We start from the raw sequence: 71,263 nt of genomic DNA on the forward strand, positions 1-71,263 counted from the left end.
CACCAAACATACTTGCTATTTTTTTTTTTTTAAGATTTTATTTATTCATGAGAGACACAGAGGGGCAAGAGACACACAGGCAGTGGGAGAAGCAGGCTCCATGCAGGGAGCCCGATGTGAGACTCGATCCTGGGTCTCCGGGATCATGCCCTGGGCTGAAGGCGGCGCTAAACTGCTGAGCCACCGGGGCTGCCCCATACTTGCTATTTTGTTTAAAAAGTTCCATTGTTCCTAAGACTCTGTTCAACTCTCTTTTGGCCACTCAGGGCATACCCAGGTCCATGGCTGGCTCACCCTTCCCTTTTTAAGTATAATCTTGCATCAGCAAGGAGCCAGGATTAGGTGTAGGGGAGAATTTTAGGAACAGACTTGCTCACTAACAAACCATCTAAGAACAACAATTTTTAAAACAATCCATATTGTCACCGAATGTGTTGCACAATGGGATAAAAAAAAAAAGAAAATCCAAAGCTCCTGTCAACTGTTACACTTTTTTTTTCTTCTTTCTTCTAAAAATGAGAGAACTACACATGAAATTCTAAAACCACCTTTTGGAAAAGAAATACTCTAATTAAAGTGAAAGAATTCAAAATATTTATGCAACAAAACAACTTGGAATATTGCTACAAATTCAAATAAAGTATGTCAAATCCTTCCTCCCCGTAATTTGAAAGAACAGATACAGTAAAGTTCTGAGGGAACAGCGGGAGCCAGGTGTTCATTGGCTTGGTTGAATAGTGCTTTATAGTTTAGAAGTGATCTTGATGGTTTTCCCATTCTGAACTTTACCATGTCAGGAGAACTTAATTCACCCTGTTTGTACACCAGACTTGCTTGGAGAGTTTGGCTGCCTGCCAGGTTTGCGCAGCTAACGTAAGGCAAAGCTGGGCCTGCCACCTCGGTCGTCTCCAGTAGCTCTACCACCACACAGCGTCCCCTCCACATGCACTTTAAGGTACAGTGATGAGCCTTTTTCCTCTGTCCCCATAAAAGCCACGTCTCCATCTTCTTATCTTTGCAAACAAGACGGGATAATTCAACGTGAGGTAGACATGGGCCACTTTCAAGAGAGCTTTGGTATTTTTAGTCCTTCTGGAGCAGCCACGAGGTGGCCCTCAAAGTCGGATCACAGACAGCACACAGCATGCATCGGGAACCACGAACTGTTCAGGTCTGATGCAGCAATCTTCTGGAACACTTATACCAGGGCACGGGGTCAGGGGCCATGGTGAATTTTCACAGGAGTGCTCAAATAGTTACGGGCTTCCAAAGAGCCCTCCAATTTCTACTCAATTTAACCCACTGGAGCGTCCACTCCTCTGGTTCCTATACTTTGAGGGTTATTAGGACATCCAGTTACAATGGGGGAAAAAAAAGTGCATTTCACCTTCCCTATCTTTGCACTTGCTATTCCCCACTCTTCGCCAGGCCACCGACTACCTGTCCCAGTCAGTGCCATTCCTTCAAGCCTTAGGAAGCCCACCCCAGGCTGTCTTAAATCCTCCACCGAGAGGGCCCTGTCTTACCACTTCTTAAAGGAGATGTGTAATTAGGCGTTTGTCATTGTGCGGCATTTTCCTCCCTTATACAGTAAGCTTGGGGCTCGGGGCTGTGTCGCTCACCTATATCCTCAATACTTATCACGATGTCTGGCTCCTCCTTGGTGTTCAATGCGCATTCCTCACATTGTCCAGCCCTCTCCTTTTACACGGGAGGAAACCGGGGGCCCAGAGGGGAGGAGGGACTGCCCAGCAGCAGTGAATGGGACAGCAGAACTGGAACCCAGGTCCCTGGACCAGCAGATGCTGTTATCATTGTAGCAGGTCCTACAGGGGCACAAAACCAGGCCTGCCCGACACCGCAAGCTTGCTTGCTTGCTTCATTCATTCATTCACTCACTCATTCATTCATTCATTCATTCCGTTGCCACTTAGTACGCACCTTCTAGGTAGCCAGGTACAGGCGTGGGCGGTCAGGCCCTGAAGTGGGCACCCGCGGGACCCGGCTCCGTGAACGGAAGGCAGGTCCGTCCGGAGAGCTCCCCAGGGGAGGCCCGGGCCAGGCCTTAGCGCTGACCTGGAAACTCCCAGCCAGTGGGGCAGCAGAAGCAAAGGTGGGGCGCCCGGGAGCCTGCAAACTGCCTTCCGGACACAGTGACCGGTCACCCTCCCTGTCAACGTCCACGTCGTCTGGGATGACGGAGAAGGTGCACGAGCTCGGAGACGGAGGGCAGGCGGCCGAAGGGTCCTCTGCTCGCCTCGGCTTCACGTGGTGGAGGCGAGCAGATCCTCCACGGGCCCGGGGCGGGTGGGGGACACGGAGCCCCGCGCTCGAACTTTTATAGCTCGCCGCTGGCCAATCAACGTCCGCGCTGGGGGGTGGGCGGGGCGAGAGGCGGGGCTAAAAGCCGAGCGTGGCCGAGGGGAGCCGAACTTCTCAATTGCACCGAGGCCCGTTGACCACTAGGGCGCGCGCGGGGGCGCGGAGCCGTTTGCGCATGCTCCTCACCATCCATCCCGCTAGCGATAGCTCCCGAGTCCGGTGCAGGGGAGGGTCGGCGGCTCGGGCCCCGGGTAGTGAGCCGTCTCCGCCGGGAGACTCCAGCGCTCTCGCTAGCTAGCGGGATGGGATGGTGCATGTTTGCAAGCTGGGAATAACGACCCATTCCTGCCCCAGGGCTGGCTTCTGAAGGAAGGGGCTGGTTGGATATTGCAGGTTAGCATCACCTCCGCTAGTTCCCAGTTTTACTCTGGGGACGTGGGTGCTGCCTCTTCCCAGCACCTTCGTTTCCAGAAAGCGTTTTCGTCCGGAGAAAGAAGTGAGAAGCTTGGCTCTGCATTTGGCTGCTCATCATCCGGCTGAGTCCCCTGGGAAAAAAGCAAAACACCCAAAAGAAGCAAACAGCAACAAACGGCCCAGTTTCCTGGGCCCCTGCACAGGGCAGAGGAACCGAAACCTCTGTGTGTGTGTGGGGGGGATGGGAACCTGCATTTGCACAAGCCCTCCAGGAGGCTCTGATGATCAGCTTTGGAAACTCCTGGTTTAGGGCAAACCCAGCATCTCACACGGTGCCTGACACAAGCACAAGGTGCATCATAAACATGGTCTGAAAGCATGACTGAATTAGTAACCGCCTTCAAATATTGAAGGAGGGTTTGACAGTTGGGTAATAAACCACGGGGACAACACTGGGAACATGGACTGCTGGTTGAAGTGTAAATTACTACCACTTCTTAAGGAGAGCGATTGGGTTCCATCTCTCCATTCTTGCATCCAAGAATTTCACTTGTAGAAACCCATGCAAAAATACACGTACAATCTCAATGAAGCATTTTTGTAAAAGAGAAGAAAATTGCAGGAGAGGAGGCTTTCATGTGGCTATTAACAGGAGCGCTGCTACCGAAAGATACCTAGAATAGCTTGTGAAGAGAAGCAAGTTGAGGATCAGTATACATAATATGACCCTAAGAGATTCACATGCATATGTTTGTACGTGTATAGGGGATTTCTGGAAGGATTCGAGGAAAAAAAAAAACTGGTAAAAGGTAAAAGATTACCTCTGAGGAGAAGAGTTGGAAAGGAGGGGAGTGAGATTTTTCCATTTCAGCTTATCCATTCCATATTGCTTGGATTTTTAAAAACCACAACCATGTATTACTTTTAATAGCTTTTTTTAAAAAAATATTTATTTATTCGTGAGATACACAGAGAAGGAGAGAGGCAGAGACACAGGCAGAGGGAGAAGGAGGCTCCATGCAGGCAGGCCCACGCAGGGCTCGATTCCGGGTCTCCAGGATCAGATGACCTGGGCTGGAGGCGGCGCTAAACTGCTGAGCCACCAGGACTGCCCATACTTTTGATAGGTTTTAAGTCTGATTTAGTAATGGCATTGTGGTCTTTCTTGAGCACTGGTTAGCCAATTAAAGCAACTACTCTATTGTCACACCTCTGGGTCAGAAGATTGCAGCACTTGCTGTTAACCAGGAGGAATGGGATGGGGCACATTTGTAAATTAGGAATAATGACCTGTTCCTGCCACAGGGTTGTGTTTTGTTTTGCTTTTTGAGGGCGGGGGGACGGTTGGGGAGCAACAGTTAACACTAATTTTTTAAACAAGTGAAGGGGTGGACACCCGAGTGCCTCCGTCAGTTAAGCATCTGCCTTCAGCTCAGGTTGTGATCCCAGGGTCCTGGAATCAAGCCCTGCAGCTCACTCCATGCTCCTTGGGGATCCTGCTTCTCCCTCTTTCTCTCTCTCTCTGTCTCTTGCGAGTAAAATAAAAATAAAATCATTTTTAAAAAAGTGAAGGGGCTTCAATATAAAAGAATACAATGAACTTATTTTATGTAGCTCTGGAGGGAAGAACTCTGACCAGTTGGGAGACAGTTTTAGCTCAAAATAAGGAAAGTAAGGAAAAACCTTGCAGGCCATCAGCCTGAGGCTGGGATGGGGAATGCAATGTCTGCTTCTGGGAGGAGTGTGGACTAGATGCCTCTTGCGGCTCTGAGATACCACAGGTCTCTAAGGAGACGGGTTAAATGCTGTCACATTGCCTGGATTAACTCGAATCCCACCCTGCCACTGAACAGGGCTGTGTAATGTGAGGCTGGTCATCTAAATGCTTATGTGCCTCAGTTTCTTCATTTACACAATAGGGATAATGATGACACCTCCCTCATCGAGTTCTTGTAGAAATACGTGATATGGCACTTGTGAAACACTCAGCACAGGTCCTCTTCAAAAGTGTTTGTTAGTATTTCTTTAGCAGTTTTGCATGATGGATCGACAGTTAAGATTAAAAAGAGAATCACAGGAAACATTTCTACTATTGGAGGGATGATTTTATTTTTACACCCTGAAATATTTATGGAAACCACTAAATATGGGCTTTTGAGGATTAATGGATTTAGTAGACCAGTAGAATTGCATGTATGCCGGATGGCTTTGCTTACAAATGGGAATTTTTGGAAGTTTGTTTTCCGGATGCTTCCTCAATGCTGCCCCATAGTGGCCAGTCATAGGCCCGGCTACTTAGACCGGCTACTCTGGCCTTTTTTACCGGAGCTCACCTGGCTGGGTGGGGTGTGTGAGTCAGGCAGGCTGGGGTGGTGGGCTGTGGGTGGGCCCAGGGGTGAGCAAGTCGGTCCACACCTTACAAAGGAAGGGCTTGTTTGTATGCCCACCAGTGACTCAGCCAAGAGGAAACCAAGTGCGCTTTATTTAATATGGTCATGCCTCCTGTGTAATTTACTTTGAACATTTGACTTTTCCTCTTAGCATGCTCAAGTTCATTTCTCATCAAAAAACAAAGAAGCAGCTTACTGAGCTGCTGTGCTATCTGGCGTGCCCTTGGCTTTCCTCCAAAGTTGTTGGAAGAAACAACCACATGAAAAACCACTTCTGCTTTTGCCATAAAACTGGTGGAGGCTGTTTTGTTGTTACAAGGTCTCATGTGAAAATTCTTTTAAAATTTAGGGCCAAGAGAAAGTTTGTATCCTCTGAGGAATTGGTAGCCATACCTCTTTTATAATAATAATAAGAGCTCCATGACTTACCAGGCTTGCCTCTCGGCCTCAGCTACTTGAGAAACAGGGCCAGGCTGGATGCCTAATCTCAGCAGTTAAATTGACCCCAAATGGGTAATGTTTTCTCCTTGTTTTTTTTGGCACTAATTAAAAAAAATTTTTTTTTGTGGCTCTTCTAATGATTTTGCTGCATATTTGTACTTTGATCTACGCTCTCCTATTTGAAGAAGGAGGCAAGGAATCCATAAGTTAAATGAGAAGTGGAGTATTTGAGGTTTTTTTTTTTTTTGAAAAGATATTTGAGATGATTTTAAGTCAGCGGTTGCACTTGGGTTTTTGAAACTAACAAATTTATGGGTCAAAGTTTTCAGAATGTAATGTGTCTTTACTTGGAAAAATGAGAAGCTCATGTAAATAAGGCCATGAAGGAAGTGGTAACTTGTGGGCAAAAGATCAGCAGCTATTAAGGTTCATTTCCTTATCCACTACCACCAAGGATAATATTGAATCAGTGTTGACAATTAGAGATGGAAAGCTGGTAGCCTCTTTGGATCAAAAACATTTTTTTCCCCACTGCTGTCTGACATGCCTTTAGGAGGGCTTCGTGTCATTGTAATTGTGAATATTTTATTATTTTCTTAAAAGAGTGTATTTATTCATGAGAGACACAGAGAGAGGCAGAGACATAGGCAGGGGAAGAAGCAGGTTCCCTGCAGGGAGCCCGATGCGGGACTCCATCCCAGGGCTGCGGGATCACGCCCTGAGCCAAAGGCAGACGCTCAACCACTGAGCCACTTTTTTTTTTTTTTTACAGGTGCCCCTGTAATTGTGTCTAAATACAAAAACGGTTCAGGGAAGGTTAAGACATTAGTTCCTTGACACCTCTGAGCAAAGGAGATCCATCCCTAGCTTCTCTTTTCAGATGCAGTTTCTGCCTCCTTCCCAAGCAAGGTGGCTCCTTGCAAGATCAGAGGCTGGCTGTTGGGGAGGGAGGCCTGTGTGACATCAGATAAAGCCCCTGACCTCCCGACCCCGTGAAGATGTCTCTACAGCCTGTGCCAGTGAAGTCACCTACCAGCCCTCCGGGCGCGCCCAGCTCTTCGCTCTGCTTACTCTCAAGTAAAGCCTTCCTTTTGTTTACCCAGCAAAGATTCTTTTAAGACAGGCTAAGCACACGGTTTACTCTGCTAACAAGCTTTGGCATTTATTGTGAGGACCTGTGTTGACTTATTCTTGAGTCTTCATTGACATTCACTGGGAAATGTCAACGCAAACACAAGGAGACATCCTGGGAGCCTGCAGGCCTGACAAAGTGCTCCGGAAAGGGCCATCCTTCCTGTTTTGGTTAGAACCACCTTGAGAGTTAAAAAAAAAAAAAAAATCACAATAATATACCCACCCTAAGAGATTTTAATGATCTTTTAGTTTTTAGGTTCAGTATCTGAACACTTTATGCTAAAGTTCTCTAGAAAGCTTCCTGTGTTGATTCTGGACGAGACTCGGTTTCCTGCCAGCCACTCGGTGGGCCTCCTGCCAAGTGCACAGTCCTGAGCATGCTGGGGACCATGGCACGGCTGCAGAGCACGTTTATTGTGGGTTCAAGTACAGCTCGGCCTCTAGGTGATTGCGTGATCTTGGGACAGTCATTTCTTCTCTCTGGCTCTCAGTTTTCTATCTGTAAGGTGAAGGGAAGTGGTCTACATACGCGTCTCTGCAGCTACACTGGGCCCCAGGCCTGAACACAGGCCCTGAGAAGGCTCAAAAATGTTTGTTTTGAATTACGGGATGAATAAGCTACACCAGCTGATCTCTTGGGTCTTGCTCTGACATCTTGTGCCTGAATGCCTCCAAAAGGCAGGCTCAGCTTGAGTCATAGTCTGACAAGATCTGCTAACAGGGTCACTGTAGACAACCACAAACCCCCAACGTCTGGATCGGGCTTTGTGGCTGCCAAGTGATCTCACCTGCCCCTGCCTCTCGTCTTCCCCGGCTCCCCATCCAAGCTGATGTTGTAAAGGAAACATCTTTTTAGGTGAGGGGACTGTGTATTTGGTTTGTCTTTGTTGCCTGGAAACTGTTGACATCCCGAGACATTCTGTTGCCTTCACTGGGTAATGAAAAATTGATGACTTTTTTCTCTGTCAACAAACTCGCAGCCTGTTCACCTTGGCTGGGAGCGGGTGGGAAGCTGGCTCCTTACTCGGCAGCTGTTTGCTCTCCTTCAAGCACTTGGGTTTGCTTGACTTAGAGGCGGGGGCGGGGGCCGGGTCAGGGGGCGGGGCCGAGGGGGGCGGGGCCGAGCCGGGGGACCCGGGGACTGCGGCTGTGTGTGGCCGCTAACCTGGAAAGAGCGGCTTGGCCGTCCTTCAGGCTCCTTCGGCTCCTGCAAATGCCTCTGCCCGCGGATCCGCCACAGCTCTGCCCTCTATGTGCCCCTGTGCGCCCCCCAGAATCCTGGTCTGGTCTCCTCGGCCCCGGATCCTCCCTGTCCTCGAGGCCCTGGGGACGGCCTGCAATGCGCAACCACGCGCTTCCACTCCGCTGTTTCTCCTCCGGGCCGGGCCTTAGCCTTGCTGGGCGCCCCCACCCCCGCCCCCGCCTCCCCCCTACCGCTGTGCCCGTCCCCTGCCCCCTCTACACGGCAGTGCCCCGCCCCCTGCTCCCCACACCGCTGTGCCCTGCCCCCTGCCTCCCCCTACACGGCAGTGCCCCGCCCCCAGGCCTCCCCCCTACCGCTGTGCCCCGCCCCCTGCCTCCCCCCTACCGCAGTGCCCTGCCCCCTGCCTCCCCCCTACCGCTGTGCCCCGCCCCCTGCTCCCCCTACACGGCAGTGCCCCGCCCCCAGGCCTCCCCCCTACCGCTGTGCCCCGCCCCCTGCCTCCCCCCTACCGCTGTGCCCTGCCCCCTGCCTCCCCCTACACGGCAGTGCCCCGCCCCCTGCCTCCCCCCTACCGCTGTGCCCCGCCCCCTGCCTCCCCCCTACCGCTGTGCCCCGCCCCCTGCTCCCCCTACACGGCAGTGCCCCGCCCCCAGGCCTCCCCCCTACCGCTGTGCCCCGCCCCCTGCCTCCCCCCTACCGCAGTGCCCCGCCCCCTGCCTCCCCCCTACCGCTGTGCCCTGCCCCCTGCCTCCCCCTACACGGCAGTGCCCCGCCCCCTGCCTCCCCCCTACCGCTGTGCCCCGCCCCCTGCCTCCCCCCTACCGCTGTGCCCGCCCCCTGCCCCCCTACACGGCAGTGCCCCGCCCCCTGCCTCCCCCTACCGCTGTGCCCCTCCCCGCCTCACCTCCACCGCTGTGGCCCGCCCCTCCCTGCCTGCCCCCACCACCGAGCGCAGGCAGTAGACCTTCCAGAACAAGCACAGCATGTTAGATTGAGAAGGGACCTCGGATCCCCTCATTCTTAGTATTTGTGGAAGAGGAAGCTCAGAGTGGGGACTGATGTGGCCATCCAGTGCGGACTAGGAACCAGGACACCCACCGCCCCTGCTCTCACATCAGGTTCCGACCCCCCCCCCCCGCCCCCCAGCATCTTACTGTTTCTGTTTCCAGAGGCCTCCTTGGCTGGACAGCCTCGCCCTCCTGCTCATCTCTTACAGACGGGGAAGGCAGGGCCCTCCCATCTTTGGGACCCTGTCCCCGGGGCTCCCTCCCGCTGAAGCTGCTCCCTTTTTTCCAAGTGAGGTGCAGAGCTGCTCCCCGACTTAGCAGCAGCCCTGAGCCTCACATGGCTCAGGAATCCTTTTGCTCTCAGCTAGCCGCTGATCTTGGGCAGCCTTTGGCCCAGTGGCCCTTTGGCCCAGAGCCACTCAAACTGGGGTCCGGGGGCCCGTGCTGGCTCATAGACTATTGCGACCTCAGGGAAGGCACAGGAAATTCTTCCTGAGAACTTGAGAGTCCCATTTAGAAACCTTTATAGCAATTGGACTTGGCTGCACTTAGTACTCAAGCATTTCATTTTTTCCCCCTAATTCAGTTTTATTTCGTTTTACAAAAAGTCTTGGTCTGCGACAGACTGGAAGTTAAAGAACAATGACAACCTGGTCCTTCTTCACAGATGGCTTGGGAAGCACTGCTCCTGACCCCCCTTTGCCTGCCTGCACTGGGGTGCTCCCCAAATTGGGGGGAGGGGGGGAGAGGGAGGGCGGTGATGTTCTCTATTGGGGCAAGAGGGGGCGCCAGAGACATAGCTAATCTGTCCTCCCCAAGCGGGAACAGCTCATTCTGGGAGCATCCTCCATTTGACACCTTCTGGATGCGGGGACGCAGGCAGAAGGGAAGGCTTCTCTTCTTCTTGTCTTGCTTCAGCGGAGAGCAAAGTCCCCAGCAGGAACATGGAGCGAGGCTGTCCACATGGAGATGGCCCGAAAGTGAGGATTGCGGCCAGGGGCTTGCTTTCCCGGGGAAAGTGCAGCTCTATGGCTTGGGTGTGTAGCACGGGGCCCGGGGTCAGGCTACTGGGGTTCAAATCCCATCTCCTCATAAATGTGAGGACTTGGGAAAGCCACTCAATCCACTCAATCTCTCAGAAAGCCCGGTTTCTTCAAGGCCATATTAATGGTTCCTACCCCACGGGGCTCTTGGGGGGCTAAAAAAGATAACGCACATGAAGCACTTAGGACTGTGCCTGGGCCATATGGACACCCAGTAAATGTGCTCACTAATGTGACAGTCCCTTCATGCTTGTTCTCTCAAAGTTCCTGTGAAGTTGGGGAACCCCCCTTCCCAGATGGGCAAACGGAGGGCAGCCGGACCCTTTCCCACCAGTCATCCAGACCCCTGGACCCTGTGACACCGTGAGATTTGGCTCAGGCCCCACCTCCTCCAGGAAGTCTGCCAAGATGGTTGCAAGCCTAGGAGTCTTCCCACTGTGGCATTATTCTTTTAATTACTATTTTTTTCTAATTTCATCCTCCTCCACATCTCTCGGTCCCATGCAGAGCCTGCACCTTTCATAGGGTATGAGGCATCTTGCCACTGCAAGGCACTGTGACATGGTGGTTATGAGCCAGGCTGCTTGGGTTGGAATCCTGGCTCCATATATTGGCAGCTGTGTGACTTTGGGCAACTTGCTCCACTCTTCTGAGCCTCGATTCCTTTATTCCACCTCATGTATTACTGTGATGATTGAGAGAGAGAACGCAGGGGAAGGCCAGATGCCCACGAAACACCAGGAGATGAGGAAGCTGAGACTCAGGAAGGGGACGGGCTCAATATGGGGGGCTGGGCCCTAGCTGCGCCCCAACAGGGGAAGTAGGCACTTTTGTCTCCCGTTGGCTGATGAAGGAACTGAGACTCAGTTTACCCATGTCTGCCGGAATATGAAGAGCTGGAGTGAGGTTGCTGACCTCTAGTGTGTGGGGCTGCTTTGTGATGGGAGGGTGGCAAGCTAGAGGGGTTTGGGGCTCCTGGGCCGACCTCAGCACCCAGAAATAAACATGCATATTTTCTCTCTGCTTTGCTCCAAGCCCCAGCAGGACTGTTAGGATGATCGGGTGTTAGAGAGTGGGGCTCCCATCTGGGGACCCCTCCCAGTGTGTCTCTTAACCCGCAGCCCCTTTGGCGGTAAATGATCTTGCAGAGGAGAGTGGGAGTGAGCAGCAGAGGGCGCTGGGACACCGGAGGAGAGCCCAGGCTTCCCCTGGGGGGAGCCGACTCGGGTTCCCACTGCTCCAGAGCCAAGCTCAGGCTAAGGGTTGGAGCCCACCCCACCACTCACTCAGGCGAGGATCTTCAGCCAGAGAGCTGAGAACCCCAGGGGGCTCCAGAAACCAGGAAATATGGACATGATGAGCACTGACTTTGGAGTTGGGGTGCTTGGCTTTGAAAGCCTGCTTAGCTCCTAGAGTTTGTGATCATGGGCAAGTCACTTAACCTCTTGGAGTCTCTGTGTCTGCATGGAAAAAACTTACTGTCTGTCTCATGGGGCTGTCAGGAGGAGGATCACTGGTGCAGTGAGAAATGGTGCAGGTCCGTTTCTCAGCCTGGTTCCTGGTACTCCAGAAGCACTCCAGGAAAGGCAGCTCTTACTGCCTAAGACCCCCTGGTTCGCGGGGTAGTCCCAGAGATGCGAGGGCCCTGCCTTCCCGGGTGTGGTGTCCTTGTGCTGCTCTGGCTCCCCTGTGGCGCTCCTCCAGTGGGCTCAGCTTCTGGGACGTTGACCTATCTGCGCTCTTCTGCCCAAGCAAACTGCTCACCTGTTGCCAGAGGCCTATGAAGCTCATTCAGGCCAATGTGCTCCTTGGGGGGCAGCGGGGAGCAGGAGGAGAGTGTGGTCCTGCCCTGCTGTGGACTCCCTGTAAGTGCCTCGCCCTCACTGGGCCTCCATCTCTCCAGCTGGAGGGGCTGCAGGAGAGAAGTGCAAGGCCTTTTTCAGTCTAGCATCAGCCATCCAGGACTGTGTCTCCATCTTGCAGACAAATTTATGTTTTAGCAGAGTCCTTTGCTGTGAAACCCAAGCGTAGCTTGAGGTGGGGAGTGGGTAGGCTCCCAGCTGAGGCCCATGGAGGACACAGCTTGTGGTGACTTCCCTCCACAAAGAGGTGACCTTGGCCTCCCTCACTGTCCGGCTTGCCCCTCTGGTGTCCCTTTACCCATGTGGTGCCCACTCAGGGCTCAAGGTCCCTACACCCCCCAGCTTGGTTTGCTCTTAGAGAAAGGGCCAGTAGGGTATAGTGGCCTCTAAGGTTTGAAGACTGGTAGGGTTGGTGCTGCCCATTCTGAGGATATTTTATTTGGCCAGGGGCAGATTTTTTTTTTTTTTAATCTAGAGAAATTTTTTAACCCTGTTTATGGAATCCTGACAAGAGGCTTTGAAGGGGAAAGGGTGTTGCCCCCCACCCCATTCGAATCACAGTAGTCTCCATTCCCTGGCCTTACTCTGTGAGGTGGGGCTACTGGGACAACTGGTTCAAAGGTCCATGGTGTACGGCAACTGAAGAAAAATAGATACATTGGATTTCATCAAAATTAAAAACTTCAGGGGTGCCTGGGTGGCTCAGTGGTTGAGCTTCTGCCCTTGGCTCAGGTGGTAATCCCCGGGGTCCTGGGTTCGAGTCCTGCATGGGGCTCCTCATGGGGAGCCTGCCTCTCCCTCTGTGTCTCTGCCTTTCTCTTTCTGTCTCTTATGAAAAAATAACACCTTTTTAAAAAAATAAAAAAACTTCAATGTTTTAGAAGGCACCATCAGGAAAATGCAAAGGCAATCCACAGAATGAGAGAAAAATGAGGAAATTATACATCTGATAAGGGACTTGTATCTGGAATATATAAAGAACTCTTATAATTCAACAAGAAGACAAGTGACCCAGTTAAGAAATGAGCAAAAGACTTGAACAGACATTTCTCAAAGAACATACACAAATAGCCAATAAGCACCCAGAAAGATGTCTTACATCATTGGTCATTGGGGAAATGTAAGCAAAAACCCCAATGGGACATTACCTCACACCTACGAGAGTGGCTCTTATCAAAAAGACTGTCAGTAACAATTCTTGGTGAGGATGTAGAGAAATTGGAACCTTCATACATTCCTGGTGGGATTTGAAAGTAATCACTCAAAACAAAAAAACAAAACAAAACAAAAAAAACAAAACCCATCAGGCAGTTCCTCAAAAATTTAAGTGTAGAGTTACCATATGACTCAGCAACAACTTGGTATATACCCAGGAACATTGAAAACGTATGTCCACACAAAAAATTATACACAAATGTTCACAGTAGCACTATATATAATAGTCAGCACTAGCCCTCATTCAGCTGCCCATCAACTGATGAACCAACCGATGAATTGTGGTATATCCATATAATGAAATATTATTCAGCCATTCAACGGAATGAGGTAGTGATCCGTGCTACAATACGGGTGAACTTTGAAAACATTGTTTTAAGAGCAAAAGCCAGACACAAAAGGCCACATGGTATGTGATTCCATTTATATGGAATGTCCAGAGTCTGCAGCTCCACAGAGTTGGAAGACATATGGGTGCTTTCCAGGGCTTGGGGGGGGGGAGGATGGGAGTGACTCTAAGGGGTACAAGGCTTCTCTTTGGAGTGATAAACTTGTTCTGGAATTAGTGGTGATGGTTGCACGACTTTGTGAATATACTAAAAATCACATTCAAAGGATGATTTTTTTTTTAAAGATTTTATTTTTTCATTCACGAGAGACACAGAGAGGGGCAGAGACATAGGCAGAGGGAGAAGCAGGCTCCCTGCGGGGAGCCTGATGTGGGACTCAATCCCATGACCTGAGCCGAAGGCAGATGCTCAACCACTGAGCCACCCAGGTGCCCCTCAAAGGATGAATTTTATGGTATGTGAATATCCCAATTAAAAAATACCCATGGAAAGAATGGTGAGGTCCTCCCAACCGTCCCCAAGCCTCACCTACCCTAGTGCATTTGGCGACTGTGCTCTTTCCTGTCATTTCACCATGAAGGTAGAAAAGATCTAGGGGACACTCAAAATGTTGCTGGAAGGATATTCTGGTGGTCACGGTGTCGACAGGGGTGCCGCTGGCACTGGGGAGCCTGTGAGGAGCCAGGATGCTAGACATTTTGCAGTGCCTGGGAGCATCTCACGATGAAGAATTGTGTTGCATTCCATATGACTTTAGAGCATCTCTCAAGACATTGATGTAGATGATTATCTGAGCTAAAAACTAAACTCTGATTTACATAATAAACACCAAATATATTTGCGAGGCTGTAATATGCACTGTGTTTCCCTGGAATACTACTACCATGCAAATTGGGAAGATCTCACACTATCTCCTGCTTAATGTCAGTAATTTATCTCTGAAAATGAGCTGTTCTGTGAAAATGCTTCTGGGAACATCTTTCTTTTTCCTCTCCTTTCCTTCTGTTTGTGTTGTTTCTATTATTTCTATTATTTTAATTTTTTAATTTTTTTTGTTTCTATTATTTTTAAAGGGGGAAAATTTTACCTGTCAACTCCAATCCTAACCAATATCCTAGATCTAACTATCAAATTCAGTAAAATGCTTCTATATGTAAGAAACAATCATGTTAGGCTGTAGGATGCTTCAAGCTTGGCTTCCTGGTCACCCTATAATTAATATGGACAGTAACAATCAGTCGCCCCAACATAGGAATCTGGCCTCTCTTAGTGACAGTGACAGCCAGCAGGCACCACCCATTTCATTGCTCCTTTCATGTTTTTCAAAACACAACCCGATTTGGACCTTCTACGAATTGTATCTGGAGCGTCTTGATTCTTTTCCCAACCCCATTTTGTCAAAAAAATGTCAAATTGAGGGGCACCTCAGGGGCTCAGTCGGTTAAGCAGCTGCCTTCGGCTCAGGTCATGATTTCAGAGTTCTGAGATTGAATTCCGCTGCATTGGGCTCCCTGCTGTGCCGGGAGTCTGCTTCTCCCTCCTCCTTTGCTCCTCACCCCCCTCACCCCCAACCCCCCCGCCTTTATGCTTGCTCTCTCTCAAATAAATAAATGAAAGCTTTAAATAAATAAATAAAAATGTTGTATTGAATTTTGAAGACATACACGTATATCACCACCTCCCACCTTCCACAAATCCCAGTCAAAAAGCCTGGTATTAAAGATACATGGTATAAAGATGCTTTAAAGAAGTGACCTATAGGGAGAACGCTAACCGGGGAGAGTGTTAACTGTCTGGCAGAGCTGAACCTGATTTCCTCTGGGCCCTGGATGGAGCACGATCCTCTGGAGTCTGAAGGCCCTTGGAGAATGTCCATCCTTCCTGAGTTCACAGGGAAGAGACAACGAGGCCCGGGACTTGTGTAGGGTCACAAGGCGGAGCTTGGTTGGGAGCCCAGGCTCCTAGCGCCCAGGCGGTGGTTCTGGGCCCTATCGTGGGTCCTCAGGCTGCATTGGAGCGGCCCGTGAAGATACAGGACATCAGATAGGTTTGGTGGCTTGGTCACTTAGCCTTTGAGCAAGGAACTTCCAAACAACAAGTCACTAATGGGTCACATTGTCCCTGCCATTGGAAAGTAGAGGTCAGGGCAGTCCTGGTGGCGCAGCGGTTTAGCAGTGCCTGCAGCCAGGATGTGATCCTGGAGACCCAGGATCGAGTCCCACATCGGGCTCCTTGCATGGAGCCTGCTTCTCCCTCTGCCTGTGTCTCTGCCTCTCTCTCTCTCTCTCTCTCTCTGTGTGTGTCTCTCATGAATAAATAAATAAATGAAATCTTAAAAAAAAAAAAAAGGAAAGTAGAGGTCAACACATTCTTGGGAAACATGCCGATTGGCTATTTACAGAACCCGGCATGGGGATGAGACTGGGTGTTCAAACGTGGTCAAGTCAGGGGTGTGGCAGCTGAGCAGAGAGGCTGGGGGTTTGGGACCCAGCGTCCCCAAAGCCCGTCTGTGCACATGTTGTTGGATGCAGGATGGATTGCCTCTGCTCTGTCCCCCAGGGCCTTCCACGAAGCCTCCTGAGGTAGGTCTCAGAATGGCCTGCTGGTGAAGAAGGGGTACCACGTGCTTAGCCCCTTCCGATCCAGGGTTGCCCGCGGGGTGTTCATGTCATGCTGCATTTGTGTTACACCAAGGGGCTTCCTGTGGGCATCTCGCCTCCCAGGCAGGGATTGGCGGTGGGGAGAGAGGGGAGGACCCAAATGGGACTTAGGCAGGTGCACTTTCACAAAACTGAGCAGAGCTGGGGTGCAACTGGTGACCGCGGGGCCAGCTGGGGTAAGAAATGCAGCAGAGGGGACTTGAAGTGGTGCCCTGAGGTGATGGGTATAAGCTGCTGAAAAGGGTGAGAGTGGGAGCCAATTAACAGTCGTGGGGGCCTGTGAATTCAGGCCCGTGCAAGGGGGGAGGTGTAAGGAGGAACTCACTTCAGTTCCTGAAAGGAGCCTTGTTCTGTCCTGCCCCGAGGCCCGTGCAGAGGCTGTTCCTTCGGCTTGGGTGCTCTTCCCCACCCCGCCTTCCTCGGCCACTTGGTTCTGCTCACCCTTCCGCTCTGATCCCAGACGGCGCTGCCCTAAGCTGGCACCTCTGTGGTTGGCTTGGAAGGAGCCTTACTGGAATGGTATCTTTGCAACACCATCGGTATTTAAAACATTGTATTGACTTGTGTGATTATTTCACGGGTGTTTCCTTTCCCGGACTGTCATCTTCAAGCAAGGCATCCTGGCATGCCTCGCAAGGACGAGGGTCGGAGCTTTTGCCAACCTGTTCCTGCAGGGCTGCTCCTTCCAAGCTTGCATTGCCCTACCTTCCCGGGGCTCTGTGCCTTGGCCTCTCTGTGCTCAGGCCAGTTTCCCTGCGGGGCCCTCTCCACATATCCCCAGGGCCATATCCTACTGACTTGGCCACGTTGGGCCAAGATGTGATCTCCTTCAGAGGGCTTCCTTACGTTACTGTCTCCGGGTTGGGGGAAAAAAAAAAGCCCCCCTCTCGCCCTGTCTCCCTCCCTCTTCCCTGCTGCTGCTCACCCCCCACCCCACCTCCGGCCTGCCTCCCATCATGCCCTCTCTGTCCCCAGCCCCGAGAGCTTGCTGCCAGCTTGTCTTCACTGCTGAATTCCACTGGGTGCTCCTTGAGGGCAGGCGACACGCCACATGCAATTCTGTGTCTTTTCCCATCCCCACTGCCATATCTGGCATGAACCCAGGTGACTCACAAGGCAGCCGGAGTCCCCGAGCCTGGGAAACCTGAAAGACCCAGACAGAAGCAACCCTCGTTTCAGCCCCCAGGGAACATGAAGCCTCTAAGATGCAAATTCCTGCACGTTGTCCCCCCACCCAGCTTAGGCTCCAGACTCCTGCCTCCGTGTGATCTACTTTTCCTCTCAGCTGTTCCCTTCTCTGTTCCCCGGAGCTGACCCAAACTTCAGGCGAGGTCTTTCTGTTTGGTCTCCCACTCCAAGGTCGCTGGGGCAGCAGGAACTTTCCTGAAGATACAGCCGGTGGTATCTCACCGTGCTCCTGGCAGTGAGAGCCTCAGTGAGGTGTCACCTTATGCATTTTACATTTTTATTTATTTTTTTAATAAGTTCTGCTAGCCTTCATGCTATTGGCGGCTCCCCTCCCACCCTCTGCCCTCTGGGCCCAGGCCCTTCCACTCCGGAGTAAACAAACCCGGTTACAGCCATTCCAGGCTGGCTGTGCAGGGGTCAAAGCCAGGTGGGTTCTCAGCAAACCAGGGGCTGGTCTGCCCCGAAGCCAGGCCTCAGCTGAAAGGGAGGCTTATGGGGGAGCCCAGAGGCCCCTCCATGGTCCTTCGGGGATTCTGAAAGATTCTGAAAGCCCTGTCTTGGTAAGTCTGGCCTCCCTGCCTCTCCCGCCCAAGGGGCCGTCTCTCTTCTGGAGTCAGCTCCAGCAGGGCCTGGCATGGCTTCATCCCGTGGCTTGGAGTCAGATCCCAAACAAACCGCCTTTCTGAGAGAGACAAATACCCTGGAACCCACTAATCTCCTTCTCTAGCGGCATCATGTTGCTCACTGTGATCTTAATCTCCCCTGGCAGGCTGTGCTGGAAAAAGTATCCAGGGGAAACCGGATCTTCCCGAGCAAAGCCAGGGCCGTCTCCCCTCCCACCCCCTTGCCCCACCGGGTGTGCCCCGCCAGGCAGGAGAGCGCCTCCCGGGGCCTGCACCCAGCCCCAGCCCAGCCCACAGCAGCCCAACGATGGGGCGCTCACGGGGGCCCGTGCTGTGCCTTCCCCTTAGTCTCTGGGCCCTGGGGCTCCGGGAAGGGTCTCCAGCTCACACCAGCTCTGTGGGGGAAGAGGATGTGTGCCGAGGAGGCAAGGACTGGGTTTTGGGAGCAGAGCAGCTGGGGTTGCACTCCCGCTCCGTCAACAGGGTAGGTCATCATGAACCTGGCTCTGTGACCTCTGGTGAGTCTTCCAACCATTCTGGGCCTCAGTGTGCGCCTCTGTAACCTGGGCATGATGACACTGCTGCAGCCTCACAAAGTATAAGTAAGAGCAGGTTTGGAAAACACTCTATGAACCTCAAGTAGCTGTTCCATTGCTGGTCGTTAATGGTCCCAACTCGCTGTGTGACCTTGGGAAAGTCACTTCCCTCTCTGGACCTCAGTTTCCTTTTTTTTTTTTTTTTCTTTTTAAAGATTTTGTTTATTTATTCATGAGAGACACACAGAGAGAGAGGCAGGGACATACGCAGAGGGAGAAGCAGGCTCCCTGCGGGGAGCCCGATACGGGACTCGATTCCAGGACCCTGGGATCACGCCCTGAGCCAAAGGGAGATGCTCAACCACTGAGCCACCCAGGTGTGCCTCAGTTTCCTGATGTATGAAGCTGAGCTCAAGGAGGGTCTTTCCCTTGGACTACACGGTAATGTAACTTTCATATCAACTTCATCAGGCCGTCACCTAATTAAGCTGTGACATATATAACAAAATTGTGCCCATTCTCATGAGCTATTAATATACAATGAAATGAATTTTGACAACATGTACATCACAATCACGATTCACGTCCATCTCCCTAGAAAGTTCTCTCACGCCCCTTGGCAGTCATCTGCCCTCTGCTCCTAGAGCTAGAGTGTCACATGATGGAATCCTACAGATAAACTCGGTCGTGTCTGGTTTCTTCCAGAAGTCAGTGTGATGTCTGTGAGATTCACGCAGGCCGTTGGGCGTATCTGTCGTCTGTGCCTTCGTAAGGCTGAAGAGTGTTGCACTGCAAGGATAGAACACAATTTGTTCCTGCACTCAACCTGCTGTTGGGCATGTGGGCTGTTTTTGGCTTTTTTCCAGTTTTTGGCGATTATGAATAAAGCTCCTATGAACATCCGTGTACAGGTTTTTGTTTGAACATCAGGCTTCATTTCTCCAGAGTAAATACCGGGGAGGGTGACTGCTGAGTCATGTGCTAAGTATGTGTTTAACTTTGTAAGAAACTGCCGCACTGTTTTCCGGAGTGGTTGGACCGCTCTGCATTCCCACCAGAAGTGCATGGGGCCTCCAGGTGCTCCCGCTGTGGACTCATTGATCCTGTCTGTCCGGGGTTCCTTCCTCCTACTGGCCTCTAGTCCCTGCCACTGCCCGGGGCCCACGGCAGGCCCATGCCTCCTGTCCTCCCCGCTCTCCCACCCTCTCTGACCCACACTCAGGCCTGGCTTAGGCCAACAGCCTGCGGGGAGGGGGTCCAGGGAGACAGGAACACTCCGGTTCCACTTTGTTAGGGGCTTGGCTGGAGATGGGATTTCAAATACAGCCTTTCAGCTCAGCGAAGCAGATAGATTGGAGCCTTTGAGAGTCACTGGCTTCTGCGGGGCCAAGAATTTTGTTTTGCTCACTTTAATGGTTCTTTTCTACTTATTCAGGTCTAGGCTCCTGTATCACCTTCTTGGAGAGGGCTTTCCTGGTCACCAGGCCCAGAACCAGATTTTGTGGGGCCTGCCCGAAGCGTATTTAATTTTTGGGACAGTGCTCTTTAGGGAAAAGAATCTGTGGTTGAGGATGCACAATTTGGTAGGGAGGTACTTAGAATGGGAACAAGAATGGACCTGACTATGCAAAAAGCCTTGAAGCTTAAGCCTTATTATAAACTTGGGGTAAGTCCATTTCTATCTTTCCCACTAAATGAAACAGATACTGTCTCTCTGGTCTACCTCGTGCCTTGGTTTCTTTTCCTTGACTGTGTCAATGATGTCACATTCTTTCTCTCTCTTCGTTCACGGTTTTTTCCCACTGGAATGCAGTCTCTCTGACGATGAGGGGGGTGTTGATTCACAGCTGTATCCCCAGCACGCAGAACAGTACCTGGTACACAATGAAAACTCAGTAAGTATTGACCAAACAGAGAAATAAAAGCTTTCCCAGGGCCACTGGCTTTCTACTTGTGTGAGATGGAGTTTTATTTTTATTTTATTTTATTATTTTTTGAGATGGAGTTTTAAAAGTGAATCATCATGTAGAAAAATAGGAGACTCATATTGAGGATGCACAGAAATGACAAAGGCCCCTTGCTCTAACATTTACTGAGCACCTGCTACTGGCCACTTTCTACACATTGTTATCTTAAGGACTCTCAGCAACCCTCGAGAATGGAGGTGGACACTGTTATCCCCATTTTGCAAGAAACTGAGGTACAGTAGGCTGAGGTCATCTGACTAAGCATCACATTGCCAGTGAAGAGGCAGCTGGGATGCCCACCTATGTTTGTCCTTTCTCCTGCTCCACAGTCCCTTTGGGCAAGGCCCGTCTCCAACCTCTGAGCCCCCTCAGGAGGGAGGGGTCTCCAAGTGTCAAGTCCTCAGAGCTGAACCCAGGCGGAGCAAGGTTCCAGGCTCTGGGGAGAGAAAAGAGAAGCTCAGTGCACCTGCCAAGCAATTGCCCTGCCCTCGGCAGCTCGGACATGTCAGCCTGGAATGGCACCATGTTTGCTGTTAAACAAAGGCACGGGGACCGGGCCCCAAAGGGCATGCGTTGTGATTTAAAGAAGAGAGTCCTGGGAGCCCAGAAATACTTCCTGCCCCAGATCACAGAAATTCCACCTATTCCCACCTTTGGGATCTTGGGTGAGCAGCTGTACCCGTCTGTGTCAACGTGTCCTCCTTCCCTCCCGTAGACCTGGGTGCAAAACTCTTCCCAGCTTGACATGAGGATTAATTAAAGTTATGGCATATGAAAGCATTGAACACCTGTGAATTTGCTCCCCACCCTGGCTTTTATTAAAAGATCTTGAGCTTCTGGCTAATGTCAGTCTGGTAATTCTTCGTTGCCCCTGCTGGGAACACTGACATTGGCCCAAGCTCACCATCAGGCGTCATCGTCATCTCAGGGTCATTGTTTCGGTCACAAGCAGCCTTTTATTTAGCATCTACTGTGTGCCAGGCACTACGCATCCATCATCTCTCTCTTTCTCCAGAACCCTGCAAAGCTAAGTTTCTTATTCCCATTTTGCTGACAGAGACACAGAGGCTCCTCGGATAGCAAGCATTGCAGCTGAGATGTAGAGCATGGGTCTTGCTTCACTTCCCAGGTCACTTCTCTCCTGTCTTTCTTCCTACTCTTGACTCTAACCCCAAAGTGTTATGTGAGTTTACTTGGAAATCACCTAATATTTGCTTATTGAGGGCCCACTCTCACCGTGTGGGGCAGGGGCCACACCAGGACCCAGAGACAGGCTGGCCTCATCCTTGCCTTCAAGGAGCCCTGAGGGTAGCTGAGGACACAGACTGGGGGGGAAGGGAGGGATTCTGAGATCCTGCGGCCAGTGGGTTGGTTGCAATGCTGTGGGGGACCCGCTCATGCTGGGGAGGCAGAGAGCCCAGCAAGGTCAGTGACCCACACGAGACCCAGGGGCACACAGCCAGTGTTGTGTGACTGTGATTGTGTGTACACGCACCAGTGTGATGTACTCATGACCAAGAGTGACAAGATGGACTTGTTGCCTCAATTCATGGGGTATGCAGTGCCCCCGACTGTACTGAGTCTCAATTTCCACTTCAAAGGAAGCACTTTTAATTCATCTTTCAAATGAGAGCTTTTTTTAAAAATTTTTTATTTATTTATTCATGAGAGACACAGAGAGAGAGAGTCAGAGACACAGGCAGAGGGCAAAGCAGGCTCCCCATGGGGAGCCTGATGCGGGACTCGATCCCAGGACCCCGGGATCATGACCTGAGTCTAAGGTAGACGTTCAACCACTGAGCCACCCAGGTGCCCCAGCTTTTTATTTTTTAATTGAGCTGCCATTGACATACATTATATTAGTTTCAGGTGTACAGCGTGATTTAATATTTGTATATGTTGCAAAATGATCACAATAAGTAGTTCACCATACGTTTATAGGATTTCTTTTTCTTATGATGAGAACTTTGAAGATTTACTCTCTTATCAACTTTCAAACGTGCCATCTGATGTTATTAGTGTAGTTGCCATGCTGTACATTACGTGCTGTTTTATAGCTTAAAGTTTGAACCTTTGACCCCCTTGACCCACTTAGCTCCCCATGTCCTACCCCCTGCCCCTGGTAACCACCAATCTGTTCTCTGTATCTGTGAGCTTCATTTTTATTTATCAATTTTTTTAATAAATGAGAGCTTTGATGTAAGCATGGGGCTCTCGGCGGGAGCTTGTTGATAGCAATTTGGCATTAAAAAAAATTTAACCAAGAGATGAAATGTTTACAATGAAAGTCTTTTTTTAAAAAAAAACAACTTTTTTTTTTTTTTTTTTGAGAGTGAGCAAGAGTGGGGGAAGGGCAGAGGGAGAAGCAAACTCCCTGCCAATCAGGGAGCCAGGCAGGTGGGACTTGATCCCATGACTCTGGGATCATGACCTGAACCAAAAGCAGATGCTTAACCAACTGAGCCACCCAGGCATCCCACAATGGAAGTCCTTTTGATACTTATTTAAGAAGCAGACTTCTAAAAATATGCATATAGTTTTAACTTTTTGTTATGGAATTTGAAAAACATACATTAAAAATAGAGAAAATAGTATAATGAACCCCCTGTGTATCCAGAACCTAACTTCAACGGTTATTAGCATTTGGTCATTTCTTGAATAATTGGATTCTTGGGGTGCTTGGGTGGCTCAGTCCGTTAAGCATCTGACTTGATTTTCAGATCAGGTCATGATCTCAGGATCTCGAGTTCAAGCCCCATGTCAGTTCCATGCTCAGCAGGGACTCTATTTGAGTTCTTTTTTTCCTCCTCCCCTCCCTGCTCAAATAAATAATTCTTAAAAAAAAAAAAAAAGGATCCTTGATGAGTGAAATACATTAGAATTTTGCAAAACATTTAATGTGATTCATTGAATGCCTATTGTTTTTCTCTGATGAAAGAAGTAAGCACAATTTAAAAATATATCCTGTGTTTGTTGAAGAGGTTATAAAAACATGTGCGTCCTCCCCGCCTATGGAGCTCTAAGGGTGCCTGGTAAAGAATTCAGATTCCTAGGCTGTAGAGAGTCTGGGCAGGGAAACATCTCACTGGTCTGTCTCTCGCAGACCTGACATCCTGTGGTTTTCTTATCTGCAGAGAGAAAAAGCCCATTTATAACTTTTCTACTCGGGTCTTAAATGTGGTGGCAAACATTCAGGAATGTGTTTGCTTGGAGATCCTAGCCCTGGGAGATTCACTTAGAAAACAAGGCCTCCTTGTCTCCTGTTCTGACTTCTGGGACATACTTTAATGAATTGCCCTCAAACCCAAATTGGCTCCAGCCTAACCCACAAACAGCTGTTGTACCCTGAGGAAAAAGCCTAAACCTGAGGGTGGGAAAAGTAAACCTTAGCTCTGCACCCATTAGCTGTGTGGTCTTGAGAAAGTTGCTTTCCCTCTCTGGGTTTTCACTGCCCCATCTATAAATGGACTTTCATCTGGGTCGTCTCTGTGGCCTCTATAACTGAGTGACCATGGGCTCTGGCCAGGGGCAGGGAAGGAGTATTAAACACCACACGTGACGTGGTCGGTGCGCACACTTGTCCATTTATGCTGGAGTGTACTTTGAAAAGATGAACAGCTTTTTTTGAAGTTTACTGGAGGCTGTGCAGGTAACAAGAGTGATCCAGATGTCAGCTGAAGGCACTTAAGGTCTAGATCAGAGCATCTTAGATCCTCATCCTGCAGCCCCTCCACCTCTTCAGAGAATTCCACTTATCCCCGAGGGACCCCCTGTTCCGAAGGTGCAGATCCAGGGATGCTCTCAATCTTTACCCCACATGGCCCATTGCTCCATCTCTACTCCCAAGAGAGAGCCCCACACGCAAAAATCCAGGAATATGCATCGATGACCAATGATGAATGATCCTACCCAGGGAGGGGCCACACTGAGCATCACTCGATGGTGATTTAGAATCGCTTGGTGGTCTTTCTTCTTCTTTCTTTCTTTTTTTTTTTTTTAAAGATTTTATTTATTTATTTATAAGAGACACACAGAGAGAGGCAGAGACACAGGCAGGGGGAGAAGGTGGCTCCCTGCAAGGAGCCCAATGTGGGACTTGATCCCAGGACCACGGGATCATGACCTGAGTCTAAGGCAGATGCTCAAACACTGAGCCACCCAGGCACCCTCTTTCTTATTTTCAAACTGACTTGCCTCCTTGCCCCCGGCTGCCCCACCTTCCCCCACTTAGTGGTTTCTTTCTCTCCTTGCCCTTTCTGATCCTCTCCCCTCCCTCCCTGGGTTGTCTAAATGCTCTTCCTTCCATTGGGCATAGCAGCTCCCAGCTCCTTCAGCCCACAAGTGCTCACGCCCAAACCTGTCCGGGTGCACTCCAGGCTGAGAGAACTTCCACTTTATAGGATCGAACTTCCATGGGAAGGTGTCATCATAAAGATTTTTTAAAAAGCTTTACAAGGGGACAGCCCTGACACTGCTTGGGCAAGGGCTGAGTCATTGTCCACGAGACAGCCCTGTGCTGTCTTTCGGACAAACCTGCCTACGAGAACATTCAGTAGCATTTGATACTGCGTCTTCTTCCCTGGCTGTGTCCAACTTTACTCTCCCAGTTGTCCTCTTTCCTCTGCAATCCAGGCTCCTTCTTCTTGGCTGATTCTCTGGGCCATGTAGGAAAGTGGAGGAGTTTGGCTTTGAGCATCTGTGGAATGGGCTCCTCCTGGGGTGGGGCCGGGTGAGGTTCTCTCCTACTGCAGTTCTCCCATGATGAACCCAGCAGGCTGGAGCTCCTGGATCTTTGGGTTCAACTGGCGAATGACAGTTCTCCCGTGATGAACCCAATAGCCTGGAGCTCCTGGATCTTTGGGTTCAACTGTATAGAAAACAAAAGAGTAGGGAACGGGGACCGTGGATGTGTGGCGGCACCCAAGCTTTGAGTACAGACACTTGCACACTGACGCACTTTGCCAGGGGGATCCATGTGGATGAGAAGGGCCCGAGTAAGGAGAGCTCGTTTAAGGAAGACGGAGCAAATCCAATGACCAAGGCACGGTGGCTGAGAAGCTGGCATGTCTGGTGAACCATGAACAATCCTGCGAGGCTGGTTTGGAAAGGGCGGTGGGATGATAAGTGATGTTTGGGTGAGCTCAGCGAGGGCATTTGGGCTTTGTTTGTAGGCCGTGGTCATCAGAGGGTTTTAAGTAGTCAAGTGACGATGTCAGGCGTGCCTCTTAGAAAGATGCCTTTGGCTGCTGGATGCCCCCCTCCCCCACCCGGGGGGGGCCAGTAGGGAGCAGGGAGGCCCTTGAAGTGTCTGCTGCCTTATCTGGGCCAAAAGATGGCAGAGAATTGTCAGGGCAGATCGAAAGGAGTAGATACTACATGCCCCATGGAGGTGGCCTACATGAAGCAACGTGAGAAGTATTAGGCGTGCATCTGGTACGTTTGAACTGCTGCTGAATGATTTTTATTTTTTTCCTGGCTAAATAAACCACAGCTGTAGATCTTCATTCTTGCAATAATCTTCATTTCTACTTTCTCACTCTCACAAACGGGAATGCAATGGACATTTTCGTACCCGTCTCCCTGTGCACCCAAAACTCTTTCCAGAGTGGCTACGTAGACCTGGTTTTGCTGTATTGGGAGATTTGACCATCTTCAAATCTACTTGATATTCTTAAATTCCTCTTCAAAGTCATTGTAGCAACACGCTCTCCTGTCAAAAAGCATAAAAGTTCCCTTTGCTTACGAGTGTTCTCAGACTTGCAAGATTTTGCCGATCTGATTAGGATGAATGGAATCCCTGTTGTTCCCATTCATTTCCCTGATTACTAGTGAGATTAAGTTTATTTTTAAGTTATTATTCACCATGCTGTTTTGTTCTGTTCATATGCCTTGCCCAATTCTGTTGGGTTGTTTGTCTTTCTCTCACTATTTGTTGAAGCTCTTTATATATCCTGGATACTGATCCTTTGTTCTTTAAAATATCTTTTTTGGGGGCACCTGGGTTTCTCAGTCAGTTAAGCATCCGACTCCTGATGTCAGCTCAGGTCTTGATCTCACGGTCGTGAGTTCATGCCCTCGTTGGACTCCACATACTTAAAAAAGGATATGTATGCATAAATACAATAAAATCTTTTAAATCTGTGACTTGTCTTTTCCATTTCATTTATAAAAGTCTTTTTCAGACAGAAGTTTTAAATTTTAATATATCCCAATATTTAAAATTTTTTCTTTGTTTGTAGTTACTATATCTTTACCATTTTTTAAACTAAATTGATGTTATACATTTGCATTTTTCTCCTGTGTTTTCTAAAAATGTTGATTTTTTTCACATTTAGATTTTTAATCACCTTGGATTGTGTGTTTGCGTTCAATGTGAGGAAAAGGCTTAATTTTACTTTTTTTCCCAATTAGCCATTTTTTCAGTACAATTTACAGAATAATTCATTCTTTTATTCATTATTTATCTTCATTATTTATAGAATTCATTATGCTGATGTGTAATTCTACCTCTGGTACATATTAGTTATGTTTATGGGTTTATTTCTGGGCTCTACATTCTATTGCACGGCTTGTTTATCCCTGGGGCAATACCACAGTTTTAATTACAATAGGTAGCTTTATAATAATTCCTTATTCTGCAAGTTTGTCTCTCTTATTTCCAAATTGCCTTGGCTATTGTTGGCCTTCTTTCCTCCCATATTATTTTAGGATCATCTTATAAATTCTATGAGAAAATCCTTTGAGATTTTAATTGGAATGGCATTGAACTTATAGACATAATTTGGGGGAAGTCACTGTTTTTCATGATATAGAGACATCCATTCTATGGACATGCTATATCGCTCTATTACTTAAGTCTTCTTTTATGCTTCAGTATAGTTTTACATTTTTCTCCTATAGGTCTGAGTATCTTTGTTAGATTTAATTCTAGATAACATGATTTGTCATTTTAAAGAAAACTTATCTAATGTTTTATCTCTGAGCATATTTGCTGCATACTTTATAAGAATATCCTTTATTTTTTTAAAAAGATTTATGTATTTTAGAGAGAGAGAGAGAGAGAGAGCACACAGGCAGGGGGAGGGACAGAGGGAGAGGGAGAGAATCTCAAGCAGACTCCTGCAGAGCCCAGAGCTCCACACCTTGTTCCATCTCACCACCCTGAGATCATGACCTGAGCTGAAATCAAGAGTTGGCTGCTTAACTGATTGAGGTGCTCAGGTGCCCCAAAATACCCTTTATTAAATTAAGGTCCCAGTATCCCTAATCTCTAAGAGTTTTTGTTTATTTTAGATATATATTTTAAAAGATTTTTTTTTTTTAATTTCAGTGAGAGTGTGTGGGTGAGTAGGAGGAGGAGCAGAGAGAGAGAGAATCTTCAAGCAGATTCCATGCTGAGCATGGAGCCTGACATGGGGTTTAGTCCCACCACCCATGAGACCATGACCTGAGCCAAAACCAAGATTTAGAGCCACCTAGGCACTCTCCTTCTTCTTCTTCTTCTTTTTTTTTTAGATATTTAAAAAAGATGTATTTATTTTAGAGAGAGAGAGAAAGAGAGAGATGCTTATTTTTAACATGAAGCTTTGAATTAAAATATAAATAGATTTGAATTTTGTAAAAAAATTCTTCATATAATTTTTCTTCATTTTTTTCCATTAAAATAGTGAATTACATTAGTCACTTTTTTGTGAAATTAAACCTTCCTTGCATTTTTAGGATAAGCAGCTTGTGGCCAGGCTGGCTGGCTGGCTGGCTGGATAGATATGGATAGATAGATAGATAGATAGATAGATAGATAGATAGATAGATAGATAATCATATTAATCTGCAGAGCTACCTGGGTCAGGGGTTGTAAGGGACAGAACACAGTCTTAGGAGACAGGTGTATTAAGAGGAGATTGGTGTTCTCTAGACTTCTGGAAGTCTAAAGCTGGCTCTTTCTCTACTTATAATTTTGTGCATATCTCCAAGGCCCATCCACTCCACTGGGACCTCCAGTTTGCTAAGCTTGCAGCATGGTGACATCTTGACTCCAGCTGGCCATCTGGTCCTCCTTGTCAACCCTCTGTCTGGGGGGAAAGGGCAGACTCCTTTCCCCCTCATCCCCATCTCTGTTGCCTTTGGTAAATGCGTGCTTCCTTGGCCACTGTCGGCAGAGTGCCCCTAATACAGATCTTTCTCCTTACCCTTGCTCTGCCACCAGGCAGCTCTCTGTGAACTTGCCTTTAGTGTTTTTCAGGTAGGGGTAAACCTTTAGGGCCCCGCAGGCCTGGAAACCTCTCAGGCCCCCCGGGGGTCCCCCTCAAGCCTCTCTTACTTGATTTGAAGTGAGGGGGAAGCACCTGCCTGCCCACTCACCTCCAGAAGCACCTTTCTCTCGTCCAGGCCTCTCCAGTCTGTATGTACCCTTTCGGCAGCCAGACCCGAGTGGACGTCGGTGCCAGCAGAACTGGTTTCACAGAACCCTAGCTTGCTCTGTGGAGGCCAGGTGGTTTGGCTTCTTGTTTAGGAACTGGCAAGCGTTTGGCAATTGTGCTTTGCTCTCAGTCTCTGGAGCTTTCGCTGAGGACGAGATGGAGAAAGTCCCATTTTCATATCCTGGTACACATTTTTCTAGAACTTTACTTATTTTGCCTATTTTAAAATTTATTGGCATGAGACTCCTGGGTGGCTCAGTGGTTGAGTGTCTGCCTTCAGCTCAGGTTGTGGTCCCAGGTCCGGGGATCCAGTCCCTCATTGGGCTCCCCTTGGGGAGGCTGCTTCTCCCTCTACCTCTCTCTCTCTCCCTGTGTCTCTTATGAATAAATAAATAGCATATTTAAAAAAAACAAATAAAATTTATTGGCATAGGATTGGTCACAGTGTTCTCTTAAGAGTTTAAACATCTCTACCATTTCTCTAGGTGTATCCTCTTTTGCATTCTGAATATATGTGCCTTCCCTGTTTTTTTGATCAGTCTTGCCAGAGCTTTGATTATGCGCTGGCGTTTTCAGAGAACTCGAAATTCTATTGTTTCTTTGCATTCTATTCCATTAATTTATGCTCCCTTTCTTCTCTACTTTTTAATTGTGAAGTAAATCACACATACAAAAGAGTGCATATAAACTAGGTGTATGCTTTAGGAATAATAATAAAGTGAGCAATCGTGTATTCAGGACTGATTTTAAGAGATGGAGTGCCAGGATCAGGGAGGGAAGTTTGAACACGCCCCCCTCCTCACCCCAGGGCAGCCACTATCCTAAATACTGTGTTAGTCATCTTTTTATTTTTAAAAATGGTTTTTTGACATGTCGATCCATCGCTAAAAAATTACTGTTTAGTTTAGCACTTTTAAAAGGACCCCAGGTGACCAGAATTGGGTTAACCGAAATCCTTGTTTCAAGACATACTCTTATCTTAGGTGCTTGCGTGACTTCCTCCTGTCTCCCTTTATCTCCTCCATCCATCCCTCTCACCTTCCAACTCTCTTCCTCCCCTTCCTTCCCGTCCCTTCCCCCTCTCCTTCCTTTCTTCCTTCCTTACATTTTCTTTCTTTTAACGTAATAAACACCTGTGACTCCCTTACCCAGCAAAACACAGGACCTTAATCATAGTACATATCAAGCCAGGAGGTGACTCTTCCCTAGTCCAAGTAAACATCATCCTGAATTCTATGTTCATCATTCTCTTTTTTTTTTGTTTTTTGTTTTTTTAAGATTTATTTATTTATTTGACACACACACAGAGAACATAAGCCGGGGAAGCAGCAGAGGGAGAGGGAGAAGTAGAGCCCCATGCAGGACTCAGTCCCAGGACCCTGAGATCACAACCTTATGAAGGTCAGACGCTCAACAGACTGAGCCACCAGGTGCCCCTGTTATTTTTTTTTTTTTAAGATTTCATTTTTAAATAATCTCTACACCGAATGTGGGGCTCAAATCTACAACCCCGAGATCGAGTTGCATGCTCCTCTGGCTGAGTCAGCCAGGTATCTTGTTTTTTTTATTATACACTTGTATTTATTTACATTATTTATTATAATATTATTTATATATTACATTGTATTTATTTCCTCAAAAAGTATATTTTTTAGCTTTGTTTTTTTAACTTTATCATGAGGATTCATGTCGTATGCCATCTTTGGAAACTTCTTTCTTTCTTTCTTTCTTTCTTTCTTTCTTTCTTTCTTTCTTTCTTTTTTGGAAACTTCTTTCTTTACTTAATATTATCATCATGAATTTATATCCACATTTCTGAGTTCACTGTAGTTAATGTGTTTCTTTATTGTGGTAAAATGCAGCACTTGGAGCCTTTTTGAGGGCACACTCCAGTGGCACTAAGTACATCCATATAGTCATCACTTCTATCCAGCTCCAGAACTTTTTCCCATTTCTTGAACTGAAACACCAATTAATTTGATTTGACTCCGGTGCAGTGTGGGAGCACCCCGCAGGGCATTTCTTCCTCCTCCTCTGGAGGAACAGCGGAGGGTGTTTCTCCAGGTTCTGCCAAAGTGACTGGGGCTGCTAAGGTTATCTTTGTAATGCCTACCGATGGACACGTGTTGGCTGCTAGTTTCAGGCACAAGAATGTTTGACTTTGGGAGATAGAGTCAAAAGCTCTTACACTCCCACTGCAGTGGGCAAGAGGTACCACGAATCCACATCCTCACCAACACTGGGCGTGTCAATTTGACATTTTGACAAATGGAGGCAGGAGACTTCTGCAAGCCGAAGGTTGTTACAGGTCAAGGAGGAGGGCCCACTAGTGTCTGCTCTTGGGGTCTCCTTGAACTCTCAACTTTCAAGACCGTTTTAGAGACTTGATTTTTTTAAAAATTTATTTATTTATTCGTGAGAGACACAGAGAGAGGGAGAGACATAAGCAGAGGGAGAAGCAGGCTCCCTGTGGGGAGTCTGATACAGAACTCTATCCCAGGACCCTGGGATCAGGCCCTGAGCTGAACCAGACGTCCCTAGAAACTTGATTCTTGCAAAAATTACCCAAATGGCATTTATTACCTTTCCCTCTAACTGTAAAAATCACCATACTATTTGCAGAAAACTTGCAAAGTGCAGAAAACACTTTTTCTTTTCCCCACACAAAATTGGAATCATGCCATATTACTGTTTTGCAAGCTTTTTTCCCTGTTCAACAATATACAAATAATATATTCCTCAATGTTTTAAAAGATTCTTCCACAAGGTGGATTTTTAGTAACTGCATATGATCCCATCGTTTGAATACCCAATAATTTTAACTGCTTGTTGAACTTTTAAAAAACTTTTGTGCATGTATTAATAGATACATTGTCCATTAATCATTGAACGTATTCATAATTATTTCTTAGTAAAAATACCTAAAGTGAAATCACTGGGGATTGCAACTTTTGAAAGAAGGGTCTTCCTATCAAGCAAATCTCATTTGTCATATAACACTTAGGATACATAGTTCTATTAACCAGAAATATCTTATTACCAAGCGTATCTGCTGGCTGCCATGAGAATGGGTGTTACTACTATATGCTGAAGAACATTCTAGTCCAAAGCAAAGAAAATTGACCTTTGGAATATCTTCCATCACATCTTCTGAAATCTTGATACCAGTCTGCAGGTACCATGGCCATGTTTTGTGGGTCCCTGGCAGCATGGGATCCCACATTTGGAAGCCTTGCTTAAGAGGGTCCCTGCTCCCCTGACCCCTGTGAAAACAAGAGGAGGGTGCTGTGAATGCTGTTGTAGAACATCTGAACCAGGTACTAGAGAAAATACCTGCTTTGCATGCTTTCCATAGGAGATCAGTGTGGTACCCTCATCAGGCCGGCGAGGCTGGGGGCTCCTTGGAGGGAGTGGGAGCATCAGCTGTCCCTGACACCCGTGTGGCCATCCTGGTCCCACACTCTGTCATATGTAACCCTCCCGGCCTGAGAAGCTGGTGGGACAGTTTGCATTATCCCATTGTACGGATGAGGAGACTGAGGACCAGGAGTTCCGTGATACCTCTGAGGCTGCGTAGAGGAGTCAAGTCAAGACAGCTTTTGGACACTAGTGTTCTTTCTACTGTGGGACAGGCTGGCTGCCAAGTCCTAGACCAGGCTCAGGCATCACACCACAGATTCCTGACACTGGGGGAAGTGGAGCTGAACGTGCTCTGCAAGGCTTTGCCAGAAGGGACTGGAGTCTGGATGCTTGGCTCAGTGATCTAGCCTCAGGGAAGGACACGGATGGTTCTTCAGGGGACATTATCCCCAGGGGTCAGAGGACACATTACTCCCCGCCTGACTGAGAGGAAATGACTAAGCAGCTGGGATTTCCCTCCGTTCTTTCAAGCAGGATGAGCAAGGGAGCAGAGCAGCTAGGAGGCATCCGGGCTCCACTCCCTGCCAGTGCCCTGTGCTGTGCCAGTGAGTTTCCAAAGAAGGAAAGCCCTGGGTGCTTTGTTCGAACCAGACTTCAGCGGGAAGAGAAAATGGGTTGGCTGAGGGGGTCCTCTCCAGAACCCTTACGGCGACAAGCTGCTGTACAGACCAGGGGGCTCCCTGTGTCTCCCACCCCGCCTCCATGCAGCCTCTGGAAGTTTCCTCCAGCCCGCTTGTCCTTCCCCTGCAGCTCGTTAGCCAGGAATGGGACTTGGCACAGGCCCTTTTGTTTGCAAAGAACAAGAGTCTACTCCAACTGGCTAAAGCAAAAAGTGACTTGACCAGAAGAGCAGAGGGGTGGGTTACAGGATGGCTTCATGGAGGCCTGATGCCCAGGGGATCCCTGGCAGCAGCTTTGCTGTTCCCTCTCTCCCTCTCCTCCCTCCCCTCCCTCTCTGTCTTCTTCTCTCCCTCTGACCTACTCTCTTTCTCTCTCACGTTTGGACCATCTGACCGCAGCAGTGCAAGGCCACAGGTACACACCATCGGTAAATGCTGCTGGTTGCTGATGGGCCAGATGGCATCTCAGAGATGTGTCATCCAGCTCTGTCTGCCTTCTGGGGTCCCCATTCTAGACCAGAGGCTGTCGACATTTTCCTGTTGCAAACCATGGCTGTGACCCTCGAGGAGGGCTGCCCACCTCTGGGAGGGAAGTGCATTTTTGGTGCCATGGCTGTGCCCCCCCCTCCCTTGCTTGTCCTATGAGAAAGCAGAAGGGAGTGCTTGGGGTAAGGGGTGACATCACTATCAGTATCACCTGGGACCCTCTCCAATTTGTACAACTAAGCAAACCACTCACGACCATTGACATCGATTGTCAGTAACAAGCGGTTGGCTCTGCACCTCGCAGCTGGTCACTGCCTACTGATGGCCACTACATCTCCCCTACTAACTCTCCTTCCAGGTGACTGAGGATTTAGTATGTGGTGAAGATAGGGGGATGGGCCCTAGCGTTGGCCTCTAAGTATTGAGGCTTTGTGCATTTTAAATCTCACATGGATGGATCTTGTGTGTGTGTGTGTGTGTGTGTGTGTGTGTGTGTGTGTGTGTGTGTGTTTGCATTTCCAGACTGCCTGGAAGTTTTGGTGGAGCAGTTCCCCCGACCTCTGGGTGCAGATGGAGGGCAGGTGCTGGGACTTCAGAGCAGAGGGAACCAATTATAGGTTCTCCCCCTCCTCTTCGTCTTCAAGGAAACTCGCTTTTAATTTCCTTTGTGATTAGCCTGCTTATTGCTAAACATAAGCTGATGGCTGGTTCCTCTTTGATTTCTCCTTTCAGTAAGTCTCCTACCCCACCCCTTTCATCTCCATTGTTTTATATTTAGCCCCAGACAGTTGAGCAAATATGCAGTGCGTGCAACAATGCAAATCTCTCCACTTGTTTTGGGTTGATTTGGGGCGCTGGGTCAACACCCCTGGGTGTCTGAGGCCGGGGGCCTGTGGGGTACAAGGGAGCTGGGCTGGAACATTGACAGGTTTGGTGCTCATCAAGAGGTTTGGGGACAGAGCAAACTCTGTGTTCAAGTTTGAGTGGAAGGGCCCTGAGACGTCCTTCTCCCTGTCCCCAGCCCAGCCTCACACGTTTTTGGTGCAGTGACTGTCACTGCTGTTCACCCATAGTCACTCAGCACATCTTATGGAGCACCTGCAGCGTGTCAGATGTGTGGCTGGCGCTGGGGGTTCAGCGGCGAGGGACAGCGGCCATGGCCTGTGTTCTCAAGCCACCTGCCTCCTTATCATTGTACAACGTTGCAGAGAGCCTTTCCCGTACCCCCCCTTTCATGGCCTGATGGGTTTTCCGGGTTTCTGGCCGTTGTGGGGTTTCCGCAGCAGAGCAGAAGCTGGGATGGGCCGGGGCACGGCCGAGGTTAATGGTCTGCGATGTTAATGGGCTCCGCGGGGACGGAGCAGGAGCGTGCAAGGCCCCGGCAGGGCGTGCAGGAGCGTAATTTGGGAAAATTAGGGCAGAAAGAGAGAACCTAGTTGATTGGTCCCTTTGCATTCACTCTGAGGACAACCGGGCTAGGGCAGCCCTGCTTTGTAGGAGCGTAAGCCGTCCCCTGCCCCAAGCGCTCTGGTGTCACACATCAAAGTCCCTTCCCGTCTCACGGAGCTGGCATCTTTCTTTGTTCCCAGATCTCAATTATGTTTAGCCGGCTGCTTGGAAGAGCAGCGAGTGGAAAGGTCTGTGGTGCCCTGGGCTAAGGGCTGCCCTGATGGCCTGCTGCTCCATCTCCGAGTGAGCCAAGGTGGGGAGTCGACCTGGGCCCCAGGTGCCTGCCATGCTGTGCTCCCTGATGCTTAGATGAGTCCACAGCTGGGTTCAAAGGCAGTTCCAGGTGCCACGGGGAGCGGCGTGATGCTAGGGCTTGGCCTGGAGTCCCCTTTGGAACCTGGTCTGGAGGCAGGACCCAGAGTCTCCCAAGCACACTTGGGAAATAAGGAGGAGCCAACCCATTGCTGCAGGCCAGAATCGTGACGGCAGTTCTGGAGAGAAGGGATCAAGGGGGACTGGACGTCTGAGCAAGCAGGGAGCCTCTTGCAAGGCTTTGAACTGGATCCTAGTGATGAATGGATTTGGGGCAATGACAGGCAGATCATGTGGGTAAGGAATGTGAGAATGGGAGTAGGGGAGGGGGTGGCCATCTACTGGCACTGGCTGCATGCCATTATCAAGGGGCTTCTTTTAAAAAAAAATATTTATTTATTCATGAGAGACAGAGAGAGGCAGAGACACAGGCCGAGGGAGAAGCAGGCTCCATGCAAGGAGCCCAATGTGGGATTTGATCCCAGGACCCTGGGATCAAGCTCTGAGCCAAAGGTAGATGCTCAACCACTGAACCACCCAGGGGCCCCATCAAGTTGTTTTAGTGAATCCTTATAGCAGTCCGGGGACTCTCGTCCCCCACACCTTGACTGAGGAGCTGAGAATCGAATCCCAGTCTGACACCAGAATCCCCAGCCCTGACCTCTGAACTCTCCCCCTGCCAAAAAACCCCTCCAAAAAACCCCAAACCACCTGGGACTAAATCTTCTGAATGCTTCTAAAACCACAAGTGCTGAGCTTTCTGTTACCATCAGGAGGAGATCTGGGGCTCACTGGAGATGTTTCCTGGAGGACACCATGAGGTACCGGAACAAAGCCACCTCTGTGCGTGTGGGCAAGTGTGAATGAGAACCACAAATCTGCTATTTCCAGTTGTTCAGCTTTGGACAAGCTGCTTACCTTCCCTGGGCCCTAATTTCAACCTGCGAACAATGAGTTTAATTATGCCTGAGGGTCTGTTGGTAGGGTGTTTGTGAGGGTTTATGAGGTAGGGCATGAGTGACCACACACTTTGCTGATCATCAAATGTGTACACATTGCCAATGTGTTGCTTTGCCCCAGAGGCCAGTGATGTGCTATTATCTGGAAGGAAATGGGAAGAACATGGAAAGGATCACTCCCCAGTGTGTGAAACTGAGTTTGGTTCAGGAAAGCCTGCAGTAGTTGGGTATCACCATCCGCTCAGAATCACAGGGCCCGGGCCCACCCAGAGCCCGGGCTGCAGAGGGAGAGCCTTGCGAGGGCCCAGGGCTCGAGCTACTGGGATGGAGCAAACCCACGAAGAGAGCTCGTGGCCCCGGACTCGCTCCTGACACGGCCAGCCTGGCCTCCCAGGCCTGAAGCTTGGGGGGGGGGGGGTGCTAATTGTCACACAGCTAAAATAGAAGGTCCACTTGCCATGGCTGGACAAACCACTGGATTTGTAGAGTTTCATGGTTCTATGCTATTAAGACTCTTTTATTATAAGGGACAATGGCCCTCAAAACTTTCTTCAAAAAGAGTAGGATGGGGATACCAGGGTGGCTCAGTGGTTGAGCATCTGTTCGTGATCCTGGGGTCCTGGGATCGAGTCCTGCATCCGGCTCCCTGCAGGGAGCCTACTTCTCCCTCTGCCTGTGTCTCTGCCTCTCTCGTTGTGACTCTCATGAATGAATAAATCAATCTTAAAATAAAAGAAAGAGGGGGGATGGGAACTGACAAAACCAGAAAGCCCAGGGAAGGAAGCTACTTTATGCCTCTAATTTCCTTTGATGCTTGAAATACTTGTGCAACCTGGTATTATTACCCCATTTTACAGGGACAAAAACTAAGGCACAGAGATGTAAAGCAATTTTCCCGGGGCTAGATACACAATGGAGCACAGAGCTAACACCAAATACATGTTTTGTTTTTGTTTTTGTTTTTTGATAATATTATATCCGACCTTCTATGTTCACTGGTGACTTTGCACAGGAGGAAATTGGCCACCATAGTTCAAGTGCATGGAGAAATCTGGAGGCTGCTGGTCCTTGCCTGACCTGTGGATGGCCGGTGTCAGTGACAGGTCCTGCTTTTCCCTATGCAGCTGGGGCCACTAAGCCTCACTGCCCTAGAAGCTGTCTCCAGAAGGCCAGACTGATGCCTCTGCTGATCGCAGCGAGCTTGGCCTCTGGTGGAGGCATTTCATTTCCAGCTTCCCTTTTGGGCCTGAGCCCTGTTCCTGCTTTTCTATTTGTACCTGAAACATGGGGGCCCAGGCAGGGTATGCCTCCTCTCTACCTTCTTGCAAAGGACCGTGTCCTCAGACTCCTGGTCTTTCACCCTTGCCTGACCCACTCCGGCTCCAAGGCATCTTGTGAGATTTAATTGGTCAGCAGGTGATGTTGCCATAAAGATCTTTGAAATGAAGTTTGGAATCTGTACTCATTTATGTTGGTTGATAAAAGGCAATTGTGTGTTTCTCTTTTCATTTCTCAATGTAATAAGAGACACACTAAAAAAAGGAAAGTCTAAGGGCCGGCAAGATGAAAGCCTTGTGAGCGTGCCCCGGGGTGCTCACGTTGTAGGCCAGCCCTGGCCCCTGCCTTCTTTCATCTTTATGGGTTTTAGCGCAGGTTTTAAAATCATCAATCATGCAGCAAGTCTTTATTAAATGCTTAGTGGCTACAGCTGGGGTAAGGGACCCTCCTAAGATGGGGCCTGGCTTCAGGGAGCTGCTGTTCTGGGTCCTGGAGGAAACGGGATGGAGCAATGGACAATGTAGATGAAGTGCTGAGTGGGGTGGAGGAGAGCAGGCTGGCTAGGGCAGAGGAAAAGATAGTCTAGGGTCTTGAGTACATAAGAGGGGCTCATGGAATGAGCCTGGGTTTGATTGGTCAGTCCTGGTTTTGAATTCCAACTCTATTTCTTTTTCTTTTTTTTTTTTAAAGATTTTATTTATTTATTCATGAGAGACACACAGAGGGAGGCAGAGACACAGGCAGAGGGAGAAGCAGGCTCCATGCAGGGAGCCCGACGTGGGACTCGATCCTGGATCTCCAGGATCAGGCCCTGGGCTGAAGGCAGCGCTAAACCGCTGAGCCACCAGGGCTGCCCTCCAACTCTGTTTCTTACTAGCTGTGTGACTGTGGTTAAGTCACTCAACCTCTCTGAGCCTTCATTTCTTCATCTATTTGAGATAGATAGGTGCCTCATGGAGCTGTAATATGACTTAGAGTGAAATAGTGACTAGGACATAGCCTAGTGCACACATTCTTGATAAAGATCATATCCTTCCCATCGTTTCCTAAGTCTGTTGTAAAAAAAGGCTTTCCTATGAGGGACTAAACCCCAAATATCAGTGGCTTATACAGGAATGAAGTTAATTTCTTTCCCATGTAAAAGATGCAGGTATGTGGTTCAGGGCTGGTACCCCATGGTGCCAGAAATTCAAGCTCCTTGTATTTTGCTGTTCTGTATTCATGGCCTTAATTTCCAAGATCGCTTTATAATCCACCTAGGGGCTCCAGTCATTATCTCTGCATTCCTGTCAGTAGAAAGAAGGAGAAAGTTGCATCTTCTCCCGTTAAGGACACACTTTGGAAGCTGCAAGTACTACTTATATCACATAGTCACATCTAGCCAGGTGTAAGGGAGGCTGGGGACTCTAGCCTCTAATCCAGATGGCCACTAAAACATGGGGTTCTATTTCTCTAGAAACAGGAGGAGTTGGGTGTTGGGGGGCAGCTGGTAGATTTTACCACTTTTGCTTTCCTTGGAAAATGCCTCTTGAATTCAATATGCCAGGAGAATGTGTGCTAGTGGGGAGAGAAGGGGGAAGAGCGCGTCAGAGAGAGCTGGACTCAAAAGTCATCAATAAGATATAGGAACTGAAACAGTGTAACATTAGTATAAGGATCAACAAATCAAATAGAGCAGAGAGTCCAGAAATAGGTCCATGCTTATATATAGGGCATTGATTTTTATAGGCACTGAAATAATTCAATAGGTCAGAGATAGTCTTTTCAGCAAATGATCCTGGGATACCTGGACATCTGTGGGGGAAAAATATACCTTGAGCTCCCATCTCATCTCCCATACAAAAATTATTTTGAGATGGATCATAGACCCAAGTGCAAAGTCTAAAACTATGAAGCTTCTAGAAGAAAATACGGGGAAAAAATCTTCACAACCTTGGGATAAAGACTACTATGTAGGATAAAAAAAAAAAAAAAAGTACTAACCAGAAGTGCCTGGCTGGCTCAGTTGGTAAAGCACACGACTCTTGATTTCAGGGCTGCGAGTTAAGCCCCACGTTGGGTGTAGAGATTACTTAAAAATAAAATCTCTCTCTATAAAAAGTACTAACCAGAAAAGAAAAGAAATGGATATTTTGGACTCCATCAAAATTAAACACTTGTGGGGTACCTGGGTGGCTTAGTTGGTTAAGCGTCCGATTCTTGATTTCGGCTCAGGTCATAATCTCAGGGTCCTGGGATAGAGGCCCGTGTTGGGCTCCATGCTGACAGCGGAGCCTGCTTGGGATTCTCTCCCTCTTTCTCTGCTCCTCCCCGCACCTCACTCTTAAAAAAAATAAATAAAATTAAAAAAACACACTTCTGTTCTCTAAAAGACATTATTAAGAAAATGGAAAGGCAAGCTACAGACAGGGAGAAATTATTTACTTCCTTACATGTATCTGACAAGGAACTCGTATCCAGAGTATATAAAGAACACCTATAACTCAATAATAAAATGACAAATGGCCTTATTAAAAAACAGTAGGTGAAGGACCTGAACAAATACTTCACAACAGAAGATATACGAAGGGCCAATAAGCACATGAAAAAGCGTGCAGCATCATTGTGATCCAGAGAAACACAAATTAAAATGATTGAGAGCAAGATGAAGAGATGGGCAACTGGTGTTGCAGGGGATGAAGGGGGAACCAGGACTCTCATCCTTCGCTTTGGTGAGAGAATAAAATGGTGCAACCATCTTGGAAACCAGGTTGGCACAGTTTATAAAGTAAAACAGACACAGACCTCATGACTCAGCCATTTGTCCCCTAGGAATTTACCTCGGAGAAAAGAAAACATTTGTTTACAAAAAGGCCTGTACAGAAATATTCATAGCAGCTTTATTCATAGTGCCCCCCCCATAGTGGGGGGACAACCCACACCTCCATCACCCAGAGGAAGGGTTAGCTAATGGTAACACATGCAGGCAGTGGAATACCATCCAGAAACAAAAAGGAACAAGCAACGGATACATGCGACAACATGCATGAGTCTCACAGAAATTCTGCTGAGTGAAAAAAAAGCCAACAGAAAAGAGTATATAGTGAATGATCGCATTTTATGCAACAGTACCTCATACATAACTTAGTGATAGAAATCAGAACAGTGTTTGCTGGGGGGTGGGCAGTGGTAAGAGTGAGGTCTGACTAGGAAGGACAGGAAAGAACTTTCTAGAAGAGTGGAATATTCTGTATCTTGATTGGGGTGGTGGTCATACGAGTGAATATACATTAAAATTCATCCAGATGTCAAAATTCATCAAACTGTACATGTAAAATCTATGCATTTTATTACACGTAAGTTATACTTCAGCAAAAAATGGTTGTCATAAAGAATTCATTGTCAAGTACAAATTCCCCTACATAGGCTTCTGTGTTGTCATTGTCATCGTTTTAGCACAAATCTTGGGTGATTGATCGAGAACCGGCTGTTACGTGAGCCAGGAGAGGTGCAGATGGTGTCATGAATTTGATTTTAATTAGTAGAAGCGATTTATACCGCTGTACATTGAAGAGCCCTGTGGTCAGGCCCAGCCTTAGTCTTCGGTGGTCATCCATGTGCTGTGATTTTAGGGTGACCAGAAGCTGATTCATCCCCCATTCCTTTGCACACTGGAATCTGGGGCCACTTAGATCAAGCCTTGCCTTTTTCCTGTTTTCTCTTGGTAATGGGAGCAGCAATGCATGGGAAGCCCTCTTGGAGGTGTAAGTATATCGGATGCTGTCCACCCCACCCCAAGACTGGCTACATAATTTGTGGGGCCCAGTGCAAAATCAACAAGCAGGACCCTTCTTTGAAAATTTTAAAGAATTTTGCGATGGTGACAACAGAGCTGTCCCCAAACACGGAGCCATTTAAGTGCAAGCTTCTATGTGACTTTGCAGGTTGCATGCCAGTGGAAGCCAGCTCCGTGTTTGCCCTTGTGGAAGAGAGAGGGGGAACAACTGTCCAGCCAGGGGTGTGTGGCGGGTCCTGAACAATATAGAGACTAAACATCATCCAGTGGAGTTTCTCAAATGTGATCTGTGGACCATGTGCATCTAAGTTCTAGGGGAGGGACCCTGGTTAAAATGCAGATTCCGGACCCCTCTCCAGAGTTCTGCATCAGCATGTCTGGAGGTAGGACCCACGAATGTGAATTTAAGGAGCCTCCTCAGGGATGCTCATGGGCCAAGGAAACCAGAAATCCTGGGTAAGGGTGTATATGGAAGACACCCGGTTAGTTTGAGTACTATTTTGGATTGACCTCTGCTGTGGCTAGAAGGCAGACACAGGCACACGGCCTAGGGTGGAGCTTCCTTCCGCAGACCCAAGCTTCCTTCCGTAGGCTTCTGTGTACACACCAGCCTCGCTCTGTGCTTGACTTTGGGGGTAAGAGAAGCCAGGGATCCTGCCCTTCTAGAAATTCATGGTCTCATAGGGGAGGGCCACCCAGGAGCACGACAAGCTCTAATACTTGGCACAAGAGAGGCTCAGAAGGCATCATATCCAGATTGGGGGTGGTGGAAGCAATCAAGGCAGGCTTCCTAGAGAAGGTGGTATTTGGGTAATTGGAAGGATGATCCACTGGCTAGAGGAGGTGCAGTGAGGCCCTCTGGGTTGTGTGTGTGTGGGGGCGGGGGCAAGGCAAGAGCAGAGCTGGAGTGATGGGAGAGCACCCGTGAGCATGGGTATGGAGGAGATGTTGGTTTAGCCATGGGGGAGACAGTGTGTCTGGAAACTGAGGGCCCTGCCTCTCCCTGTGGAAGCAAAGAGGGCCAGACTCCCTTCTCCTTGGACGGTGGTGAGGCTGCAGAAGAAGACCAGGCTCTGTCTGTTGGACACTCCCACTCAGGACTGGGAGTCTGGAGGCTGATGCCAGGAGGTGGGGACATTTCGAGGTCGTGCATAGAGGATGTAGAGCTGTTGGATGGTGGTGAGTGGCCGGTGGTGGAGGCGCCAGCACCAGCATCCTCACTGGACCGCCCCTGCATGCTTGACTCCAGCTCTGCCCTTCGCTGGCCAACCTTCCCATCCTTTGCATCGATTCTGTGCAATCCCCAGTGTCCTCCTAGCAGGTTCTTTCTGGGTTAAGTTAGCCATGGTCACTTTTGCTGGGCAAGCAAGAGCCCTAATGCAGAATGGTCGGCTGGTGCCAGTTAATGGGCGCCTTTAATACCCTAATATGCAGATAGTGGTAGCCTCCGGAGGTGCGTGAGCGAAGCAGTGCCTTGATGCACAGATCCATGGAGCCTTGATCCATCATCATGAGTGGATTGGAATGGGGAGAATAAGACTGCAGGGGAGTAGAGAGCCAGACCGAGTAGACAGGGTGCCAGGCGTAGGGTCTCCGAAAGAGAATTGACCGGAATTTGCAGCTGGCCAGATGTGAGAGGACAGTGGGGAGAACTTTCCACAGAGAATACACATCATGGTCTATTTCCCTTCTGGGGTCTCAATAGCCGGCTCATCTGTTTCAATTTATGGATTTGGGGCGGGGGAAGGTTGTAGAGCAAGGGGTGCTGGTCTAGCTCTCTAGCCTCATCCGGGAGGTGGCTTCCCCTTGGTACTGCGCTCTGCATGTGAGCAGACGGGAGGGCTTAGGAATGATTAGCTTCTAAGGGGAGAGGAAGAAAGCAACCTTTAATTCCTCTTTAATAACATATGTCAGTAGGTAACGTTTTCAATATGTCACTGTGTCTGTAGCTCCGGTCAGCGGGTCGCTATCATTTTTGAGCTATAAACAAAAGACTGCTTTTAATTACTTCTGTGAAATTGCCCGACCCATGCATGATTAAATATTCATTATGTAGAATAAGGCATTTTCTTTGTATATAGATCCATATTAAATTTAGCCGGCAACCCGCTGACCGAACAGAACTAATAAATTTCTCGTAATGGCCTGCAGCTTTCCCTGATTGCTCCATCTCTTCTCTCTCAATCCCTCTCTCCAGGTCCCTGTCGCTGTCTTGGCCTAGCTATTTCTATGTCGCTTTTTGAAAAACTGAGGTGACAGCCCACATACACTTACCTGTTTTAACGTGTACAATTCAGGGGCATTTTGTGCACTCACAACGCTGCACAACTTCCATTTCCCTGTAGTTTCAAATTTTTTGTAGGCCCTCCCTCCTCTAGCAGAACACCCAGTTCCCACTACATCATCCCTCCCTGCTCCTTCCTCCATCTCCCAGCCCTCTCCCCTGGTGATCACTGGTCTTTTTTTCTGTCTCTTTGGATTTGCCTATTTTGGATATTTCATAAAAAAGGAATCATATAATACGTGCCCTTTTGTGTCTGGCTTCTTTTACTTACCATAATGTTTCTGAGGTTCATCCAAATTGTAATCAGTACTTCACTCCTCGCGATGGCTGAATAATAGTCTATTGTATGGCTACACCACCACTGCTTTATCAATCTGTCTTCCAGGGGACACTTGGGTTGTTTCCACCTTGTGGCTATTATGATTAATGCTGCAATGAGCATTTGTGTACAAGTTACTCTGTTTTCATTTCTCTCTCTCTCTCTCTCTCTTTTTAAAAGATTTTATTTATTTATCCATGAGAGACACACACACACAGAGAGAGAGAGAGAGGCAGAGACACAGGCAGAGGGAGAAGCAGGATCCCTGCGTGGAGCCTGATGCCAGACTCAATCCCAGGACCCTGAGATCACACCCTGAGCCGAAGGCAGACGCTCAACCACTGAGCCATCCAGATGCTCCTGTTTTCACTTCTCTTGGGTACACAGCTAGGAATTGAATTGCCAGATCGTATATTAATTCTATGTTGAATTTTCTGAGTTGCCGCTGGACTGTTGTCCATAGCAACTGCACCATTATACACACCCTTCTCCCAGTAATGTTATGAGAGGTCTTATTCCTTACATCTTCACTAGCATTTGCCATATATATATATATATATATATATATATATATATATATATAGTTTTATTAGTTTCGGGTGTACAATATAGCGATCCAGCACTCCCATATGCCACTTGGTTCTCACCGTGACAAGGGCCCTCCTTAGTCCCCACACTTGTTATAGTTTTGATTACAGCCATCCTAGTGGGTGCAAAGTGACATCTCATTGTGGTTTTGGTTTGCATTTCCTCCACGACCAATGATATTGAACATTTTTTCACGTGTTTGTTGGATGTTTGTATATCATTTTTGGAGAAATGTCTGTTCGAATCCTTTGACCTTTTGTGAGTTGGGCTCTTTGTCTTTTTGTTGTTGTGTTGTAAGTGTTCTTTATAGACCGTAGATACTTAGCAGACATACGGTTTGCAAATATTTTCTTCCATTCTGTAAGTTGTCTTTTCACGTTTTAATAATATTCTCTGATGCACACAAATTTTAATGTTTATCAAACCCAATTTATTGGTTTTTCTTCTGTTGTTTGGGCTTTTAATGTCACATCTAAGAATTCATTGGCAAATCCAAAGTCATGAAGATGTACCTCTCTGTGTTCTTCTGCTAGTTTTATAAAGTTTTAGCATCTAGGTTGTCGATCCATTTTTATTGTTTTGAGTATAGGGAAAGGGAAGGGTTCACCCTCACTCTTTTCCATGTGGCTTCCAGTTGTCCTGGAGCCATTTGTGGAAGAGACTATTCTTTTCTCCATTGAATGGTCTGGGCACTCTTATTGAAAAACCCTAAGAGACTCTTAGCTATAGGAAAGCGGTGGAGGGTTGGGGTAACTAGGTGATGGGCATGAAGGAGAGCACGTGATGTGATGAGCACTGGGTGTTCTATGCAACTGATGAACCACTAAATTCTACCCCTGAAACCATTAATACATTATATGTTAACTAAATTGAACTTAACTAAAAAATAAAAAAAAAGATGTTTGAAAATATAAAGTGTTGTGTCATTGTCTCTTCCTATTTCCTTACCTTTCTGTTTCTCTCATGTAATCTCTATGTCCGCTTTCCCCATACTGTGCAGACTTATTTATAAATCCACAACCTTACCTGTTGTCTTGTGATTCCGGCATGTTACCTGGAAAGGAAATGGTGGAATTTGGGTATGGCCTGGGGAAAGTAATCAGCCACATGAAGAGATGCTAGGGAAGGGGTGAGCCTGGCATCACCTGCCAGCTAAGGGCTTTGGCACAGAGAGGCAGAGGGGCTCAGGGCTGGAGTGGGGGTCGGTGGTAGCGCTGGTCTTTCCCTTTGGACCAGATCAGGACGACTGTAAATATTTGTGCATTACTTTATTACATTCTGAGTCTACCTTTTGAGTTTCCATTTCCTTTAGACCTTGTGGAAAATTAACTGTATTAAATCAATATATGATTCAAGTTTCTTAGGTTTTTTTCTTTCTCGCTCCTATTTTTCCTTTCTCCTAACTGCCTCATTATCCAGGGGTGGCCACACAACATTTTAGGCAGCTGAACTGGGATTCATATTAATCCAGACCAGGTATATTATTGATTAGCTCTAGCTAGGGGCAAGTAACACCCCCTCTGTGGGATTTGGTTTCCTCATTTGTAAACTGAGCAATGAACGTGACAGTACTTTACACACTGCAGAACAAGGGGTTGTTACTCTAATAATTACAGTTCAAGTAATTTATCACTGCTTTAAAGCCACAAGGGTTGGGGAAAGAAGTGATGAGTTGCAGAAAATCATGGAGAATTTCCTTCTGTGAGCCAGGATGCTGCAGAGCATGACGTGGGTGAGTGGAGGCTGAGAGCCTCACTCCTGCCGCAGCTATGTTCTCTTTGCCTCTCCGACCTCTGACTTCCTCAAAGGAACCTACAGATGACCAAATCCTACCTGCCTATCTCACAGGGCAGGAAACTATCACCTACAAAGATGCTGTGTGCATGGCACCCCAAGCATCAGTGATGGAGCTTCCACCTCCTTCCACCTAGGTGACCGACTGTTCAGGACACCCTTTGCCTCTTCAGAGGTTTTCAACAAGGGTGCCAAGATCTTTTTAAAAAAAATTATTTTATTTATTCATTCATGAGAGATACAGAGAAAGGGGCAGAGATACAGGCAGAGGGAGAAGCAGGCTCCCTGCGGGGACCCCGATATGGGACTCAATCCCAGGACTCTGGAATCATGACCTGAGCCAAAGGCAGATGCTCAACCACTGAGCCACCCAGGTGTCCCAGGTGCCAAGACCTTTCAATGGAGGAAGACACAGTCTTTTCAACACACCATACTGGGAAAACCGATTATCTACACTGACAAAAAAATGAAGTTGAACCTTTACTTTATGCTCTAGACAAAAATTAAAAAGCATTAAAGACCTAAATGTAAAATCTAAAACTATGAGACTCTGGGAAGAAAAGAGAGAAGAAAGCTTCAAGACGTTGGATTTGGCAAAGATTTCTTGGGTACGACACCAAAAGTACAGGCAAGAAGAGAAAAAGTAGATAAAGAGGGCGTAATCAAAATTAAAAGCTCTTGTGCATCAAAGGACACCATCAACAGAGGGAAAAGGCAACCCATGGAGTGGGAGAAAGTATCTGCAAATCATATATATCTGATTAGGACTGATATCTAGAATATATAAAGAGCTTTGACAACTCAGCAACAACAGCAAAACACCCTGATTTAAAAATAGGCACAGGACTTGAATAGACATTTCTTCAAAGGAGATACACAAACGTCTAATAAACATATGAAAAGATATTCAACATCACTAATCAGTAGGGAAATGCAAATCAAAACTACAATGAGATACCACTACATACTCATTAGGATGGCTATTATAAAAAAAACAAAACAAAACAAAAAGCCCCAGCAACCCAGAAAATGACAAGCATTGGCAAGGATGTGGGGAAGTCGGAGCCCTCCTGCATTGCTGGTGGGAATGTAAAATGGTGCAGCTGCTCTGGAAGACGGTGTGGTGATTCCTCAAAGAATTAAACATACAATTACCATATGCAATTTCACTCTGGGTGTGTACCCCAAAAAAAGTGAAAGCCGGGTTCTCAAAGAGATATTTGTATACCCATTGTATACCCATGTATACCTATGAACATGTAGATCCATGTTTATAGGAGCGCTATTCGCCAGAGCCCAAGGTGAAAGCAACCCACGTGTCCGTTGATGGATAAATGGATAAACAAAGCATAGGATATAAGTACAGTGAAATATCACTCAGCCTCTGAAAGGCAGGAAATTCAGACACATCCTACGATATGGATGAAACTCGAAGGTATTAAGTGAAACAAATCAGTAATAAAAAGAGTCATGGAACTGTTATAGGATTCTATCTGAATGAGGTACCTGGGATACTTCAGAAATAGGAAGTAGGATGGTGGTTGTCAGGGGCTGATGGGTGGGGATGGGGACTTGGTGTTTACTGGGGACAGAGTTCAGTTGGGGAAGTTGGAAGAGTCCTGGAGAGGGATGATGGGCATCGTAGCACAACATGGATGTACTTACTGCCGCAGAACTGCACTCTTGAAAAATAGTTAAAATGGTAAATTTTATGCTGTGTATCTTATCACGGTTTTTAAAGGCTGAAGAAAAACGGGGAAGAAGACAAGACTTTTCATTCTCTAGAAGTGGAGGCTTTTTTACAAATATCCTCCAGGTACTGTGGACTTGAAGGTTTACTATGACAGCAGTACTTACTGGGGAAACTGAGCCATGGGAAGGAAGCCCTAGAGATTCCTGGAGAGGGGAGGAGCTGTGGCTCCCCTGGCATCAGAACCCAGGCTCAGCGGGGCCTGCCTGGCTATGCCACCGTGCTCGACAGAGGCCTCTGAGGCTTGGCTGGACTTTAGCTCCCATCCTTGTGTCCCTATGACAGCTTTCTGAAGCCTTCCCACTCCAGACCATTATAGGAAGATATTTTGAGAGGGTCTCTGTTTCTTGCCAGCCAAACCAATTTTATTTAACTTTAATTTCTATTTAAAAACTGTTAGTCAATCCAGTTATTGGAAAACTTTTAAGCATGTTTGGAACAACTTGGCTATGTGAATTTACTTTTTCAACTATAAATTTTATGAAATCTAAATAAAGATCAAGGATTTCCAATGTAAATTTAAAGTCTGAATTGAGATGCGCCGAACGTGTAAAGTATGCATGGAATTTTAAAGACTCAGTACAGAAAAGGGTGTGAAATAGCTCGTTAATAATTTTTTTTATATTGATTACATGTTGACATAATCATGTTTGGAATAGAATGGGGTAAATAAAAATTGAGTAATACTGGTTTACCTTTCTACCTTTTCTTTCATGTGGTTACTAGAAAATTTAAAATTATATGTGTGGGGATCCCTGGGTGGCGCACGGTTCGGCGCCTGCCTTTGGCCCAGGGCGCGATCCTGGAGACCTGGGATCGAATCCCACGTCGGGCTCCCGGTGCATGGAGCCTGCTTCTCCCTCTCTGCCTGTGTCTCTGCCTCTCTCTCTCTCTCTCTCTCTCTGTGTGACTATCATAAGTAAATAAATAAAAATTAAAAATTAAAAAAAAATAAAAAAAATAAAATTATATGTGTGGCTTGCATTATGTTTCTACTGGGTGGCACTGGACTGCAGTATCCTGGGGGAGCTCCAATTAGCTGAGAAACTTGCACAGCTAAGTGGCAGAACCAGAATTTCAACCTAGATCCCCAAAGCTGGAGCTCTTCCTTTTTAGTTAATTGGAAAACATTGTTGGTTTGATCTAGGGCCTCCAACAAAACCTGCCTTGGAGGGAGGCAGCAGTTCTCACCCTAAACTGGACAGACTCTCAGCATCTGTGTCCGAGGGCTGCTCTAGGACAGGGGAGGGCATATCACAAGGCTGAGTGGGCAGTGCTGGACAAGCTGTCCCCCTCCTTCTATGGGGCCACCACCCAGTGCCACCAGAGAGCTTTGCTCTTAGTATTCCTCTTATAGACTGGGCATGGAATTTCCTTTGGGGGCACAGTTTCTACTTTCAAAAAAAAGGTCGAAGAGCATTGGTGAAGAGGGAAGTCTTTGGACTCAGATTTTATGCTTATGAACTGCTTGGCCTTGGGCAAGGTAACTACTCTGACCCTCAGTTTCATCATTTGTAAAATGGGAATTGGTATTTCCTGCCTGAAGGATCCTGACAAGATGAGATAATAGAGACGATGCATGATTCACAGCAGGTGTGCAATGAATATGACCCCCCCCTTCCCCTCAAGACTGCCCTGGACAAAGTTCTGAGAGAGAGTGTGTGTGTGTGTGTGTGTGTGTGTGGGTATCTGTGTAGGTCGGATGAAGTAGTGTTGTTGTGTTGTTGAATATGAAGGAAGTGGTTACCTCCGCACCCCCCTCCCCAGTCATTTCTTGTCTCATATTTTCCTTTATCCCCAGAATTATTTGTTTTCAGTGGTAGTTGCCTACCCATCTGCAGACAGCGAGGGACCTGGAAGAATGAGATAAAACAGGGTGACTGTGTTTGCTGAATACTGCGCATTGGGGCTGTATCCGCTCACATGGGCTTGTTCTTTGCCTATTTGATGAAAAGTGAAGGCCTGCAGGGGGCAGCACATGGCCAGCACTTCGCTCATGAGGGCCTGGCTCAGGGCCTCATGGGCTTTGCAAGAAATCAGAGCCTTTGGGGTAGAAGGGGAACATTGGGAATTTCTGGAAGGAGCCTCAGTGGGGTGTTGAGATGCGCATTACTATGTAATGCAAGGCAGTCATGGTCCTTGGGCTTCCTGGTCTCCCTGCCCCTGGGGTCCAGCCAGCCTCTTCCCCAACCCCTCAGGGACCCACTTATAAAATCCCCCAACTCCAGACCTGAGAGAGATCTAAATGGAAATCTACCCCTAACACATCATTTTACCAACGTGGGCAGCAACCGACCTCACAAGGTAGGTATGTGTGCGTCCCCGTCTTAGAGAAAACAGGCTCAGAGGGACTTTCCCTTGGTCCCACAGCTAAGAAGTGACATATTTGCTAAACTTCTTTTGTTTGCAGGCAACAGATAATGACTAGTCAGCTAAAGCAAAGGGGAAGGACACGGATCCTGGGGCAAGACACTTGACCAGCTTGGCTCTGAAGGGCAAGGTGGGGGGTGTGCTCAAGACCAGCAATTTGTAGGCTTTCCCTCCATTCCACCGAGAGATGGACTCACCTGGATGGCTCGGCAGGGGTCAGGGGTCAGGGTCACTGACACAGCTGCAGAGAAGCCCAGACACGTCCATCTGTGCTGTGGTCTCCTGACTCCCGGGCCGGGGCCTTCCCTCCTTGCACCTGGTGCTCTCAGGTCCCTGCGGGCCAATCCAGGCCAGCCCAGCCGGGGAAACTGACGGCGCTATTCGCATTTTCATAAAAGAGGCCCAGAGACCAAAGGCCCTTGGGTCCTACAAGACCGGTTCTCCCAAATGACGGAGGGTGGGCACTCTGTCACAGAGGGGGTGCCAGCCGTAAGGAGCCCACGCCTGGTGCCTCCCGACACACCGCACCAGGGTGCTGACGTTCCCCGTTTCTCCTGCTTCCTCTTGTTCCCCCCAACTCCCTTCCATCGCCCTCTCTGAGGATTTAGTAATATGTTGTCTAGACACTACTGCTGCTGTTTCTCCTCCATTAATCCATTTTAATTGGAAAGTTATCATAATGCAAACTCTCTTTGGTATTATTTGCGGCTCTGCATTATTAGAACTTCACCAACTCGCTTTCCCAGCAAATTAAACTTGCTATGGAAGCAATGAGATCAGCTGCTCATATTAAATCAGGCTGTGCGTCGCGGAGCGGGGCTGGGAGCGAGGCTGGGAGCGAGGCTTCCCCGGCTGGGTGGGGTGCCGTTGCTGGTGGCACTGACGGTGGCACCACGGTTGCCACGCTGGGGATCTGGCCTCGGTGCCTGGGTTTTCTCGCTGTGCCGAGCGCCGTGTGTTGGAAATTAGACGGGCAGGCGGGGAGGACGAGAAGCCCCTGGTGGCATCTGGCTTCACCCGAGACCCAGGGCAGATGCTGTGACCAGAATGCCCAGCACTTAGTAGATTATAGAGCGTGTTCGGGTAGCCCGGGTGGCTCAGCAGTAGAGCATCTGCCTTCAGCCCAGGGTGTAACCCTGGGGACCCGGGATTGAGTCCCACCTCAGGCTCCCTGCGTGGGGCCTGCTTCTCCCTCTGCTTGGGTCTCTGCCTCTCTCTCTGTGTCTCTCATGAATAAATAAATAAAATCTTAAAAAAAAAATAGAGCGTGTTCAGTTAGCCTGGGGAACCTCTTTTTGCACAGAGCCCGACATGCAGGCCCGGAGACGGCGGCTGACCTTGCTCAGGTGCCATAGGCAAGCCCCGTGGTGGAGGGCTGTGCAGCAGACCTGGCTGATGGGGGGCGCCGGGTCAGGTCCCTGACTGGGGCCACGCCATCCCCAAGGGACAAAGCTCATGTCCCAGCAAGCAAACACCTTTCTCCGGGCAGACCCTGGAACCCAATTCATTTCAGGTTGACGGTATGAAAAGCACTTCATAAAGTGATCGGGCTTCCTATTTGTGGGTGACTCATTCATTGGCTCAGGGTCTGATTTTTCCTTCCTTTTTTGCTTCCTTCCTTCCGTGTCTGCTGGTATGGATGCTCTTTATGTTTTGTTGTTTAAAAATATGTCCACGTGTGCTTTGACCTCCCTCCCTTCCAAAGGTAGAGCTTCTATTCTTCTCTCCTTGACCGTGGGCCCGATTCTAAGGAGGAGAGTGTGATGGAAGTGAAGGTGAGTGCCTTTCAGTGATAGGTCAGAAAGAGACACAGATGCTTCAGCTTTGTTCTTGGGGGTTGCTTGTGCTGGTGGAAGCCAGCTGCCATGCTATGAGGACACCCAAGGACACCCAAGGGACCCCTGTGGGGAGGAACGGAGGCCTCCCGCCAACAGCCAGCGCCAACTCACCAGGCGTGTGACGGAGCTACCCTGGAAACTCACTCTCGAGCTCCAGCCAAGCCTTTTTAGATGGCTGCAGCCCAGGCCAGCATGTTGACTCCCCCTCATGAGAGACCTCAGGGCAGGACCCCTTCCCCCAGCCCGTCACCACCAGGCTGCTCCAGAATTTCTAATCAATATAAATGGTGTGAGATTGGAATGGTTTATTATCGTTTTAAGCCTCTCGGTTTGGGGGCCATAGATGAGGAATCCATGGTGGTCATAAGGCCATCTTGGAACCACGAGATGGCAGGGCTTGCCTATTTTGACATTTCTTGTTACTCAGGATGTAGTGGGAGCTCTTAATTCACTGTTAGGGATTAGCTTGCTTGTTATGAGGGGAGGAAACCCATCAGTTTCTAACTGCCTTTGCCTAGAAGAGATACGGACACTTTAGTCATGTTCCCCTGGCCAGGAGAGGCCCAACTAGAGAGGGGAGGGGAAGTGCCGAGAAGCCCATGGAGGCTTCCAGGAGGAGGAGGTGGGACTTGAGGTAGGCATGAAGGGTGGGTGGAATCGAAGAAACCAAGACTGTGGTTCCAGAGGAAGAGGCGGAGAGGGCGTTTTAGAGCAACAGGCCCAGGAAAGAGGTGATGGTGGCACGAGTGTGGGTGTGCAGGGAAGTTTGCCCTCCTCCCTGCCAGGCCTTCTGGGGGGCTGGCCAGTGCTAGTTCTTAATCTTCTTCCCGAGGGTGACTCTTTAGGGTTGGCTTCTTGTTTTTAGATGTGGTAGGGTCTGGTGGGCTTCTCTGTTGTTCTTTGTACCTCAGCCTGTTGTCCTTTGCTGGATGGGTCAAGGGGACCGTGAGGAGCTGACTCTGCAGGTCTTAGCATTGGGGAATCAACCCCAGGAAAAACCTTCTGGACCAAATTCAGGCCTCACTAAAGTGCTGAATGGTGCATGTACATTTATACGCTGGGATTTAAGAAAGGCCTTCCAGAGACACAATAGCCCTCTCCCTAATTGCAGACAATTGGGCACTATGATGGGCTCGGGGGCTCTTGACCGTGGGAGGACGACTGTCTACGTGCTGGTGCACGGATAGTAGGGGAGTAGCTGCGTGCTGGAAGGCTGACGCTCATGTGATCTGTGTAGCCAGGACGGTGGTTCCCTACAGCAGGTGGACTCGAAGGCACCACGTCAACACGGCCCCAGGTGATGGCAAGCTGCACACACTGTCCCAGCCCCACCCAGAGCATCCTACAGGGGAAGGGACTGAGCAATCTGGTGTTGGGCCTTGCCTCCCGCTCACTGGTACTAGTGCAAGTTACTTCAAGAAACTGTGTTTTCCTCACCCAGACACCGGCTGGCGTGACCACAAAGGCAGTGGGTGTAGAGTGGCCTGCGGGCCAGCAGGTAACATCGGAGGTGCAGGGTTTCTCAAGAGGGAGCCCGGAGTGCACGGATTTGAGGAAATACCTGTGGTGGCAAGTCTCTTGGGGGCAGGTCCCAGGAACCAGCATTTTACCATAAGCTGTCCAGGGTTTCCTGGTCCATGCTGGATATTTGAGAACCACCTGGTGATCCTGTCTGTTCCGGAGGGATGGCCTGGCGACTAGGCAGGACAGTGTGGCCAGCCCGCGCTGGAGAGCTCAAGAAGCCAACGTGGTCCCGAGGGTCACCTGCGGGCAAGGTTGGAGCTAGAATCTCATTCTCTCTACTGGCTGGAGTGATGTCCTCCCACAAGGGGGTCCGAGGAAACCCAGAACCAAGGGGTGATGGCGATTAGGGGAAGCAGGATCTCTCACCCGTTCTATCCACGGTGGTGGGCTCCCCATTACCCCAGCCCACATTCCTGGAACATGGAATATTAATAAAAATAAGAAGTGTTTGTATCATGCCTCCTGCGTGCCTGAGCAGGGCTCTGCGTGTGCTAATGAACTCTCACGGTCACCCCAGGAGCTAGGCACTGTCCTTGTCCCCATTTTACGGATGAGGAAAACATGGAAAGCATGCAAGTCTATCCAGACTCTCTGTCCCTGGAGCTGCTCAGAGGGTAGGCCTTCTGGGCACTTCCCCGAGCTCTTATTTCACTGGGAGCCACGGCCCGGAGAGGGAGGGTGCGGTGGGAGGCACACACATGTCCACGGCACAGAGGGTCCCAGGGCTGGGCTTCTGGCCTCCGGGCCGTGCTGCCTTCCTCGGAAAGGGGCGCTTCTGGGCTGTTCCGGCCGCAGGGCTCATTACTGATGCCGCAAATTGAATGGAATAGCTGCTTGGTTACAAATTAATAACAGATTTGTTTGTCATTAAGGCAGCATTGTTTAATAAAATTAGTTCAGCTGAGCGTAATTACCTTCATATAAAATTCCCCCTTAAAAATTACTTTGATAAATCTAAGCCAATTAGGCAGGAGTAAAGCCTCGGGGGTGGGGGTTTGGCTGTGAGCTTAGGTTGGGTCCCTGCAGCATCATTCTGGAGCCAGAGTTCAGTTCCCACAGCCCTTGGGGCATGCCCCCGGGACCCCCCGGAGGCCCAATGGACAACCTGTAACTCTGCTTCTCCAAGACAAACCCTCCTAGGGCCCTGAATGGACCCTTTTACTAAATTTAAATATTCTTCCCAAGTAGGCCTGGCCTGCATTTCTCCCATCACCCTCTAGCCTCCTATGCTCATTCCTGGTTATTCTTCTGCCCAAAGACGTGTGGGGGCTCCCTATGGCCCGTAAGCTACTATCCCAAGTCTTTTTCTTATTATTCAAGGCCCTACAAATCTGGCCTCGTGATAATTCCGTGACAATGAAAAGCAGATTGAGCATCAGGGGATGGAGGTCTTGGGGCCCGCTCAGGCCCCAGCCCATGCCGGATGCCTTCAGACATCTTCTCTTCTGGCTTCCTGCACTCCCCTACACAAGGAGAAACACAGACATTTCCTCCCCATGTGGCTGTGAGGATGACAAGGGATCGTGCTATGCTGCTTTATAAACCACCTCCCCCGGGGTCTCCCCTCTGCACTCCCCTTCTCAGCGGCTGCACTGCTTGCCTGCTTGCCTGGCCTGGCCGTTCTGCTCCCCATTACTTTTGGGGACTATATGTTGCTGGAGCTACACAGCCCTTTCTGGAATACCTTTCCCTTTCTCTCTGGTTAGGCTGGCTTCGGATTTAAGGTTGAGTCAATAACCTCCTCCCTCCATATGCTTCTCCTGCTTGCTCTGCTGGCCTCTGAGCCTGACTGAGAGTGTCCCCAGCCAGGAGTGGGGAAGGGTATATGGAATAATTCTCCAGGTAGCAATCTTATAGGATCTTTCTCTTTCTTTCTTTCTTTCTTTCTTTCTTTCTTTCTTTCTTTCTTTCTTTCTTTCTTTCTTTCTTTCTTTCTTTCTTTCTTTCTTCTTTCTTCTCTCTTCCTTTTTTTTTTTTGATAGAGAGTGAGCACAAACTGGGGAGAGGTAGAGGAAGAGGGAGAGAGAATCTCAAGCAGGCTCCCTGCTGAGTGCATAGTGTGACCCTGAAATCATGACCTGAGCAGAAATCAAGAGTCGGATGGATGCTCAACCAACTGACCTACCCAAGTGCCCCTCCTTCTGCCTTTTCAATTGGATTCTAGCTTCTACTTCTTCCATTGACTGTCTGGGGAAATCTGCAGTAGCATCAAAAGATGCCTGCACTGGGTGGGACCTCAGAGGTAAGCAGGCCGCACCTCCCCATTTACAGACAGGAAAATGGAGGCACAAATGCACTTGGTGGCTATGCGAGGCCCTGTTTCCTCCTCTCCTCACCTCCAGGCTGGAACTTAGCCGCAGCCGCATTTTCTACTGCTTTTGTTCTTTTCCAACACGCTTCTTTGCCCCTCTCTGAGCCTGTTGGTCATTTCCTGAACACCACTGTCTTTACCAGGCACCTGAATTTCAGCCTCCTGGAGGGGCATAAGGGGACTGCAAATCTTTCCTGTGCAACTTATAGGCCCAAGCTCTCCAAATGGCCCAGCAGGAAGCTAGTGGGAGGTAAGGATGCTGAGTAGGGCCATAGTGCGGCACAACTCCAGGGGGCACCATTTGTAGACGATATCACCCCCTGGCATTGCACAGTGCACTGGCCACACAACTGTACCCAGTGGCCAGAGGCTGAGAATCAGGGGGATGGCGGGGGGTGTCTAGGCACGTAAGGAAAAGACTCAGCTCAAATTGCAGGGAGGTGGCTGAGACAGGAGGGAAGCAGGACCCAGACTCAGGAAGGAAGGAGGACAGCCCCTTTTCACAGAACGCTGTGTATCCGGCTTGTCACGGAGAACATCTGGGGCCTGCAGGCGGGCACACATTCACTTTGTGGCTTTGAGCCTCAGTCTTCTCAAATGTAAAATGTACTTTACAAAGGCAAGCGATGCAAAAATAGATGGGAAAGTGCATCACACATAAAAGGTGAAATCAAAGCAAAAGAGCAGGTGTCAGAGCCCAGGGGGCATCTGGGATGGGGGCATGGGGAAGCCCCTCCCCAAGCCCTGGCTGGTGGCCTGCTGGAAGATCCTGTTTCTGGGTAGCAGCATTCCAGCATCCTCCAGGGAGCCAGAGGTTTGGTGACAGCGGTGTATGAGTGCTCCTCGGAGGCAGCGGAGGGGGACACTGCTTCACCTCCTCTGCAGAGAGAAGGAAAGATGTTGCCTTCGACTCCCAGTTTCCCCTGAGGTTCCCACAGTCCCAGGGCCCAGACTCTCGGGGTGGCCCCTCCTGAAAGGCCTCAGCAGGCCCCGGCCTGGGGGCTCGGGGAAGAGGAGGGGGCCAGGGGCGAGCAGCAGACACAACTGAAAAGTTAGTTCTGCAAACGGGCTGCCTCAGCGCCAGCTCCTCAGCCCCCCAGCTCCCTCTAAAGCCCCTTTTGAAGGGGACCTCGGAGCTCTAATGAGTTGAGAGCTTTTATGGGAGCCCAGGCAAACCAATTAGGTTTGCTTAAAAATATTGTATTCATTAGCATGAAAATAAAGCTGAACTTTTTAGAGATAATTGCATCTTTTAAAATGTGGTAGTCTTTGTCTGGGCTTGTCTCATAAATATGCATGCTGCATAATCCTTTTGGAACCATGGTCGCAATCATGAGTAACACACAAATGCATCCAGAGTGTTAATATTCCGACAAGAGTGGGGCCTTTCGGGCAGGCGGTGCCACCGGCGGCGGCCTCTGGAGGTGGGCCCTGTAATCCCCAGCTGCAGCCCGTGCGGTGCGTGGGGACACTGTGGTCCCCGGGCCCTGGTACCTTAGACCAGGGCTCCCGCTCTAAATTGCTCCCTTGCATGCGGATGTCTCCAAGGAGGTGGGCTGCAGGATTCTTCGGCTTTGCTCAAGATGCAGAGCGGTGGGGCACAGAGGTTGAGCTCAATTTATGGCTGGGGAAATTGAAGCGCAGGGGGTTAAGTGGGTTTGCCAAGGTCACCCTGCGTGGCTGGGGGCCAAGAGCAGGCCCAGTTTGCCACCATGGGCTGATGCTCACTCATTATCGGAGATAAGGTGAGGGTCCCCGCTAGAGGAAGGTTGTTTTTACACTTAGTGGGAAGGGGTGTATTTCAGGTGGGTGAGCCTGGGTGGCTGGGGGGAGGGTTGGAGACTCTGCCAATTGCCCTTCAAGCCACCCCGAATAAACATGCCATCTAAGTCAAAGCCATGAGCTTGCTAGATCCTGAGGCTTCAAGCTGAATTCTAAGCAACCCCCTTCCCAACCCGGAGTGCTCCTCAGCCCTTCTGAGCTGCCCATGATCCTGGTCCTACCTTTCTCTCCTCTTCCTCCCGAATGGAGCAGCTTTAACCCGATTAATAACCCACTTCTCCGAGGGAGGCTAGGAACGCCCCCCCCCCGCCCCCCCAGGAAAGCTGGGAGCTCAGTCAGTTCTCATTTCAGCAAACATTTTCCAAGTCTTCGCTCTGTCCCAGGCACCAAGCTAAGCCTGCTGGGGCTACAGAGGCAGTCAGAAGCTCACCACTTACGGGAGGCAGGCAGGTTGTCGGGGCCCTGAGATCCCAGTTCTTGCAAAGCTGGCTGATGGGGTGTGGGGGGTGGGGTGTCCATCAGTTGGGTGGGCAGTGCTGACTGGCCAGGTAAACTGCCTTTTGGCACATGGCGGGGTTTGGAGAGACTTTGGGGGACAGCTTGGAAAGAGGGAGGAGCAGGGTTTGGGATGTGTTTTTTGGCAATATCGGAGCCCAGAAAGTTTTCCTTTGCCATTTTTCCAATCTCCTTCCAGAAACTCCTCTCCTTCCCTGGGGATCTCAGTTGCTCTCTGGCTGCCCACCCCCCAGCCCCCTTCCACCTCCCTCGGGGCACTGCAAGTGGTGTCAGGGCCACAAAGTTCTCAAACAGAAAACTGTGCTGCTGTCCAACTATGAGGTTGGGGTGAGAAAGTGCCTCACATTTATTTACAGCCTTCTGCCTTGTGTCAAGAAACCCATTATAGGTAGATCCCTCCGAAGTTGCCATGCGCAACCATTCTGCAATAAGGTGGTGATTTATTTATTTATTATTTATTTATTTATTTATTTATTTATTTATTTATTATTATTTTTTAAGATGGTGATTTTAACCTCTAGGGAGAGCTTTCAATGTACAGGGAGGTGCATTATCTCATTTGATCTTCAGGATGAATTCCCCAGGAGAGACACTGTGACTACCCACTCCCACTGTACACACTGGAAAATTGAGGCAAAAGACTGGATTTCCCAGGTCTTAAAGGAGCTGGGGGTCCAGGCCAGGCTGCCTGTGTTTCTAAGGAGGTACCATGAAACACAAGGCACCAGGGCATTGAAACCCACCGGGCAGGAGAAAAACAAAAATGTCATGAGGTAGTTAGGAATGGAAAAATGGAAGCCTAGGACATTGATGGAGGGCAAGTTCTGCAACTGAAGGCAAAATAAGATTCTGGGGGCGCCTGGGTGGCTCAGTGGTTAGCATCTGCCTTCAGCTCAGGTCGTGATCCTTGGGTCCTGGGATCGAGCCCCCCATCAGGCTCCCTGCATGGAGCCTGCTTCTCCCTCTGCCTGTGTCTCTGCCTCTCTCTCTTTCTCTGTGTCTCTCATGAATAAATAGATAAAATCTTAAAAAAAACACACACACAACAAGATTCTGGGCTTCTTAAGAGAGGAGGCAGGTGGGGGAGGGAGCAAGGGACGGAGTCATAAGTGTCCTGGCTGACTCCAGGGCAGGGCCTGCCTGGTGCGATAGGACAGCTCCAAGGACATGGTGCCATTTCCCGAGCGGGGAAGAGGAGCTGGAGGGACCGCTTTGGCTTCAGTGTTTTAGAGAAAGAGCCGAGGTGACAGTGGGAAAGGTCAAAGGGTCATGTTAAAGTTAGGGATGAGTTTGCCGAGGGCATCCCAAAGACTTGGTCCCAGGAGCGGGGTTCCCTGGAGATGGGGCTTACTGCAGGGATCTGATCTGTGGGGCTGAGGAAAGGCTTGAAGGGGGAAGGCGCCGGTCCTGCTGTCAAATCAGACTTTTAATCTCGACTCTGCCACCTGCCCGGTGGTGACCCTAGGCTGCTCATACGATTTCCTATGAGGCTACCGGGGGCCCTGTTCTTTCCATGCTTCAAGATTCCAGAAGAATTAGTATTATAATTATAGGATTTTTTTTTTTCAAAACTAGAATTTCAAAACAAGCTTTTTCAAAACTTGTGAAAAGTCAAGTCTGGGTTTGTGGGACGTGGTTGGACACACCACTGAGTCCTCTTATCCCACTTCAATAAAACTGATGTTAGTTGGTTCTTAGGATTCATTACGAATATGTTAGAAATCAGAGAGCAGGAGTGATCGATGAGTACCTCCAACCTCACACAATAAATATATCATGGACATCGTTTTTTTTTTTTTTTTTTAGTCTTTTTCTTTTTAAAAGCAATACTTTTTAAAAAATCATTACTCATAATTCTGTAATGACCAGGAAGGCACTTACACACTTGTGAATAATATTTCGTATGAGATAACATCGTACATCTACATTTGCAGGTATTTTGCATGAGGCCTAGAAGAATTGCTGCATGAAATGTTCATGTTCATTTAACACGTTGACAGGTATTTTCAAAATCTTCTCAAAAAGGAAAAAAGAAAAATCAGTTTATACTTCTAACAATAAACATATGAGGATGTCTATTTCCCCAAACCCTCTAAGCTAGCTGATCACATGGCTCTCATTCTACATATTGATTCCTCTCATTGATTTCCAAGAGCTCTTTGCATACTATGGATATCGACCCTTTGTCAGTTATGTATGATGCTACAAATATTTCCTCTGGCCTTTAATCTTTTATCTTCATTTATAGTTATTTTGCCATGCAAAATTGTTTTTTGTTTTTATGTACGCAATTAAATCTGTAATTCTTTGCCATTATGGCTTCTGAATTTTATGCCTTGAATTGGAAGGCATCTTCCTTTTTAAGATCATAAAAAAATTTTCTCTTAGGTTTTCTTCTTTTTCGGGGGGTAGCGGCGTGAACTAAGTGGGGAAGGTAGTGTGTAGTCATTGTTCCCTTCACCACAATGCCCTTTTGGTTCTCTTCATAGCATAGGGTAGGATTTTGCTCCCTTTGTGCTGCTTGGGGTTGGGTGGGGTCATGGGACTAGTTCGAGCCTGAGTTGTGAGCAGAAGTGACGGGATCGTTTTAGGACCAAGTCTGTAATAGCTAATGCAAGACTTTTCAGCCTGAGTCCAGACCTTCTATAGGTTTGAGATGGTGGTTGCTCCGTCATGCACAAATCTTGTATGACTTCAATGAACAGAGCCTCCCAACCACTGTGCAATGGATGTGAGGGAGCCCTGAGCCAGAAATCAGCATTTACTGTGTGAAGTCACTGAGATTTGGGGGCGTTTATCACCACAGCACAGGATAGCCCATCCTGGCTGATTCCAGAAAGGATCTAACTTGCTTTTTTCCCAAAGGGATAGCCGGTTGTTGACTTTTCATTTTTTTTAAATGGCTCATCTCTTCCTGAGGTTATAAAATGCCATGTTTATCGTGCCCCCAATTCTCATATATACACAGGTATGTATCTGGACCCTTCAGTCGGACCCATCAGTCTGTTTGCCTATTCTTCTACCACAATCAACTGTTTTAATTGATAAAGCTTCATAATATATCTTGATATTTTTCAGAGCAGGCTCTGAAGCTTATCTTGTTTATTCTCATGAATTTATTCTTTAGACAAATTTCAGAATTAGTATTTCAGGTTTCATAAAAATCCTATTAGAACATGGATTTGCAATTACATTGAATTTATATATTAACTGGAGGAGAATTTCTGTCTTTACCTATGGAATCTTCCTCTTATTTATCTTTTATGTGTTGATTAATCCTCTTAGACTTTTAAGAAGTATTTTCTGGGCTCCTGCTCTATGCCAAGCATTTTGTTGGCACCTAGAATAAAAGATGAACAGGATACAGTCCGTGCCATCCTGACTCATGGTCTAGTGGGACAAAACCATTGATGGTGGCCCAAAGGGGAAGGGACAAGGCATGATGGGAGCTGAGAGGCAGGAATATAGGAATATAGGAAACTCTGGCTGGCAGTTTGAAGAGGAGTTAGCCAGGAGAAGGGCCCATCGGGGAGATGCAAGTGCATTACCAAAGGTTCCAGGTGGGGCTGTGGCCAGAGGGGAAGAGGAAAGTGGGAGTAGCTTCACACCACATGTGGTGTCGTGGAGTTTGGGTCTGATCCCCAGAACAATAGGGTGCTGCTGGAAAGGCTCAAGTAAGATTGATCCCATGACCTTAGTGTAGCCTCTATATGGGGGTATAGTCTGATCTGTTAACCAGGAAAGGAGAGGTACCTGTAATTCTCATTTTAAGTCATTTAGCTAACCACTATAAACCAGTCCAAAGGACCAAGAATTAACATTTACGCAGCACCTACTGCATGCCAAGAATTTTCACGGTATGGTTTTCACGTTGTCAGTGGATGGCCAGGTATTTTTTACATAATATAAAACCTCCTAGGGGCACCTAGATGGCTCAGTCAGTTAGGCGTCTGCCTTCGGCTTAGGTCATGATCTCAGTGCCCTGGAATCAAGCCCTGCATCGGGCTCCCTGCCCTGCATCGGGCTCCCTGCTCACTGGGGAGTCTGCTTCTCCCTCTTCCTAATCCCCACCAACCCCGCTCATGCTCACTCTCTCTCTCTCTCTCAAATAAATAAATGAAATCTGAAATAAAAAAAAAATCACAATAACTCTGGCTTCTGTAGGCATGATTCCCATTTTACAGATGAGACAAACGAGGGCCGGGAAGCTCAGGGATCCAGCCTGGGGCTGGGGAGCTGCAGCGCTGGGGCTGTCGAGCAGATCTCGCATTTCCAAATCTGGGCGGCTTTCTGCCCTCCACAGCTGCGGCTCGTTATAAAAAGGAGCTAGTTCTCAGCCTGGGGAGGAGAGGGAAGGCTCGTTCTTGGCCAAGTTTCATTTAATTTTCCATCAGTAGGTGTCAACTGTGAACTAGTCAGAAATGCTAAAATAACAGCTTAAAAACATAGGAACCGAAATGGAAATGTAATTTTAGTGTGCCTCTCCGGCCCCCTCCCGCAGATAAGTGCCGCGTGTGGAGTATCTGTTACAGAAATGTAACACTTAAGGACTAAACTCACAGGAGTTGCTGTCGATGTGCAATTTAGCAAGTTGGGCTGTTAAAGAAGGGAGGGAGGAAAATCCTCCATGGGCAGAAAATTGAAAACAAAGGGAAATGGAGAAAAAAAAAAAAAAAAGCAACGTAGCCTTCCCGCCTCTGGTTGCAGCTCCTGCTAATGGCCCGGGAAATAGGTTGCTGGGTAAAAAAAATGCCTTGCCTGCAAGAACATTCATTCTGAGAGGGTGCATTGGCTGGAAAAAGGGGCTTGATTTAGCCAATCAGGCACCAAGGCCTCCGGCTGATAAGTTAGCAGGGCTGGTTCAGCCGCTGCCACGTGGCAGGCGTGGGGCTCTGCGCAGCGGGACTTCACGATGAGGGGTGGCCGGCCTTCTTTCCTCAAAGGGTTTACTCTTTCAGTTTGGGTCAGCACCCACTGGGGCCACTGGAGTGATAATGCAAAAGTCGGACAAGAACCAGAGGTGCATGAGGACACTGAGGGGATGGTGGGGTGCAAGTCCGGTCTGCATGGGCTGAGGAAGGTGACATCTAAAGAGGAAACATGGGGTCACGGCCTAGAAGCAAGGAGATCTGTGCTCCAGTCTCAGCTCGGGCCCTGATTCGCTGTGTGAATGGGATGAACAATTTCACCTTCCCGAGGGTCAGATTCATCACGTGTAAAAGAGTGGAGGCTGATCAAATGGTTTCTAAGGCCTCTGCAGGCCTTGACACCTAGGAGTCTATGAATTCGAATTACTCTAAAGGCTCTTTCAGTGGAACAGAAAGAAATCCAGCTCCAACCAGCTTAATCAAAAAAGATGCCTTTATTGGCTTAGATAATTGTAAAGTGTCAAGTGGGGCTAGGTTCAGGCATGGCTGGATCCAGGAGCTGACCAAGGATTCCTTGGTCTCTGTCTCCCTCCCACACCATGCCCTGGTTATGCTCTCTTCTCACCGGTAGCTTGTCTTCCCATCATAAGGAGACAATCTTTCCAACAGAGTAGCTCCTGGGAGCTCAGCCCCACCTAAACCACAGAGAACGGTTTCTTCCAGAAGACATGGCTTCAGGTATCATCAGCTGAAGGGATAGGATAGAGAGCAGGCAAAAAAAAAAAAAAAAAAAAAAAGACAGATGATCTCCACATGGGTCTTGTATGCATTTCAGTTCAGATAGAAAAGGTAGGGGAGGGGAGGAACCCTCCCAAGGGACCTGCAGGGTCACAGCTCTGCCGCAGGCCAGGCCAGAACGTTTGTGAGGCCCAGGGCAAGAGCACAGATGGGGGCCACAGACCATGTGTCTGAGTATTAAAAAGTCATAACTCACACTAATGAGCTGTTAAATAAAATAGGTTTCTCTGTTTAATCTGGATGCATGTATCTCCATAATGACCCGAAGGTAGGTTCCCGTTCAAAATTGTCAGAATCCTTGGAATTTCGCACCAGAAAGAGGTGGAACATCTCATCTGACCCCTGACCGCATCCCATGCCCAGTCCACACCTTAGCACACACACACCCAAGTGCTGAACGTGGCCCGCATAAATAGCTGGCCTGGGGTGTGCGTCCTGACCCTGTTGGCCTTTAGGGAGACTGGCCTGGGGCGATGAAGAGGCCTGTGCGGGCCCTGGCAGGGGGCTGGCCCATTTGGAGCAGTGAATTCTGCAATCCCGGATCCTGAGGTTTGGCGCGGGTATGTGGGCTCCAGGTGGACACTTCTTCAGGGCTGCATAGATGCTTGCTCCGCGGAGAGGGGCGTGGCCAGAAGCCAGTCCCCCCAGGGCCGCTTGCCCAGTTCTAGGGCCGGTACAGCAGCGAATGTTCCCAGGTGAAGATGGGGGCTCTGGGAAATAAAAGAACTGTATGGGCTTGAATGGAGATGGCATTGAACTTCAGGGTACAGAGACCGGACTTGCTCCTGTGGGCAGTGGCAGGCCTTGGCGGGTGAAAGCAGGAGAGTGGTGGCAGGAGCCACCAGGTACAGAGTGGCTGCAGTGACCTGACATCCAGGAATGCTCCCCTGTCTCCCACCCGCAGGTGCTCGCAGGGGCTGCTCCCTGCATCTGCCACTTTCTTCTCCTCAGGCTCCTTGAGATTTAGCTTTGCTATGAGGATGTGTCCTTCTGGGAACCTTTCCCTGAACCCCGACCCCCACCCAGACTGAATGGTTCTTACCCTGGACTCCTGGAGCACCTGGGGTTTCCTTGGTCAGGAGATGGGGCTGCAATGGCTGGTCTCTGCAATTGGGTCTCTTTTCTTCAGCATGGGGACTTCCTTAGACCAGGCTCCAGAAATATTGGTGGAAGGAAGGAGATTCATGCAGGAGATACAAGAAGGTGGGGTTAAGAAAAAGCAATTGTAGGAAGCATCTCATGGACTTACCTCCTCCGAGACTCGGTTTCCACCCCTGCTCCCCTTTAGAATGACCTTGAAAACCTGACCCCTTTCACAGCCTCCATCAGAGCCGGTCCGAGCTCCAGCCCCTCTCCTTGTGCGGCAGGATTATTGCAAGTCCTCCTTATCGGGTCCCCTCTGCTCTCCATCTCTTTTCAACCCAGCAGCCTGTTAAGTGTTAGATGGTGCCATCTGTGGTGGTCTCCCATCTTGCTCAAAGTGTGGAAGCCCTCGCAAAGGTCTGGAAGGAGCTTATATGCACCAGGATCCCCTGGGGACCTGAGGAAAGTGCAGAGTCTAGGGTGGGGCCTGAGACTCTGCATTTCTAACAACACCCCCCCACCCCCACCCCAGAGGTGATGCGATGCTGCTGGGCAAAGGACCACACCATGAATGATGAGGCCCCAGGATGGTGTCCCCTCTTCTGGGCTCACCTACTACCCTTGCCCCCCTTCCAGTGCAACCGACTGTTCCTATCTATAGGGGACTGTCTTGGGTGTTAGACTGGAAGTCCCATGTCCCAGGAATTCCCTCTGTCCTGGGCACACTGGGACTGTTGGTCCTCTTCCCTCGGGCCCTCCCTTCAGCCTCACTTCCTCCTGGGTACTCACTCCAAGGCCACTCCTCAGGGAAGCTTCTATTTTATACCTGCACCTCCCCCACCACCCTCACAGTCTCTATCCTCTTCCTCCGTTTTTATCCTTAGAAGTTGTCACCCACTAGCATTACTATTTTATGTGTTTATCTTATTTATTGTCTGTTTCTCTCCCGGAGGAAGCAAGCTGCACAAGAGCTGGGACAGTCTCTCTTGTCACTGATGGAACCCCCCCACCCCCACCTACCCCTGTGCCTACAACAGTGCCTGGTATCTCATGGATGCTTGGTAAAAAGAATTTTGAATGATTAAATGAGTGCCCGAGTCTCCAAACCAGAGCTTCTCAGAATGTGCATGTGGATCCCCTGGGGAGGTTGTTAAACTGCAGATGCTGACTCAGGAGGTCTGGGGTGGAGGCCGAGCTTCTGAATGTCTGAAAGCTCCAGGTGCGGGGGGTTCTACTCGTCCAGGCATGGCTGGAGGCTCTAAATGCTGGTCCCCTTTCTTCTCTCCCACTTGTCTCCTCCCCTCCCCAGGAAGGAGGGAAGTCTGGGTTTGGAGGTAGGGCAAGGGCTCTTGGAAGTGAGGGGAGCAGGTGGGACAACCCCAGTCCCCACGACGAGGGGGCATTTGGCTCTGTGTGACCGGGTGGCCAACCAGCTGGCCCATCTGACTGATTGAGTCAATGGTGAAAACGGCCCAGACCAAACTTTCCCTGTCCTGTGCTGCCTTTCAGAAAGAACTGAACCCCTCCCACTTGTCTTCACTGGCTCTACAGCTGGCTTGAATGAGCAAAAGATTTCTCTCCAGAGCCGGGCTCTGTTGGGCTTTGCACCTGCTGCCGGCAGCTGTTGCTGACGTTCCCGTTAATGGCACAAATGGAGTCTCTAATGGTGGGGCCTAAGCCCCGGTTGGCAGCGGGGCTGGGGTGTGTGGGCTGCGCAGACAGATGGGCATTTTGCCAGCGGGGATCCAGGCCGCACTGGGCGTCAGGTGGCCGGCCAGCTCAGAGTCTTCACCCGAAGGCGCTGTTAGAGGGGACTTGGGGGCACGTGTGCACCGGCTCTCGGCTCTCTAGGAGCTCACATTTCGTTGAGGTGGGAAGATTTTTGACATCGAAGAGATTTGAAGGATAAGATCGGACCCTGGGTAAAAACCTGGGGTTGTGTTTGTGGAGCCGCCTGGATGAAGCACGGAAATCCTGCTAAACTGGAATATTTCCTCTCCCAAAAGACTTTGATTAACCTTAACGGAGTGTTTTACATTTAGGACTGGGGCGCTCTCTGCATGGACGCGTTAGAAATATGTGACACATCCTAGTAGCCTTTTTCAATTTACGGGAGCCTAATAAGATCAGGGGTGGTAGGCACTGCCCATTATCGGAAGTCGCTAAGAACGCTTACGGATTCTACGGGTTTACATTTTGACGTGTGCTGCTAAATTTTTGGATTTTTGTGCTTTTAAAAATATCAGTATACTCGAGTGCTTCCCCCAGAAGTTAACAATTTTCAGAGAATATTCTCCGTGCCAGGCACATAATCTTACTGCCTGCTCATGACACCCCGTACGCTAGTGCTCATCAGCTATAGAGCTAAGCAGTTCCATTTGCCCTTCATCTGGTCACTGTGTCCTGATCCCCTCGGAGGAACCCCCCCATCATCTCCGGCAGCCCTCATCCTTGTGCTTCTCTGGGTGACTCTGCCTCCCTTGCAGAGGTGGGACAGGTCCCTGGCCATGGTGTTTGGTTCAGGGATGGTCACAGGACCAAGAAGAGCCAGTGATGCCCGGAGATAAGATCTTACCTTTCCTTCAAGGATGTGGAGCTGCCAGGATATAAGATCAGGAGTTTCGGGGGATCCCTGGGTGGCTCGGCAGTTTGTGCCTGCCTTCGGCCTAGGGCCTGATCCTGGAGTCTCGGGATCGGATCCCACACCGGGCTCCCTGTGTGGAGCCTGCTTCTCCCTCTGCCTGTGTCTCTGCCTCTCTCTCTGTCTCTGTGTCTCTCATGAATAAATAAAATAAAATCTTAAAAAAAAAAAAGAGAGAGAAAAGACTAGGAGTTTCTACCTCCAGCTTGTGAGCCTGGGAGGAGAGCCTGTCTGGGAGGTGTGGATAGGTGATGCCTTCCTAAGGTAGAGGAGAGCGCTGAGCCTAAAGGTAGATATCAGGACCCGGGGACGTGTTTGCTACATTTTGCTTGAACCACTTTGTGCGGTTTGTTGCTTACCACTCAACGTGGCTTAGCGGGTACAGAGGCAAGTGTCATTCATGCTCCCATTTTACAGACGGGAGGGCTTGCTGTATTAAGCTCAGGGTGTCTCGACAGATGTGGGGCAGAGAGGAAGGGCAGGAGGACGGATGAAATGTGGTTTCTGGTGGGACAGCTGAGTGAATGGTGGAGATTCTTTGGAGGGAGCAAGTGTAGGAGGGCTGATGAATTGGAGAATAGGCGATGAATTCGGTTTGTGCAATGCTGGGTAGGGGGGAAGGGAGTCTGGGATTCTAGAGAGAAGGTGGGTTGGAGACAGGGGTTTGGCTGCAACATAAAACCAACCAACCACCCATCATCATCACCACCAACAAGAAATAACAAATCAACTACTCCGAAGGGAGCTGTGTGGGAGGTTGTGTCCCTGCAGGAGACCCAGCTGTAGGGGGAGATGGGCCTATTTCCTTGTGCAAGGGTGTTTTGGATGTCAGGTGCGGAGGGGTTGGGTTAATTCATTTCTCAGGTCCTGGCACTCCAGTATGACTGGTCTCCAGAAGGCCCTATACATTTGTTTACTTTTTTTATTCCCTGTAATCCCCATTCCTCCTCTCCATTCCCATCCCACCCCCACAGGCAGCCATTCTAATAGGTTTAACATGTACCTTGTTGTTCATATGTTGTTCTTGCATATTGTGCTTCGTTGTTTTATGAGCACGGATCTTTAACTGATGTCATCGGCATCAGTTAACTGATGTACTCATGGCATGAGTGCAATAGAACTCATTCTGTAGTTCACATTTTTTTGCACATGGTACCATGTTGTAAGATGCATCCATCCTGCCATGTGTCCATTTCATTCTTTTATCTGCTGTCCGCTACTCCGCCAGAGGGGGGATGTGTCCTCCGTATCACGCCCCCTGTTCCGAGTGCTCCCAGCCCCCGCCTCCCTGCGTGCCGCCGCGGGGAAATCCTTGCACACATCAGCCTCAGATCTCGGTGGGAATTTCTGTGGGATGTGGCCCTGCGGAGCCGTCAGCCTGCAGGATAGGCCAGTGGTTCCTACCTCCTGAAAATCACGCCCTCCCACACTGAACAGGGCTGGCCTGCATAACCGGGAGGATTCTGCAGAAAGGCCAGGCGGTAGATGAAATTAGAAACCAGAGTGTTCTTGGATTACTCCCTCCCTCTGGGGGGGGGGGGGGACAGCTGCCACGTTGTGAGGACACCTAGGCCGTCCTAGGGCTCCAGGTCCATGTGGTGGGGAGTGGGCTTCCTGTCCGCGCCTGGCTCTGACTCGCTCTCTGGGTGAGTGGGCTACCTTGCAGGTGGGTCTTTTGGCCCCAGTCAAGCATTTGGATGGCTGAGCCCCAAATGACACCTTTTTTTTTTTTAAGTTTGTTTGTTTGTTTGTTTATTTATTTATTTATTTATTTATTTATTTATTTATTTATTCATGAAAGACACACACAGAGAGAGGCAGAGACACAGGCAGAGGGAGAAGCAGGCTCCATGCAGGGAGCCCGATGTGGGACTTGATCCTGGGACCCCAGGATCACCCCCTGGGCCAAAGGCAGTTGCTAAACCTCTGAGCCACCCAGGCTGGCCCCCCCCCCACTCCCCGCAAATGACATCTTGACAGAAAATTCATTTCAGCCAGAAGCATGCAGTGATGCTGCCCCTAAGTTTCTGGCCCACAGAAATGGACCCGATGGATTTAAAAAAATATTATTTATTTATTCATGAGAGACAAAGAGAGATAGAGGCAGAGACCCAGGCAGAGGGAGAAGCAGGCTCCTTGCGGGGGACCTGATGCAGGACTCGATCCCAGGACCCTGGGGTCACGCCCTGAGCCAAAGGCAGATGCTCAACCCCTGGGGCACCCAAGTGTCCCAGATAGTTGTTGTTTTAAGCCAATAAGTTTTGCAGCAATTTGTCACACAGTGATAGATAACTAATACAACCCCAGAGGGAAGTTCCCAGGTCATAGAATGTGCTTGTACAAGTTTTGATCCTGTGCATAGTTTAGAGTCAGTGTTTATAAATCTACAGTGGATTTGGCTACTGTTTGCCGGACCACTTCTCCGTCTGGATAGTGGAGAGGTGAGTGGCTTCCCCTGTCACAGGCCCCAGAATGGGGTCAGCCTCCATTGGGTGCTATCGAATGCTGAGGCACCAGCAGCCAGCATTTCCAGACAAATCCGAAGGCATTCCCCCAGAGGACTATGGTGAATCAAAGCACCCGAGACCCTGGCTGGGGCCGGCAAGCGCCTGGGGAGCCCTGGCACGAGCTGATCCCCCATCTACAAGGGGAGTTTGCTAACCTTCCCTGGCCGCATGATCTGCTGACAGAAGTGCAATTGCATTTAACCAAGCCGCTGAAGAGCTTCAATTTGTAGATTGCAGTGACAGAAATTCATTTTCTCTTATTTTTCCAATCTTTGTCTGCAAAATAGATTTCTGCAGTGTCATTTCTCTGCTCGCTCCAATCTTTGTTAAGAAAATGAACTGCTGGAGCTGGATGTCTGTTTTATTCAGAGTGCTTTAGCAATCCCCAGATACGGGGGCCACTTTGATGTTCCGGACCACTGGAAATTGAAATGCTCTGGCCAAGGATTTTTCCTTTTTTTTTTTTTAAATAATTTTTTAATGGTATTTTCTTTTATTTTCAATTGAGGAGTAATTGACATACAATATTGTGCTAGTTTCAGGTGTACAATATAGTGTATTTGATATGTATACACATTATGAAATGGTCACTGCATGAGTCTAGTTACCATCTGTCACTATGCAAAATTGTTACAATATTATTGGCTATACTCCTCATGCTGTGTGTTATATCCATGTGTTACTTATTTTGTAACTGAAAGTTTGTACTTCTTAATCCCCTTCACCTATTTTGTTTGTCCCCACCTCCCTCCCCTCTGGCAACCATCAGTTTGTTCTCTGTATCTGTGAGTCTGTTTCTGTTCTGTTTTGTTTCTTCATTTGTTTTGTTTTTGTTTTAGATTCCACATATAAGTGAAATCAGACAGTATTTGTTTTTCTCTGTTGGATTTATTTCACTTCACACAATACCCCCTAGGTCCATCCCTATTGTTGGAAGTGGCAAGATCTCATTCTCCTTTATGGCCGAGTAATATTCCAATGTGCCTGCTGGCCATCTGTATGTCTTCTTTGGGTCCTCTGTCCATTTTTTAATCAAACTGTTTGTTTTATTGATATTGATTTTTTGCATCCATTATATATCTTAGATGTTAACCCCTTATCAGATAATGTCATTTGCAAATATCTTTCTTAGGTTGGTTTTTCGTTTTGTTGATGGTTTCCTTCATTGTGCAGAAGCTCTTTTAGTTTAAATATAGTCTCATTGATTTATTTTTG

At 48.8% G+C, this 71,263-nt stretch overlaps 2 long non-coding RNA genes across 3 annotated transcripts; both read right to left on the bottom strand.

Annotated features, from left to right (window-relative positions):
- Positions 1-571: 571 nt before the first annotated feature.
- On the bottom strand, positions 572-2,330 carry LOC140623212 (uncharacterized). Of its 2 annotated transcripts, none has more exons than XR_012022872.1 (2): positions 1,942-2,330; positions 572-1,826 (listed from the first exon to the last, which is right to left on the bottom strand). It is a non-coding gene; the product is annotated as an uncharacterized lncRNA (long non-coding RNA). The 2 variants fall into 2 exon arrangements; XR_012022873.1 differs by having other exon boundaries at positions 572-1,848.
- Positions 2,331-24,340: 22,010 nt separating this feature from the next.
- On the bottom strand, positions 24,341-28,850 carry LOC140623213 (uncharacterized). The gene is made up of 2 exons (XR_012022875.1): positions 28,718-28,850; positions 24,341-26,066 (listed from the first exon to the last, which is right to left on the bottom strand). It is a non-coding gene; the product is annotated as an uncharacterized lncRNA (long non-coding RNA).
- Between the last annotated feature and the right edge of the window lie 42,413 nt (positions 28,851-71,263).

This window comes from Canis lupus, chromosome 32, assembly GCF_048164855.1.
Source record: "Canis lupus baileyi chromosome 32, mCanLup2.hap1, whole genome shotgun sequence".
NCBI lineage: Eukaryota > Metazoa > Chordata > Mammalia > Carnivora > Canidae > Canis > Canis lupus.